This window comes from Marmota marmota, unplaced genomic scaffold, assembly GCF_001458135.2.
Source record: "Marmota marmota marmota unplaced genomic scaffold, marMar, whole genome shotgun sequence".
Lineage (NCBI taxonomy): Eukaryota > Metazoa > Chordata > Mammalia > Rodentia > Sciuridae > Marmota > Marmota marmota.
This window is the reverse complement of record NW_026000026.1, coordinates 22,723,919-22,790,475: the sequence shown is the minus strand read 5'-3', so window position 1 is coordinate 22,790,475 and position 66,557 is coordinate 22,723,919. Positions and strand designations below refer to the sequence as shown.

The window sequence follows — 66,557 nt, the reverse complement described above, 5'->3', positions numbered from 1 at the left end:
ATCTAGATGAGGACGGAAGGGGTGGGGTGGGAGGGATGGGGCATGGGGGTAGAAACAAAGGTGGAATGAGATGGACATCATTACCCTAAGTACATGTATGAAGACACGAATAGTGTGAATATACTTTGTATACAACCAGCGATATGAAAAATTGTGCTCTATATGTGTAATATGAATTGTAATTCATTCTGCTGTCATATACAACAAATTGGAATAAAAATTAAATAAATAAAATTTTTAAAAAATAGTAATGGTGGATCATTTTGAGACTTAAAAAAAAGAAATCAGACTGGGCACTGTGGCACATGCCTATAATCCCAGCAGCTTGGGAGGCTGAGGCAGGAGGATTGAGAGTTCAAAGCCAGCCTCAGCAACTTAGTGAGGCTCTAAGCAACTTAGCTAGACCCTGTCTCTAAATAAAATATAAAACAGGATGGGGATGTGGTTCAGTGGTTAAGCTCCCCTGGGTTCAATCCCCAGCACCAAAAAATTAATAATAATAAAATTTTAAAAATAAAAAATTAATTAACCATAAATATAAGGGTTCATTTCTGAACTCTCAATTGTAGACCATTAATTTATATGTTTATCTCTATGCTAGTACCAATGTCTTGATTATAGTAATTTTGTAGTAAATTTGGAAATTACAAAGTGTAAATGCTCGAGTTTTGTACCTTTTCATGATTATTTTGGCTATTTGGGATCCCTTGAATTTCCATCTGAATTTTAAGATCAACTTTTCAATTTCTCTAAAACAGGCAGATGGAACTTTGAAAGAGATTACATTGAATCTGTAGATCAATTTGGGTGGTAATGTCATCTTAACACTATTATGTATTCCAACCTATGAACATGGAAATATTCTTCCATTTATTTAGGCCTGTTAAAATTTCAATATTTTTTCAAAATATACAATTCTGTCACTTAGTTTGTTAGATTTACTTTTAAGTAATTTATTCTTTTTTATGCTATTGTAAGTAGAATTATTTTCTTGATTTCATTTTGGATTGTTCATTGCAAGTACAACTGATTTCATATATTGATCTTAACTGCCACTTTTCTGATCTAGAGTTTTTCTATTATTTGAGAGAAGTATAAAAGTATTGACTTGGGGCTGGGGTTGTGGCTCAGTGGTAGAGCACTTGCCTAGCATGTGTGAGGCAGTAGGTTCCAGTCTCAGCACCACATATAAATAAATAAAATAAAGGTCCATTGACAACTAAAAAATATTTTTTAAAAATAAATATATTAACTATTTTTTATCATTCTTAATTTGGCAAAATTTGTATTTTTTACAGCATTTTTTGAAATATGTATAAATTGTGAAATGGGCAAACTGAACTAATTAACATATGTGATCAACTTTGGATTTTAAATTAAGGAATTATATCGGTTATAATGGTTTCTAGGTATATTAACTAGGCACCAGACAGGAAAGTGATGGCTCATTAAAATTAGAAAAATTAGAGAAAGGGTTTAGTAAAGAGACTAAGAGTATTGAAGAACTGCAGGGATAATATAATAATCTTGGACTAGTAATAGCACAGTCATTACATTACAATCCCTAGCCTGAAGGGAATGAGGAAGTGGAAATATTACTGTATTAGTCAGAGTTACAAAACAGAACAGGAGGTACACATACATGTAAAATACATAATATGTAACATAAACAAATTAGGTATTATGTTAAATTAATTATATTATAAACTTATATAACTTATACATTATTAATATGTAATATATATATGCACACATACATATAAACACAGAGAAAAGGGATTCATTAGGAATCGACTTACACAGTTATGGAGATTGGCAAACTCATATCAGTATTATGGGCTAGCAGGCTCAAAACCAGAAAGAATTGATGGTATATGTAATCCATGTAGTCTGCTGGAGAATCCCTCTTATGTGAGGAAAGGTTGATATTTTTATTCAAGTTTTAACTGATTAACTAACCCATTTTATTATGCTGGGCAATCTGCTTTACCAATTGAAATGTTAATTTCATTCAAAAATACCCTCACAGAAACACTTGAAATAATGGTTGGACAAATATCTAGATACCCCATGGCCCAGCCAAGTTGACACATAAAATTAACCATAACTGAAAAGAAAGAGTTGATACCGTGAGAGAAACAGAAACCTTCAGTTAAGAGATGACTGCAACAACTCTTCAAGAAGGGAGCCAGGGAATACATTCCTTGACTTTACTCACTCCAATAGCCTGTCTGGAAGCCTCAGGGACCAGACCCAACTGGAAGCCAGGAAGCAAATGAAGCCAGTGATGTAGTTCATACAGGACTAAAAGAGCAGAGAATAATTTATCTTTGACAGACAAAGAACAGAGTTGAAAGTATGGAGAGTACATCCAGAGGGGCAAATGAAGTATTCTACACATGAAACTCAAAATCCCGGAGTCTGTGCCTCAACAACAGGCAATTCCAGCAGAATAATTCAAAGAAAGTAGAAGGAAGGAAGATAAAAGCCAAAATTAGTACAATAGAAAACAAACTCAGGGTTGGGATTGTGGCTCAGAGCACTCGCCTACCATTCGTGAGGCACTGGATTCAATCCTCAGCATCACATAAATATATTGTGTCTACCTATAACTAAAAAATAAATATTTAAAAAAAACAGACACCATTGGCATTACGTTGGTCAGTTTTCCATTACTATAATAAAAATACCCAAGAGAATTAACTTATAGAGAAAAGGTTTACTTTGGGACTGGGGATATAGCTCAGTTGGTAGAGTACTTGCCTTGCATGCACAAGGCCCTGGGTTCAATCCCCCAGCACCACACACACAAAAAGGTTTATTTTGGCCCACAGTTTTAGAGGATTCAGTTCATGATTCATCACCCCATTGCTTTGAGCCCGTGGTGATACAGCACATCATGGTGGGGAGTGTGTGGTGGAGTAAAAAACTGTTTACTTCTTGGTCAAAAGCAAAATAAAAGGTCAGTGGCTCAGGAGGCTGACACAGGAGGATTGAAAATTCAAAGCCAGCCTAAGCAAAAATGAGGCACTAAGCAACCCAGTGAGACCCGGTCTCTAAAAATACAAAATAGGGCTGGGGATGTGGCTCAGTGTTCGAGTACCCCTGAGTTCAACGCCTCGTACCAAAAAAAAAAAATAATAATAAGTAAATAGAAAGAAAGAAAGAAAGAAAGAAAGAAAGAAAGAAAGAAAGAAAATGCACCCAATGACCTAATGACCTCCCATCTGGTCCCATATCTCAACAGTTCCATCCCCCACTTAATAGACCACTCTGGGGACCAAGCCTCTAACACATTGGCCCTTGAACATTCAAGATCCAAACAATAGTAGAAAGCAATAACAAAGTTAAAAGTTTGTTTTTACAAAAAGAATAACAAAATAATCTCTAGCAATACTAATAATCAAGAGAAAGAGAAGTCTCAGTTAGTGGATGTAAGAATAAAAATGAGATAGGACAACTTTATGCCAATGCTTACAGAAAAGTATGACTTTCTTTCTTTTTTTTTTAAAGAGAGAGAGAGAGAGAGAGAATTTTTTTATTTTTAATATTTATTCTTTAGTTTTCGGCGGACACAACATCTTTGTTTGTATGTGGTGCTGAGGATCAAACCCGGGCCGCACGCATGCCAGGCGAGCGCGCTACCGCTTGAGCCACATCCCCAGCCCAAAAGTATGACTTTCTAACACAGGGAAGAGAATGAATTTTAAGAAAGAACTCTTTAGGGTGCTCATTGGTGATCAAGGGTGTCCCGGCATGTTGGGATGAGCTGGCCTTAGCCACAGAGAAGGCCTGGATAACGGGAAGCTCTGTGGTCCTAAAAGCAGCCAGAATTAATGGTGGTTGTTAGTTTGCAGGTAATGTAATTTCCCCCCACCATTTTGGCTTTCAGTAAAGAAATGTTAAAAATTATGGCAGTTCTCATTTGTGATATGGGAATTAAGCATTAGTCTGAGTCCCTATTTGAGGCAACATAATAAATGGGAGGCCAGGATGTCTGCATTCCTATCAAGGTGGCTGCTGAAACTTGCTTTGGAACTGCAGAAAATAATCAGAAATTGAATGAACCACAGTTCATGGGCAGAGAGGAGGTAGATAAAGAAAGCCTGACAATGTCCCTGGTTAAAAGTCACCTTAGCTATTTAGGGAAATGGTTGATTAAGGACTGGGGCAGGAAAGGTACCAGAGGAGCTTGGAACAATTTGCTATACAAGAAAGCAAGAAGGCTATCAAAGCCTACTGGGATTGTATTAATAATTCAAGATTAATTCTATGAGAGGATTCTACTGGCCAGAAATTGGACAATTTCAGCCTTGAGGATAATAATTTTAATAGCCTGAAAAACTGAGTTTCCTTCCTCCCTCCCTTCCTTCCTTCCTTCCACTGGGAATGTGGCTTGTGGTTAATCCCATCTGGGTTTACTCCGGTATTAAAAAAAAAAAAAAAAGCAGACCGGGTCTCGCTAAGTTCCTAAGGCTGGTTTTGAACTTGGGATCCTTCTGCCTGAGCCTCCCAAGCTGATGGGAATAACTATAGGCACGCACCACTACACCCGGCCACCAAATAGGTTTAAATCCAAGAGTTTGTAGTACTTAAAAACAAAAACATACTTGGTTGTCATTTTTGGAGGTTTCTAGGGAAACTACTTATTATTTTGGAACCTGGTAAATGAAGAATCAAGTTTTTACCCTGGCTTTCCTCAAGTTACCCAAATGGTTGCTGAAGGAAATTTCTTTAGAGAATTGGCTAGCCAATCAGAGTATCACTATTTTGTAATCCCTACTGAAGATGAATATGAGCAATGATCAACAAATGGCTGTTGCTGGGCATGGTAGTACATGCCTGTAATCCTAGTGATTTAGGAGGCTGAAGCAGGAAGATCATAAATTGGAGGCCAGCCTTAGCAATTTAGCAAGATTCTGTCTCAAAATAAAAAATAAAAGGGGCTGGGCATGGTGGTGCACGCCTATAGTCCCAGTGGCTCAGGAGGCTGAGACAGAAGGATTGCAAGTTCAAAGCCAGCCAGCAATGGGGAGGTGCTAAGCAGCTCAGTAAGACTCTGTCTCTAAACAAAATACAAAATAGGGCTGGGGATGTGGCTCAGTGGTCTAGTATGCCTGAGTTCAATCCCTGGTACTGCCCACCCTCCCCACCTCCTGCCAAAAAATAAAAAAATAAAAAAGGGGCTGGGGACATAGCTCAGTGGCACAGCTCCTGGGTTCAACCCTCAGTACCAAGGTCGGGGGAAGGCTGTCAGTAATAGAGACAACCAGACCTCATGCGACTCCTGAAGTTTTCAATAGAGACACGAATCATCTGAATCTGATAACACCTCTAGATCTTAATATCAATTTACAAAAAATAAAATAAAAAACAGCTCCACATATGAAACATTACAGGAATGCAATTAGTAAAGTCCATCATATGGGCAATGTATAGGACAAACAATTCAGGTACAACAAACTGCAATGAAAATAGGGGAGAAGTGGGAAGGGAGGGAGGAGGGCCACAGGAAGAGAGAGAAAGCACACCTGTAGATTAGAAGATATTGTAGAGATATATTATCTAATTCCAAATACATTAAGCCCTGCTTGGATCTTGATTCAAACAAACTACAACATAAATTTATAAAACAATAAAAATTTTGAGCATTAATTAGATATTTGAAGGTATTAAGGAATAATTCTTGATTTCTGTGTGTTTTGGCGATACATTATGAAATACTTTTATGGATGAAAAGAACAATATTTGGAATTCTAGATAATCTCGTGCAGATATAAATGAAATAAGGTTGACCATGAGTTCATGAAGCTGGATTTGCTAAAACTGCATGATGAGCTCATGGGGGATTACTATCCTGTTCTCTCTTGTTTACTATAATTAAAAGTTTAACGTCTTCTCTTTTCGGGGAGGCCTTCCCAACCACCCCACCTAAGGTGCTTAACTTGCCCCATTATTAATTAGCATAGCACCCTACTTTCTTCATGAAACTTAGTCAATGTCACTTTATATATTTCCTAGTTAATTTTTCTCTGGTAGAATTTAGTTTATAAATAAAAATTGTTTGTCTTGTTCACTGCTTACCTACTAGGTTGTCTCTGGCACCCAAAGGTGTTTAAATCTTTGTTGACTGAAAGAACAGATGGTTAGAGGGGACAGTTAATGGGCAAAAGCACAGTTTTGGGGCAAGAACTGACAAAGAATTACATTTGTAACAGCATCCTCCCCAAAGATACCAGAAAAGGGAGATTCAACTATCAACCCCTGGGCCTTTGCAGCCAGCTAACTTGGAGTTTAGCTATTTCTCCAATTGTCTGAGAAAAATAAACTAGATTCACAATTGTTGTTAGTCACAAACCTTTTCTTTGAGTGAAAATAATACAATATGTAAAACATAATAGCCAAAATCAGATTTATTACTATAGTTTAGTTTCAAAAAAAAATAAAATAAAAAAATCATCCAGTGGTTATGATGAATCTAGGAAAACCTGTCCCAGCAAGGCCAACTTGGAGGTAAAAGGCTGACTAGGGCAGCTGAGAAGTGAGATTTTCTGCTTGCCAACTTTCTTCTCCCTTGCCTGGTCATGGTTTTCAGGTGAGGAGAAGGTTCCTGGCCTTTCTGGGGGTTCCCAGCTCCCTGAATTCATCCTCTTTTTCCGAAATCTTGACCTATTCCGTTTGAGAGAGTAGAATTCTCTCATCAAGTCTTCCACTTCCCACTGCTCCTCCTTCAGCCTCCGGCAGCAGTGCAGGGCAGCGGGGTCAATGGGGTGGGCTTCTGTGTTGAAGATGTAGCCTCCAGCCCCCAGGATGCACTCCCCATAGGGGGTTATCACAGCATCAAAGGTGGAGCCATTGTTGTGGATGAAGTTGGTGGGGTCAAACAGAAGGTAGAGGTATTTCACAGTCTCAGCCAGGAAGAAGGACTCCATGCGGTTGTCTAGTTTGTGGTCTCGAAGATCTTTGATCTGCCACGTGGGAGAAGGAAGCAAGTCAGACAGCATCACAGTTTGGCAGTAAGGGTCATGGGACCCTCTTTAAGAATTTCTACTGGGCCACTAAGCAGCTGAGAGCCTTTACGTGACTCACTTAGCTTTTCCAAGCTGCCCACTCCTCTCACCTGGATTATCACAATAGCTTCCAACTGCTCCCCGCTTCCATCCTTACCCTACAGTATACTTGTATCATGAGTCTTACCTGCGACTCCTCTTTTCATAACCCTCTGCTGATACCTCACTTCATGCAGGTTAAAAACCCAAGCCTTACCATGGCTACCAGGTCCTTCATGTTAGGTATGAGATTTAATAAAAAAATACTCTTGGTCTGGGGTTGTAGCTCAATGGTAGAGACTTGACTCACATGTGTGAGGCACTGGGTTCAATCGTTAGCACCACATAAAAATAAATAAAATAAGGATATAGTGTCCATCTACAATTAAAAAAAATATTTTAAAAAAAATACTCTTCCCACTAGGTTTAACTAGCTCCCTTACTTCCTTCAAGTCTGCTCAGATACTACCTCCCTGGAAAGGTCTCTCTCCCATGTTCTTACATGACAGAATAATCTCTAATGTCCTATATCCTGCCCTGGCATAATATCTCATTGTTAAAATGTCTCATCATTTACTTAGATCTTCCCTTGCTGGGCATCACCGTGGGTACCAAGTTTTTGCTATTGTCAATAACAAAGAGACTATTTTAGAAAATTTCAACGAGTTTACAGTCATAGATGAGTAAGATGACTTGCTATGAACATATTTTTTTAGCTTCTCAGAATTAGCGATGTATTTAAACAAAACTCTTTTTTTTTTTTTTCTTTTTGATACCAGGGATTGAACTTTGGGGCACTCAACCACTGAGCAACATCCCCAGCCCTATTTTGTATTTTTATTTAGAGACAGGGTCTCCCTGAGTTGCTTAGGGCCTTGTTATGTTGCTGGGGCTGGCTTTGAACTCATGATCCTCCTGCCTCAGTTTCCCAAGCTGCTGGGATTACAGGCATGTGTCACTGTGCCTGGCTAAACAAAATTTAATTCTCAGTGGACAACAATCTTACGCAAAAAACCTGACTCTAGGGATATATGCACCAAGACTTATTTTCTTGCCCTGTTTGACAAGATCAGATGCCTTTTCCCATCATGCACCCTGGAAGACCTCCAAGAGGCTTATTTACATGGAAATAAGGCTAACATTTCTAAGAAAACCCCAATGGGCTTATTTCTGGTTTTTCACAAAACAACACTATGGAAACCAAAACATATCACTGTTTTATTTTCTCCCTAAGCATACAGACCTTCTCTTTCAAAATGGGAATCCACATTTTACTTACAGAATATAATTACATTATAAATTTTGCCAAAAAAATATATATGTGCATTTTTCAATCCTATAGCTTCACACAAACTCTGTATACTTTTCAGGGAATTTTCTCCAGACTATTTTCCTAAACATCTAACTTTATGTGTCTGTAATGATTGTTTGGGTCCTATAAGGATATGTGACCCAGCTCTCAACCTTGACCCTTTTAATCCATTCTCCATACAGCAGTCAGAGCGATAGTTCTAAAATGCCAATCTAATCATGGCCCTGCTCCTACCAAGGCTCCTTCCAAACTGACCCAAATACAAATTCTTTCCCATGGCTCGTGTGAGGTTTGCTGTGATATGGTCCATGTCTTCCTTTGGGACCTTCTATGGACCCACTTTCCTCCTTGTTCACTCCACTCTAGCCAACATTGGCCTTAGTGTCTCACAGATATGTTCACTGTTTTACCTACTAAAATGCAAGCTCCATAGGAGTAGGAGCTAGTCCTTCTGTATCACTATGACCCTAGGGCCTAGTAAAAGATACCCAATAAGTATCTGTGAGATCAGCAGGCTTGTTTTGTTAAATGGCCCCAGGTTTAGATACAGAGCTATGAGAGTATGGATTTTCCTTCTTAAAGTCCATTTTATAAACTCTCTCAGAAAACTTTCCAGGAAGTCCAGCACAATATTACACTCCTGTAATCCCAGAGACTCAGGAGGCTGACATAGGAGGGTCACAAGTTCAAAGCCAGTCTTAGCAACTTAGTGAGGCCCTAAGCAACTTAGTGAGACTCCCGTCTCAAAATAAAAAATAAAAAGGTCTGGGGATGTGATTAAGCGCCACTGGGTTCAATCCCGAGTACAAAAAAAAAAAAAAAAAAGAAAAGAAAAAGAAAACTTTCCAAGAAACTCACATTACAAAGTAACCTATTCAGACAGGCAAGGATCTCTGGTGCAGAGGGGGTACAGAGGGAATGCCAAGGGCAGAGGGTCAAGGCCTCTGGTAACCAATCTTGGCTCCACCTCTACTAACTGCATGATTATTAGCAAGGCTCTTAGCTCCTCTGTTCACTAGTTTATGTCCATCTTTAAGGTCCCCTCCAGTACTAATGTTCCAGCACTCCCAAAGCTTCACCCTTAAAGAGGCTCTATAGCAGCAAGAAGAAATATTTCCCAATTGTTGGGCTCAGGAAGCACTTACTGTTGCAAATCCGCACTCCACCTTGCTGATTTTTTCAATGGACTCCACAGCATCTCTCCCAAGTTCTAAGAGGGTAGGATCTCCCGTGGCACGATACAGGTACATTGCACTCTCAATGAGCTCTGTAAAGTCCAAAGCAGAACTTCCTCACCCAGTAGCTGAGCAGGCATGGCTTGGGGCCCACTCAGGAAAGGCAGTAGAGGATTACTCCTCTCTCTTTGTATATAAGGCCCCAACTAAGAGCAACATGGGATATCTACTGAGAGCTTATACTCCCAAAGCTGGAAGCTCAGTGGAGACCAGCAAAGGCTGACCATGGGCTCCCATCCACATAGAGAGTCATATATAACCAGAATATAAAAGAGAATGAAAGTTTTTTTTTTTTTTTTTTTTTTTGGTACTGGGGATTGATCTCAGAGGCACTCGACCACTGAGCCACATCCCCAGCCCTATTTTGTATTTTTAGAGACAGGGTCTCACTGAGTTGCTTAGTGCCTCCCTTTTTGCAGAGGCTGGCTTTGAACCCACAATGCTCTTGCCTCAGCCTCCCGAGTTGCTGGGATCACAGGCATGTGCCACCATACCTGGCTGAAATTATATCTTGATTAAGCTATTTCTTTCTGTTGCTCACAGCCCAACCTAACCCTAAATTTTAAAAGAAGAGTATGAGCCTGTTATTCTGAGGCCCTTGCTAAGTCAAGACAGATAAAAGGATGAAAATTAAAATATTTAAGCACCAACCTCAACCTACCAAAGATGTAGTCCCTGATTCACTGTGCCCAAGGTGACAGTCTTGCCCTATCCTACCTGACAACAGGAGTGTATGTTCAGACAGGAGCTCTATTTTGAGACAGATATTGGCCAACAAAGGATCCATATGAGAATATTTATTCTAGGGGTTGACGGGGTAGAAACTCAGGAAAATGTGTTTATTGTTTTCAGATACCTGAACAACTATTTTAGAAAAGAAAGATTTTACTTTTCACTGAGGATGGCCTCAGTGGGTAGAAACTATAGCTCAATATGCTTTTCTACTTAGTCACCAATTTTTCTTAGAGGAAAGAACTACTTTTCCTCCTCCACCAATATCTCCCTGATCTTCTCCCTTCCTGTTTCCTCCTGAGCTCATCAGAACTGCCCACTCCCCAGTTCTCTCATACATTTCCCTCCCCCCCACATGGAGACAACTGCTAATCCAATTGCTTATATTCTACAATACGGATAGGGCACACTTACTGGACAATGAACACTCAGACTGAAAAGACAGTGTTCTCATGAGAGGCCTCCCTTCTGCTTCCAGCACCTGGCTGGATCAGGGCCATTCTTGTTTCCTCTTCCTCACACATGGATCTAAGTAACGCTAGCTATTGCTTTACCTTTCTGTACATCACCCAGACAACTCTGGAGAAGGGTAACTGTCTGACACTTAGATTTGGCCTGTATAGGAGGTTAAGGCCTTCAGAGGCCATTAGGCTGGGCTCTGTGCTTCCACATTGGCGATCATAGGTATGCACCAGAGTGCAATGCATTGGCCAGTCTAGTTACAAGGTTCTATCTTATCTCCCATGTGCTATTGTTTTGGGGAAGGAAGGGCGACTGGCCTGAGGCCCTCCTGGATTCCTGGCAGTGGTGCCTTATTTTCCACTGATGCCTTCCTGCCAGCCTGTCCTGCAAATGGAACAGGGTGAGTCTGTATGTAGTGAGCTTCCTGTCCTTGGTGGTAACTAAGAAAAGATTAGATAATAACTTGACAGGGCTACTGCAGGAGGATTTCAATTAGAAGACCTCTCAGATTCCTCTAACCCTAAGATTGCACAAGTTTACATTTTACATTAGGCCCAAACTCTGATAATTTCTTCTATAGGGAATGCTAGATATGATGGATACTTTCTCTTAAAATAATAAATAAATAAATAAAGCCATGGCAACAAATGCATGAGAAATACCAAGGACAGCAACTTCTGAGGATTCCAAAGTGACTGATTTGCCCTTTACAACTGCTGTTTCACTCCTTCTGCACTGTCCCAAGGTCCTACAATAATCACTTTGTTTAGAGGAGGAAGAAACTGGGGCAGAGGAAGGCAGAACGGGAAGAAGCACTAGGAAGTCCTGTTCCATGGCTCAAAGGCAATTCAGGTGGGAAGCACCTAAGATGATGTTAAGGTAACCTGCACTGGGGTGGGAATGACTGTGCTGACTAAGCTTCCTGCCTCTGTCCCCCTTTCCCTCCCTCCTAAGTGTTGACCTTTCCTGTAGTGAATCAGAGGACATTAGAAATGTCAAGAAACTTAAGACAATGTCCAGTGTGTGTGGTCTCTTCCTTGATCCTGAGCTGCCAAATGAGAGTGGGACAAGACTACATGATACTGAGGTCCATCCCAAAGTTTTACCATTCTGTACTATGGAAGCATAATTTGCCCAACCCACTGATTTGGGAAGTTTGCATGGGCTTCTGAAATCCTGATGGCAGAAGCTCCAAAGGAGACAATCTGGCATTTTCCCTCTCACTATTCCCCTAAGCTTGGAAGAGCCCAGGAGAAACTTGGGTTTAGTCCCAGCTTCTGCACTTAGCCTTGGACAAACCATTTCAGCATTCTTATGGGTGTCTATACCTGAAAATATGGGGATGAATAATGCCTAGTAGGAAAACCACCCAGAGATGCTGGATCAAATGGGGAAAAAAAAAAATAGCCTTGCAAAAGTTTGTGAGGGATTAGGGTGTGAGGAACCAGACCTTACCATGGGCCAGAGATCTACTCACCTGGCCGAAGTGGGTAGCCCTCTCGTTTATCCACTGTGTATCCCTGAGGGATGTTGTAGAATTCTGGGAGTCCCCCAAACTGCTTCCATACAGTGTAGTAGTTGAGGAAGGTCCTCATAGCATTGTCAATGTCCCCAATGAGGCTCTGTGGGAGAGACCTAGTGATCAGGTAGGCAAATGCCAGCCTAAGAACCCATAGACAAAACTCCACATATAACCAAGCTCAGGGAAAAGACACAGTAAAGTCTTTGGGGCAAAAAAAGCCATCAATCAAACCCTGAGTCTGCTGTTGACTATCGTTGTAGTCCTGAGCTAGACAGTTAACTTTTCTGAGCCTCATCTGTAAGATGTAAAATTCAATACTTACCTCATGCATTGTTGGGAAGAACTGAGATTATGTATTAAGTCCCTGAACCTTCACAGTCAATGTTAGCTACCAGCAGTTTTTATTTTGACAGCTGGTTCAAAATTCTGAAGGAAAAATTTGGCTGTGCTTTCACCCTCACCCCACAGCCCAACAGATGACCATTCTGATTAGTTTCTTATATAACTTTCCAGAGTTTCTTTATGCAAACATAAGCAAAAATGAGCATGTTATTTTCCCATCACTAAAAATAGCCTAAATTAGGCATACTATTTTACACCTTCCTTTATTTATTTAACAATGTATCCTGATTTTTTCAGGCAAGTACATAGAGAGTGCCCTCCTCATATCTATACAGTTGCATCATATTCTATTTCTTTTTCTTTTTTCAGATGTTGACACACCTTTATTTTATTCATTTATTTATATGCAATGTTGAGAATCTAATTCAGCACCTCACACATGCTAGGCAAGCACTCTACCACTGAATCACAACCCCAGCTCCTCATATTCTATTTCTTAGACCAAAGTGTAATCATTTCCTTATTAATAGCCATTTGGCTTGGTCCAATCTTTTGCCATGTGCTGTAACAATCAATTGCTGCAATAAATACCTCTGTACATATGTCATTTAAAATATATGCAAAGTGCATCTGTAAGATTAATTTTCAAAACTAGGACTGCTGGGTGAGAAGATATGGGAATTTGTAATTTCCCTAGCTATTGCTAAGTAGCTAATATTACTATGAGTTCACAGAAAAATAGCTGATGTTGACATCTCCCTTGGCTGTTTCATAGATAGAACAAACTTGCCATTTCCCAAATAAATCTTGGTTCCCTCACTTTTCCCCATTTGTCTCCCTACTCCTGCTTCTGTCTCTTCTTACTAAATAGCACCACTGTCTACCCATTACCCTGATCAAAAACTTGGTGGTCATCTTGGGCTCCTCCCTCCTTCCTCACATCCATTCCTCAGTAGCTCTTGCTAATTCCATCTCCAAAACATTGAGACTTGCCCTTATCTCCAGAGCTATCACCTGGTCACAGCATCTCACACTGAATGGGATGAACTCAAAGGCCTCCTCCCTGATCCTACCACTGCCCCTCCTTAATCCAGGCTCACCAAAATAGTCAAGAATAATCATCAGGGCTTCCCCTAGGCTTAGCATAAAGCCAAGATACCTCCCTAGGGCCCTCAAGGTCCTGCACAATCTGGTCACTGCTGACCTTCCAGTGACTAAACTTTTCTTCCCTGGACTGTGGCCATATTGCATTTTTGTTTCTGATAAACACCCAACTATTTCCTACCTTGTGACCTTTACACATGACCTTTCCTTGTCCTGGAACGTCATGCCCCAACCTGATTTCTTTGCTCTTCAAGTATGAACTTAAGCATCTTTGCTTCAGAGGCACCTATCTAAAGCACATCCCTGTCAGGGATGGTATCCTCTACCTCAGCTTCTTTTTTGTTTCCTACATTGCAAGGTATTACTGTATGTGTGTTTAATTTTTTCTTTGTGTCTACCCCTCACAAACTTCACAAGGACATGGCTGAAAGACAGTAGGCATTCAAATATTTGCTAAGTAAAGCCAGGCACAGTGGTGTATTCCTATAGTCCCAGGTATTGGGGAGGCTGAGATGAGGCGAACATTTCAGCCTAGAAGTTCATGGCCAGCTTGGACAACATAGCAATCCTATCTCATTTTTTAAAAAATTGCTAAATATAACAAATTTAACATCTTTAAACTACTTTTTTTTCATTTTGTGAAACATTTATTGCCAGCTACTATTTTATCCCCACATACTCCCCATAAAAAATGTAGTCAAGCAAAGGCATTGTGTTGTGTCCATCTACACCTAAAAAATAAATAAATATTAAAAAAAAAGAATCACAGTTTAGCAGTATGAATATTTAACAGTAAAGGCCAACATTATATACAAGTATAATGCATCCATTCAAAATATATGAAGAATAAATCACAGTCTATCTATTCAATGGAATATTTACCACTGTTTAAAAAATAAAGTAAAACTGATTCATACGTATCAATAAAAAATGATCTACAAGATATAAGTACCAAAGAATATAACATGTTTCTATCTATTTAAAGAAAAAGGGGGATATAAATGTACACATATTGATGTCTATGGATTTCTGGAAGGATTCATAGAAAACAGAACAGGGGTAGTGGGGTAAGGGCTCAACATTTACTTTTCACCATATTCCCTTGTGTGCTTTTCAAATTACTACCATTTATTGCATTATTATCTTTCTTAAATAAAAAAAAAATCAAATCCACCTAGACTATAAACCATTTTGGTACAGGTAATATCTTGGCATACCTAGTGGGTAGATTCAATGCCCTTCCAGCAGCAACTCTATCAGACTGTCAAGAACAACCATGATCAGGCCCACTATCAAGGAAAGATACCTGACAGAACTGCCCACTGGAGAAATGGCTGTTACTGGCTTGGAAAGACACTGCCTACATGACTGTAGCCGGTAAGACATGCAACCTTGAAGTTCAGTTCCTGGCACCTTCATGCTCCCCTTGGAAAATTCAGCTTGGCAGAATTGTGTACCTCTGTAATTCACTCTAGGTTTCTATTTCATCCCCACACACTCCCCATAAAAAATGTAGTCAAGCAACCTAAGGAGCACATTTAATATGTATCAAATGAGCTTGCTTTGTCATTCTACAGAAAAATGACCACCATCTTTGACCATTCCTACCTGAAGACCAGGCCAGTAGGCCTCCAAGGACTGGAAGACCGGCATGGACACAGTTCCCTTGTACATCTGCACCCACAGGTACCAGTCATCGAAGCGGGTGTAATTCCGAATGGCTTTGTTATACTCTGCACCACAGAAAATGGGTGATTAGGAAGACAAAAGGCAGTCTAGACAATGGAAGTGTGGACTTACACTTGGAGAGATCGTATGATGGCTTAGCCTCAATGGGGACAAAGATGCAGTAAGGCAAACAGACTAGAAAGAAGCACAGATTCTAGAGTCAAATATCCAGGCTCAAATTCCAGGTCTGGCTTTACCACATGCTAGTTGTGACCTTGGGCAAACTTTCGCTGCTTAGCCTCAGTTTTACTATCTGTTAAAACTGGGAAAGAAATGTTACAAACATTGTAGGATTTTCCAGTCATTTATTCACTAAAATATTAAGTACCTACTAGGTGTGCAGTGGTAAACAAGACAAACTCCAGCTCACATGGAGCTGACATCCAGTGGGAAATTGAACTTTTACTCCTTCCCTAGATTGTAAATCCATAAGCCCTAGGACTTTGTTTTGTTCACTGTAGAATCCCCAACACTAAGAGGGTGCATAATAAATATGCACAACAAATATTATCTAAATGAACAAAGTGCCAAATACATATGCAAATATATGAGATAACCTAAAAGACTGATGTAAGGATTAAGTGAAATAGACACGTTCAGAGCATGACACTGTGCTTGGCACATTAATGGTACCCAATAAATACTTGCTGAACAAATGAACAGTAGCTATAGTAGTTATTACTAGGTGCCCAAGAATTCCCCAAGATCATTATTATTAGTGGCTAAGGACCTGGAAGGTAAATGCACTTATTCAGCAGGGAATCATCTCTTAACTTGTCTTATGCAAAGGTCTGGGGGAAACAAAGATGAAAAAGGCATGGGCTCTGTACTGAACAGACTTGTAATTGTTGATGAAAGCTAACTACAGGAAAGATGCTTAAGTCTTTGTATTCTGAGAAAGGGTCAAACTGTTTCATGGGCAAGGTGATATTTAAGCTGGGCTTTGAAGGGTGAATAGAATTTGGAGATATGAGGATAGGAAAAGTATCCAGGCCAAGGAAACAGTATGTATAATGGCCAGGGGATAAGACATCTGGGACATGTATAGAGAACAGCATGGTTCTTGTAAGTAGGCATAAGGAATCAGGCATGGTGTAACCCCAGCAGATCAGGAGGCTGAGGCAGGAGGATCATGAGTTCAAAGCCAGCCTCAGCAACTTAGTGAGGCCCTAATGAAATATAAAAAAGGGCTGGGGATATGGCTCAGTAGTTAAGCACCCCTGGTTTCAATCCCTGAGACAAAAAAGAAAGAAAGAGAGAGAGAGAGACAGAGACAGAGACAAACAGAGAGAGAGAGAAAGAGAGAGAGAGAAAGCAAGCAGGCAGGCACGAGCAGGTGCACCGGGCAGCAAGTGGAAGGTCTAAGTCCACAGTGCCTTCAAGTGCACACTCAGGCATTCTGAATTGATTTTGTAGGCACTTGGGAATAATTAATTGAAAGTTTACAAATAAACCACACATCAACAGGAAAAGACAGGAAAAAGCCCTCTTACCCTGCCCCTTTTACCTAGGAACATGGCCATGAGCTTCTTATCCTGAAGCAGGATGGCTCCTTTCACCAGGTACTCAAAGTAGGAATCCACACCAGCCCCAATGCCTGCGTCCTGGGCCACCCATTTGCCAGTGAGCACATCAATGTGGTTGCCAACCTGGGAGAGAAACACATGGTTCCAAGGGAGGACCTAACACCAAAGAAGGCTATATCTACTCCTGAGTGCCCAGTGAGACGCAAGGTGGGCACCTCAGCACTTCTTGGAGACACAGAGGTTATAGGGGAAGGCGACAAAGCTGAAACATGGCCAGACGTCCTGCACATCTGGACAGTGGAGAGACATCTCATGCACATTTATGAGGATGTAATTATATACACTGGGCAAAAATTAAAAGGAAAAATAATTTGGAGTGTTTATGCCCTGCCCAGAGTGAGTGAGAGATGAGAACTTGCTGTTCTCACAATCTGTGTCAGACTTCAGAGCACTTGGCCTTTGATTCCATAAATATTTCCATATTTATGGAAATATATGAAGAATGTGTCTAAAGACATGACACATTCTTCATATATTTCCATAAATTAACTCAGGAAGAAAAGGAACTGGATAGCTGGAGGACAGGGGTCAGAGGGAACTTTATCAATGTCACTGGGTACTTTTATTGGATCCTTTGAATTTTTTTTTCTGGGTACCGGGGATTGAACTCAGGAGCACTCAACCTCTGAGCCACATCCCTAGCCCTATTTTATATTTTATTAGAGACAGGGTCGCACTGAGTTGTTTAGCGCCTCAGTAAATTTCTGAGGCTGGCTTTGAACTCACAATCCTCTTGCCTGAACCTCTAGAGCTGCTTGGGATTACAGGCCTGCACCATGGTACCTGGCTGGATCCTTTGAATTTTGAGCCATGTAACTGTAAAATATTTTTAAAATAAATATTAAAAGATTTAAAGGAAGAAATGTGTTTTTCATATAACTCAGATGCTCCTGGAAGTAATAACTTTATCAGATATTCAATTAAAAAGAAATTACTATGTATTCCGCGTTTGGATCCTCCTGGGGCAGACCCTCAGAAAGGGAGAATGAAAACAGTTGATATGATGTGAGTCCCTGAAAATATCAGCAGAGAAGGAAAGAGAGAGCAAAGGAGTCAGGAAAGGGGATGCAGCCCACAAGGGCTGAACGATGGAGCAAGTTTCCTCATGGGAACTGGAGCTCAGTCCTTCTGGGGAGCTCTGGGATTCAGTGTAGAGCATGTATGTGCCTTGGAGTGATCTCACCCAAAGGCAGGAGGGGGTGGAATGGAATGTTTATCCACAAACTTCCATCAGTAGCAGTCACTGGTTGAGAACTGCTCCAGGGTAGCATTAAGTTCCGGTACTTTCAGCCAAGGCAAGCAAAGCAGGCTCCAAGCACCAGTAAAGGCCCGCCAGCAAAGGGACATGGGTGATGGCTGCGTGAAGACAGGTCAACGTGCACAGAAATAAAAAGAATTCACTATGGTCCCAGGGCTGGAGAAATGCTGCCTGTGTTAGACTAAGGCAGTTACTCTAGGTCTCCAGAATGGTACCTTCCTAAGGGATTTGTGAAGTTTAGTCAAATAAACTCCATTTTTCAAGCTGACTTAGCATCAAACTTTTCATAACTTATACTTTAATCACTTTCAAATACAGTCTTTAGAAATCACAATGACTCAGCAAAGCAGACACTAATACATTAACTTACTGCTGAAGTAACTGAGGACCAGAAAGGTTAAACGACTTGCTCAGGGTCACAGAGTTTCAATTTAGCAAGGCCAGGGCTTGAATCTAGTTCTGTCTAAATCCAGTGTTATTTCTTGGATAGCTTTGGCTCAATTATTGTTAGGTTCACTAGAATATCCTGTTAAGGAGCTGAAAACTACGTTAGTAGTCATCTGATCCAAAGTGTGTTAAATTTCCCTGTGTTAAGTGGAATGGGAGGGGAAAGGGAAGTCCTGGGGTCAAATAATTTGGGAAATGTGAAGTCAAATCAGTTACTTTACCCCTGGATTCCATAATCTTCATTCTGCTCATGTTCATTATTACTTTCCCAAAAGAGGGTACCATATTTAAGAATCACATAAAGGAAGAATCACATAAAGAATCATATTTAAGAATCATGTAAAGGAAGAAATGTGTTTTTCTTATAACTGGTCAACTTAATTGAACAGGAACCTTTTAAAAAAATTTTTAACAGAGCAATCATTCAATATTTCTTAACATTGGTATTCTAAGAAACACAATTTTACAAATATAGATAGACACTAAAAATAAGAGCTAGATGAGCTGATGATCTATGACCACTAATTAAGCCAGGGGCATGAAGCATATGGCTCCCTAGAAATCAGAGAAGTTCAAAGGCTTAAGCTTAACACAGCCCCTGCTCCCAGGCAGAAGATATGCTTTCAGGCTGTCTTCCCTTCTGAGCCACAATATGAATGGCAGTTTTGGTCTACTTTTGATGTCCTAAGCCCAAGTCCTGGGCCATTCCCAGGGTTATCCTAATTTTCCTCTGACTTGACTATAACTTGTTGCTCAGAGACCTTGTAAACGGAGGGGTAGGGGGTCTTAAATTGGCAGACTTGACTCACAAAGGAAGGGCAGCAGCAGACCTACCAGCCCGATATCTGACCGGCTCTCCCAGAGGCGCATCAGGGCTACTCTGGCCACATCTTCAAACACAGGGTCACCAGTGAGGCTGCTCAGGGTGGCAAATTCCACAATGAAGGTCCCGATCCCTGCTGTACAGGTGACAGGGGTCTCTCCAGGGTTCACGCCATGCAGCAGGTTCACCGTTCCATAGGGCATGCCAGTGGGGGTCTGAAAGGCTAAATAATCAGATTTGTGACTCAGACAAGAGCAAGTAGGTAGGGATGGTTTTGATACAGGCCTGAAGCTTGAGACCTCAGCCTGCACTTCCTTCTTTTTCTCGCAGGTGATCTGCTAGCGTATGAATGGGAGAAGGACAAATGTCACAACTGAGGGGCCCTTAGCAGACACTTACCCCAGATGCTGTCAAACACTGTTCTGCCCCAACCCCGGGGCTCCTGCCTGTGATGCGGGCATGGAGTAAACTGTGCTCAGGCTGCCACACTCCACATATCTCACTTCAGCTACAGCAGATCTACTTTTACTTTATTTATTTATTTTTTCCACTGTGTATTCCAAGGCCAGGCAGGTAACTCAGTGTAAAACAGGCAAGGTTTAAGCTATAGAGAATAGTGGGGCTTGTGTCACATGGACAAGGGCATGCCCCAATAGAAGCCACTCATAAACTTTTTAAAACACCACTCTGACCAAATGAAACAGGGTCAGTAGGGTCAGTAGATGCTAAGAAGTCCCAAAGGGACCAGTTTGAGATTCCTGCTTAAATAAAAAATTTAGGGACAAAATTATTTTTTAAAAAAAGAAAGAACCGGCTGTGGTAGCACACACCCATAATCCCTGTGACTCAGGAGGCTGAGGCAGGATGATCACAAGTTTAAGGCCAGCCTTGGCAATTCAGTGAGACCCTATCCCAAATTTAAAAATAAAAGGGGATAGAGATATAGCTCAGTGGCAAAGCACCCCTGTGTTCAATCCTCAATCCTCAAAAACAGAAACATAAAACCCACTGATAGAGTCTGACCCTCAAATTTACAGGTGGGGAAAATCACACCTGTAAAGAAGTGATTCAGCCAAAGATCACACGGAAAATCAAACAGAGCTGGGCTGGGAATGCCTGCCCAGACTTCCCCAACAGCTCCAGCCCAATGCTCTGCCCACCCCACCCTGTGCCTTCTGATTCAAGGCAAGAACTTGAAAACCAGCCCAAGGCAGAGATTTCCTCTCCAGGCCAGAAGGTCAAACAACTTCAGAGCAGCAGCCTTGGGTCACCAAACTGTGAACAAAGTTGACAGGGTCCAGCAACTTTGTTATAGACAAGAAACTTGTTTTCTGGCAGGCACAAGCAGCAAGCAGGGAGAATGAGAGTCACAAGCAAAAAGGACCCAAAGAAATATTTTAGAAAAGGAAGGAAGTATTAAAAAGAAAGTAACAAAACCCTTCTTCTTGAGTTGAAGTGTAGATATAGCAGTGCTTTCTTTATAATTACTCAATTTTTTTAATAGGTATATTTCTCAATGCAAAAATTTTTAAATGACAAGGGAAAAAAAGGCAACAAGGCAGCTTTCTCTAGGGATGAATCACACAGGACATGATGTTTGCGAGGAGACACTCCGGCGGTGAGCCATGGGCCACGAGTGAGACGCAAATCCAGCTCACCCTCTCAAGCATGAGAGGCAAGCAACTGTTGCAAGCAAGGGACAAATGAGACGGCCTAGGAGCTGGCGGAAAGGACACTGTGATGTGTTTGGGTGTGAACAGTCCTTAGACTTCTACTACGCCCAGAAAGGAACACAGTGTCCAGCTGACACTGCTGAGCCCAGTGTGGCTGCCCCACTGGACCCAAACACTGAGGCTTGGCCTGCAGCCCTGGACACAGCATAGCCACAAAACAAATCCCTCTCGTTTTAGTGTTTAAGGTTCTCCAAGCACTTTCTGCCATCTGATCTCATTTTGGCCTCCCCGAAATCCAGTGTGGTAGGGAGGCAAGAATGATGACTTCCAGACAGAGGGGAAACTGTACCATGGAGAGGAAGGACAGCCTGGTCAAACTGTTAGCTGGCAGAGCCCATCTAGAACCCATGGCTTCTAATGCTCAGACCATGACTCTTACCCAGAACTCTGTTATTTCAGAAGCATATGGGCCTGGAAGGGGGTGAAAGGGCTGGCTCAAAATAAGGGTTAAAAACCATTTATCAGCCAGGCTGGCCTTAAGCCCATGCCTGCAGACTGTAATGAGGTCAGATCATCCATCCTGAGCCAGAACCCCAGCAAGCCCTTAAAACACTCAGAAAGCTCCTGATTTCTACGGTAGATGCTCAGGAGTTGGGATATAGAGTATTTGAGTAAAAAAAACACTAGGACACGAATCAGCATTACCACTCTCATCTCCAACAAGGGAAGTGGGGTGTACTGGACTTCATGTCTCCCCCATCGCTGTGTGGTCTTACCTGGGAGGAGTTTTCGGGCTGCGTCCTCGGCCATTCTCAAGAGAGGTCCAGAACAGGGCCATCCGGCCTCCACTTCCACCCCAGCCTTCTTGGACAATAGATGAGCAGACAGGAGTCCTCCTACCACTATAGACGGCACAAAATGCAAGTGTTACAGGACAGAGGACAACTCTTTCTCTTGTGCGAATTAAACCTCACCACTCTGCTGGGGTGAGTCAGATAAAAGGTCCCCACATAAAGTTGTGATCTGAAAGATGTGTGTAAGGATGAATTAAAAATAGACCCTACATACTTTTCCTAGTTACATAGGAAAATTAGATGCCTCGAATCTTGGTGCCAAGTAAAAGAAAGGGGAAATTTTTAAAGAAAAACAAAACAAAACATAAAAACTCCAGTGAAATCTGGTACTCATAGTTTTACAATGTGAAGTCACACTAACTGGATAGTCTAGAAGGAATTAGGGCCACCTAGTCAATGAGTCTATCCTCTAGTCCCACATGTGAAGTTTACAGTTTCTTCTCTTGGTGGGTCACGGAAACAAGGGTCATCTTTTGAAGTTCCTACTATGTACCAAGAACAGTGTACTGTCATCCCTTCTTCAGATGAAGATATTAAGATTCAGATAGGCAAAGTGACTTTGCCTAGGCCACCCATCTAGTAGGATATAAGGCCATGTCTGCCTGATTCCAAAGTCTAAGCTCATTCTACTTTGTCATTCAGTCTCCCAACTGCCTGTTACACCTAGCACAATGAGAAAAAAGTATTTATTATCTTCACTTATCCATTAATTCATTAATTTATCTATTTTGATTTATTATGCAATATTTAGGACTCACGAAAAGACACAAAGATCTTTTGTGTCTAGAAATATGGCTAAATAGATATAATGAATGACCCTCTGACTAAGCTCTGACATTGAGCTTCAGTCTTCCCCTCCTGACAGAAGGAGAACGGAAGACAAAGGCAGGACCTGGCCAAAGTGGGAGTCAGATAAAAGGTCCCCACATATAGTTGTGATCTGAAAGATGTGTGTAAGGATGAATTAAAAATAGACCCTGCATACCTTTCCTAGTTATACAGGAAAATTAGATGAAGGTGCCAAATAAAAGAAAGGGGAAATTTTTAAAGAAAAAACAAACAAACATAAAAACCCCAGTGAAATCTGGTACTCATAGTTTTACAATTTGAAGTCACACTAACTGGACAGTCTAGAAAACTTCAAACCTGTAGCATAATGTGAGTTTTGGTAGGTAGTGACTCCAGCCAAATGGGAGAAATCAACAAAAACTATATCTGGAAGAACCCACATTCATCCCAGGCCTCTAAGAATCCTACAGATAAAGTCTAGGAAATGAACATAGAATGAAATGTAATAAATCAAACTTAAAAATCACAAAATATATAAAGCATTATAAATAACAGCCAGAAGAAATGACAGCAGAACAAGACCCACCAACACTTCATATATTGGAATTATCAGACATAAAACACAAAATAATTGCATGCAATATACTTAAAGAAATAAAGGAGGTTGGAAGACATAAATACACAAATACTAAAAATGACCATTTTATATTTTTAAAAGGACCAAGGTAGGGGAAAGAGGTGTAAAAAAGATGGTGGAATGAGGTGGACATCATTACCCTAAGTACATGTATGAATATACAAATGGTGTGAATATACTTTGTATGCAATCAGAGATATGAAATATTGTGCTCTATATGTATAATATGAATTGTGATGCATTCTGCTGTCATATATAACACATTGGAATAAAGAAATTTGTTTTAAAAGGACCTAAAAATATAATAATTGGATTAAAAATCACAGGTTAGGTTTAATGGCAGATACTATATAGCTAAAGAGAAAATTAGTGGACTTGAAGACAGACCAAAAAAATTATCCAAAATGCAATATGAAGATACACAATGTTGCCAGATGTGGTAATTTATGCCCTTAATCCCAATGACTAAGGAGACTGAGGCAAGAGGATCACAAGTTTGACCAAAAAAAAAAAAGACAAAATGTTCCCTAAAACATAAAAAGGGACTTGGAAAATATAGTAAAGTATATCTAGTAGGAGTTTCTAAAAAAGATGGAGAGAAAAGGGGAGGGGCATTATTTGAAGAGAAAATAGTTAAAAAATTTCTCAAAGAAACAACAGCAATTCTCAGACTCAAAAATCCCAACAAAGATGATAAAAAGAAATTCACATTTATTTACATCATGCTAACATTGCAAAACACCTAAGAAATAAAAGCTCTTAAAAGCAACCAGAGTCCATATCATATAGATAAAATATGGGTGATAGGTTTGTCATTTCATTGTACTATTTTCTCTACTTTTTATCTATATTTGAAGGTTTTCAAAATTTAAAAAAAATTAAGAAGGGGGAAGTGAAAGTGAAAAAAGAAAAACAGATTATCTAAAACAAAATAATGAGTAGTACTGACAGGTTATTTCTTGATGATGATGAAATCAGGAAAAATGGCTTCAAAGTGCTAAGAGAAAATAACCAGCAAAAATATCCCCTAAAGACCAAACAAAGGCAGGGAAATAAAGACATTTTAATGTATACAGTAGGTGATAAAGTTTGCCAAGGACATGGCTGCACTAATGGGAATTCTAAAGAAAGTATGTTAGAAGATAAGGGATCACAGATGTTAAGTCCTAAGATATGAGAAGGAAAGATGGTGAAAACAGTGATGAACATATAAGAAATCAACTGTAGAGAACAACAATAACAATATTCAGAGGGTTTAAAACAAAGAACTAGGGGCTGGGGATGTGGCTCAAGCGGTAGCGCGCTCGCCTGGAATGCGTGCGGCCCGGGTTCGATCCTCAGCACCACATACAAACAAAGATGTTGTGTCCGCCGAAAACTAAAAAAATAAATATTAAAAAAAAAAATTCTCTCTAAAAAAAAACCCAAAGGACTAAAATATGTAACTATATAGAACAAAGGTCAGGGTGTCCTCAGAATCAGGTTTTATATTATTCTGGGGGAGAACAAAGAGTTTCATTAACTTTATATTTTACCAAGTTATGATTTTTATATTTGCTAGGAACATTATTTAAAAAGTTAGATGTTATGCATAATTTCTAAATTAGTATAAGAAAAAATGGAATGGGGGGAAGTCAATCTATAGAAGGCATGAAAAAGGAGAGAAAAAAAGGAACAGAGAAGATGGGGCAAATAGCACATTCTAGAAAAATGAGTACCAATGCATCAAAAAATACAATAAATGTAAATGGATAAAATTCTTGGGTTAAAAGACTGTTAGAATGGATAAACAAACAAAATATATTATGCTGTTTACAAAAAAATGTATCTAATCCTAAAACTACAGAAAGATTGATAGTAAAAGGATATAAAAAGGTACACCAGGCAAATGTCAACCAAAAAAATGTTGGATGATCTTCATTTACAGATGACAAATTGGGCTAAGAAGTTGTAAGATGCAGCAATAAGCAGAGTATCAAACTCAGCTCTGATTCTTACACCAGGATTTTATACCAGGCAGTCCCATACTTTCTTCTCTTTTTAAAACTTTTATGTATCATATGCACTGCTTCATTACAGAAAATATACCAAATAAGGAGGAAAAAAACCATAATTCTGTCATCCAGAGGTGATAGCTGTTAAACTAGTAGTTTGGAAGGTCACAGTAGATAAGGGCTGCAGTAGCCTGGCAAGAATCACTGGATGTCTACTTAAAATACTGATTCTAGCACCCAACCCAGAGATCCCAATTCATTAAGTTTAGGTGGGTTCTAGACATGTGAACTTTTTAAAAGGTCCCAAATGGTTTTTATGGGCAGCCAAATTTGGAAATAAATGTCCTTGACATGCACTATCCCATACAATTGTCACTAACCACATGTGACTAAAGATATTTAAGTTCATTAAAAGTAAATGAAATTGAGCCGGGGCAGTGGTGCACACCTGTACTCTCAGTGACTCAGGAGGCTGAGGCAGGAGGATTGCAAGTTCCAAGCCAGCCTCAGCAAAAGCGAGGCCTTAAGCAACTCGGTGAGGCCCTGTCTCTAAATAAAATACAAAATAGGGGCTAGGGATGTGGCTCAGTGGTTGAGTGCCCCTGAGTTCAATCCCTGGTACCATAAAAAAAATTTAAAAATTCAAAAAATTAAATGAAATTGAAAACTCAATTTCTCAGTTGCAATAGATACATTTCAAATACACAAAGCCCAGTGGTTAGTGGCTACTGTATCAGAAAACACAGATAGAAAACATCTCCATTGGGCTGGGGTTGTAGCTCAGTGGTAGAGCGCCAGCTTAGTATATGTGAGGCACTGGGTTCAATTCTCAGCACCACATATAAATAAATAAAAAATAAAGGCCCATCATCAACTAAAAAAATAATTTTTAAAAAAGAAAACATTACTATCAGCACAGGAAGTTCTATTTGACAGAAAATAAGCTCTAAGAAAGGCAGGGATTACTTTTTTTTTTTTTTTTTTGGTATTAGGGATTGAACCCAGAGGTGATTCGCCACTGAGATACATCCCCAACCCTTTTTATTTATTTTAAGGTAGGGTCTCACTAAGTTGCTTAGGGCCTTACTAAATTGCTGAGACTGGCCTTGAACTTCTGATCTTCCCGTCTCAGCCTCCTGAGTTGCTGGGATTATGGCATGCGCCACTATGCCTGGACATAGTACCAAATCAAAGTTACATACGTGATTCTGGTCTATTTCCTTCTAGTCTTTTCTCCATTTGCTGCTCATTTTCATGTATGAAACTAAAGAGGGATTCCAAAACATTCTCTACATACAAACCACCACCCTCCAGGAGGCAGAAGAGCTCTATCAAGTCACTGGTTTTGGCCAAGTGTCCTGGCCAGGTGGATCCTAAAGATCCTACTTACCACCTCTTGGTTTACATAGAGGCAACTCCATACTCTCTTCTCTTCCAAAGACCCTGAAAGGCAGCCCTCACCTCGAATGTTGGTTTCAAACACGGAGGCATTCACGTCTATATCAAAGTCCACATTGTCCTGGAGCACTTCAACCACTCTTTGAAATTCGGAGACATTCCCCAAAATCTGGAAGGAAACAGAAACTTGATCATGAGACTCTCTCAGGTATGAAGGCATTGAAGATGCTAGATTCAGAATTTGGGATCTTTTTCCCTCCCTCCCTCTCTTTCTTTCTTTCATTTTTGGTACCAGGGATTAAACCCAGGGGTGCTTAACCACTGAGCCATACCCCCAGTCCTTTATATTTTTTATTTTGAGACAGAATCTCGCTAAGTTGCTAAGGGCATTGCTAAGTTGCTGAGGCTGGTCTCAAACTTGTGATCCTTCTACCTCAGCCTCTCAACCTGCTGGAATTAAAGGCACGTGTCACCAGACCCAGCCAAAATTTGGGATCTTATGCTGGTGTGGCCCTTGCTTATTCAATTAAGACCTCCAGTTTCTGTCCTAAGTCTGGTGACAGAGTAAAGAACAATGAGAGCTAGAAATCACCCAGAAATCTAATATTGAGAGACCAGTTAAGTAAATTCCCAGGTACCAATTCAAGAGCCATTAGATATCCACTTAAATAGATACAACATAAAGAATGCAGATTTAGCAAGGAAGCCTTAGCCTGACAACTGCAGTATGCATCTGTTTTGAACCCTCTCTTGTCACATTCAACCTTGAGGAAAACATTATAGGTTGGTCCCCAAACTTCTCTACCCCCGGAGAAGTTGAAACTCAAGATGCTCACTTTCTCAGCCTCCTTTGCCACTAGAGGTGACTATACTATCCAGTCAGTTCTGACTCTTACAGAGTCCACTGGGGGCATCTTTGAGAAAGCTTGTTTTCTTAATAATAATAGGCAGTCACAGCTGGCATGGCTCTCACTCTGCCTCTGTCTTGAAAGCAGAGATTTCTGGAGACATGGCAGCTAGAGTCCATCCTGAGGCACAGAGTATGAGAATGAAAGCCAATAAATGAATGATGGTAAAGTGGAAAGCTATAGAGAGCCTGGATCTCTAACAATATAGTTGGGTGGCTGACCCAATGCTAGAAATTGCCCCCAGACTTCCTTTTACTTCTTTCTTTAACCCAACAGCCAAATGCAATCTTGGAACCTTTTATTCTGATAACAATATCCTGATTTTCCCTTAAAGAATTACTCCTGGGGCTGGGGATGTGGCTCAAGTGGTAGCACGCTCGCCTGGCATGCACGGGGCGCTAGGTTGATCCTCAGCACCACATAAAAATAAAATAAAGATGTTATGTCCACCGAAAACTAAAAAATAAATATTAAAAAGTCTCTCTCTCTCTCTCTCTCTTAAAAAAAAAAAAAAAAAGAATTACTCCTCTCCCACAGTCACTCCTGTGGTATGGGAGAGACTGACCCCATGTCCCCAGCTGTGGAGTGGGTAGGTACCTGACTTGGGCCAGCCACATCACCATATCCCTTAGCAAGGCGATTGGTTCAGTGACAGGCAGGTGATCTAAACCAGCTGAATAAACTCTCAGTCCCTAGAATTCATGGGAGAGGGTTCTTTCCACACAGTTTCCTAACCAAGTGGGATGTGAGTGGAGCTATCCTGCCAGCTTACAGAGAACCTGGAAACACAACAGCAAAGAAGGCAGAGATGAGAGAAGGAAAAAGAGACTCCTAATGACATCATTTTCATGTCTGGGTCCACCTGGGTCTGAGGCCAGGGTGTATCTGGACTTTGCAGTTTAAATCTGTCTGAATCGGGTTTCTGTCACTTGCAAACAAAACACTCCTGACCATCCCAGCATTCAAGATCGTCTGTGATTTGGACCCAGCCTTCTTTCTGATCACATCTCTCACAGCTCATCTTCATATAGCCTGCCTTATCTACTTCAGTAAAACTGTACCAACTGTTTCTCGACTTCTTGACTTCAGACATGCTGTTCCCTCTGCAAAAAATCACTTGCTTCTATATCATCCCATTTCTAAGTCCAACCTATCTCTACTTGTCTAAATGTCTTTAGGAAGTCTTTAATTCCTCCTCTAACTTCTCCTTCCTTTAAAAGATCCCAAGCACTTTATCCACCCAACTCTTAGGGCATCTATTTATTTACACATGAATAAAATATTTGCATGGGCAAAAGAGTCATTCATTCCTGAATCTCCCCACAGCGTCAAACACAGCTCATGATGCAATTACTTGACAAATGTTTGTCATATTGCAGTCAGTGATCTCAAGGCAGAAATCTCACCACTTCCTGCCTTCTACTTAAGAAATTCCATGAGCTTACCCTTGCTCTCAAATTAAAGATCAAAATCCTTAACACGGTGAAGAAAACTTTGCACCCTCTGGTCTCCATCTGTCCCTCCAGCTTCACTTTATTTCCTCCTTTTCCTCTCCACACCTCAGCCCTACTAGCCTTCCTTCAATTCACTGTACTTGCCATGCTCTCTCCTGCCACAAGGCCTTTGCACAGAGTATTCCCTCCATCTAGAACACTCTTCCTCTCCCACTCCCCCAGCCAATACCTGCTCCTGCTTCACATCTCAACCAAGTGTCATCTCACTTGCTCAGGGAAGTTCTCCCAACCACCTCAATCTAGGTCATGTTATTTTGTTATGATCACTCATAGAACTGTGCACCTTTCCTATAGAACACTCACCTTAATTTGTAATTATACATTCTTTAAAGGTATTCTTTGATTTTTTTGTTTCCCTTGCTAACATCACAAACACTAGGGACACAGGGGCTATGTGTGTTTAACATCACCAGGATAACTCCAGAGTTCAGCACTGTGCTGGGTACACCACTGGCCCTCAGTAAATAGTTCATAAATGGATAAGCACATAAATTAACATTAAGTGAAAAAATAAGTTAAATTACATCTATGTAGAGTTCACAATCACATAAATACTCAGTATATAAAAATAAGAAAGGTGACAGAGAACCAGAAATAATGATATAGGGGGAAAATTATTAAATCCTTTTTTGTGGCCTTTTTATTTTTTATTTTTTTGTTACTAGGGATTGAACTCAAGGCATTTTACTATTGAGCTACATCCCCAGTTCTTTTTACTCTTTTGAGGCAGGGTCTCGTTAAGTTGTGTAAGGCTGGGCTGGGGTTGTGACTCAGAGGTAGAGTGCTCGCCTAGCATGCGTGAGTACTTTACATGAATTACCTTGGTTAATCCTTTAAACATCTCATGAGGTAAGCACTTTTACTCCTTACAGAGGTAGAGCCCTCACATTAGGTGAGCACTCTACCTCTGTAAGGAGTAAAAGTGCTTATCTCATGAGGTGTTGAAAGGATTAACCAAGGTAATTCATGTAAGGTACTCAGCATAAGCCCTACACATAGCACAGTAACTAGTTTCTGTTATTACCTTACTATCATTGGACATGGCTGATGAATGTAAACTTCTAAAAACAAGCAGAATGTCAAGGTCTTGTATTCCTCACAGAGTTATACAAGCCTATCATAGGCCCCTACATCATAGACCCTCTATAAATGTTTGGTAAATAAATGAACCTGAATAAATTGGAACTCATTCCCTCCATTCTACGTGTGTAGCCAGAGTCTGATAACTCAGAATCAGAGATGAACAGTCCAGGAGAGGAAGTCACTTTTTACCAACAGCCAAAAGAGGAAGGAAATTGGTTGTGCAATGGCGAAGAGGAACACAAATAGACAAGATACTTACCAGCAAGGTGTCCAGAGCATCAATTAATGTCAGAGAAAAACTGTAAAAGGCCAGAAGGAAAGAAATTCAAACACAGATATCTGGCTGTCCCAGAACAGATCCCCCCAAACTGAGTCATGGTGGTACCTCTGCCTATTTCACTTACAACAGGGAAAATTGCTAGGATCCTCAATCTTCTTAATGCATGAAAGAACGTGCTGACATAGCTCAACTGTAATTAAACATCTCCAATATTTTCTGACATTCTTGACTACAATGGGGAGGCAGTATAGGATTGCACCTGAAACCACAGGGTTTTCAGCAATTCTGCATCTAGGAGTTCCCCTCACCCTGGCCCCAGTGTACATAGGTGTTTAAGAATGTTCATGACAGTACTGTTTAGCACAGTGAAAGGCCAGAGAGAACTCAAGGTCCACCAGTTGAAGAGTGATGAATTAAACTATGGTACAGGGGCTGGGGGAATGGTTCAGTTGGTAGAGTGCTTGTCTCGCAAGCACAAGGCCCTGGGTTCAATCCCCACCACCAAAAATAAATAAATAAACAAACAAACAAACTGTGGTACAAACAGTACAAAAGTATGAAGTTATCAAAAAGATAAACTAGGAGGTCTATGTGCCAATAAAAAGATACTCAGTGTTGTTAAATAAAAAAGACAATGTACACAACTAGTGTTATAGTATGATTCCATCTGCATTTCAAAATGATGTACTAATAAAAAGCAGATTAGCTGTTGTTGGGGTCAGTGATAGTAGAGGGATTAACTACAAAGGGACACAAGGTAACTTTCTGGGATGACAGCAGCATTCTGTATCTTGACTGTGATGGTGGTTACTACACACTTAAAATGGAGGTGTCCTATTACATGGAAAATACACCATTCAAAAGTTAATTCTAGGGACCAGGACTTTAGCTCAGTGGTAAAGTGCTTGCCTCACATGTGTGAGGCACTGGGTTCGATCCTCAGCACCCCATGAAAATAAATAAAGACATTGTGTGTTCATCTATAATTAAATATTTTTTAAAAAGTTAATTCTAAAAAGATACACATGTACACATAAACCAAGAATATTTCTGGAAGGATATACAGGAAAGAAACTGTGGTTGGAGTTCTAAAGTATGAGAGATATTTATTGTTTATGATTTCGTACTTCTTGAATTACTCATTCGTTTGTATTTTCTATGTTCCAACTAAAAAGTGAAAATCAGCACAATTTCTGAGTTTATTAACTTCTCTAGTCCTTAGCATAGGAGGGGATGTTATCATTTATAAGTATTGGTAAAACAGGATAACAGCATCTAACTCCTAGGAGTATTAAGAGAATTAAATAAGATGACACAGTAAAATGCTTAGCACAGTGTTCGATCAATGTCAGCTTCAGTTAATGCAACAATTCCTCATTCAGCAAGGAACAAGACAGAGAATTCCAGCTCTCAATAGATTTTTATTCTAGTGGAAATGATAAAGACAGACGAGTAGACAAGTGAAAATGACAGTATCAGAGCAGTGCTACAAAGAAAATAGGTGATTTGTAAGAATGTCTTGAACTGGGAGTGGTTAGGGAAGCTGATGTTAAGGAAGTGACATATGGAGCTACACTATCAATGACAAGAAACAGTGATATGAGGAAAATGGGAAAGTGTGTTTCAGTTATTAGAGAGCATCAAATACAGAGGCTGTTAAGTTTTGAGAGACCCACATCCTTTTCTAGACCTGTTTGTCCACCTATAATAAGGGGTTGGGTTTTTTGACTCTTAGAACCCTTCTCCAATATCCTATGACTCCAGAAATTTGCCAGAGTCCTCGAGTCCTCGTAGCTGGTGCCTGCTACCGCTCAGGCTGGGTCCACAGGTCAGGCCTGGCCTGCTGGGGCTAATCCAGGACGTTTCTGCGCTGCTAGAGGTGCTGGTCTGCATTGTGGGGAGTGCAGCCCGGCTGGGAGCTTTCAAGAACCGGTGAAGAGATCATGAAGCCACCAGACCCAGCTGACCCGCCCGCAGGGGACGGGGATTGTCAAACCACGGCCGCCCCCGTGCCCCTCCGCTGGCACTACCTGCCCCAGGTGTCGTGTCCGTCACAGGTGAGAGGTCGCAGCTCGTCGTAGGGAAACGCATTTTCCAGGTAACTGTCGTAGGCGTGGTAGAACATGGCCTTGACTCGCTCCCTGGTGGCGGGGACCAGAAATAAGGTAGTGGGGTTGGAACAAAAAAGGCGAGAAAAGGGACAAGAAATAGGGCAGGAAGTGGAAATCACTAGCTGATTTCTACCGAAGGCCCACCTAGAGGACCCAAGCAAGTCAGGGCACGGGTCCTGGGATGGAAGGAACGGGAAGGGACACAGTGCGCGCTTCCCATTCCCCTACTATGGAAGGCGAGATCCTGGCCCCCCTCACCTGTAGTGAGCGGAGTCGGGCGCAGTGCCGTCGGGGCCTGGCGCACCATAGTGCAGGGGCAGCAGCGTGCACAGGAGGCCAAGCTGGATGAGCAGCCGGAAAGGCATAGAGCTCCTGTCCTGTCAGTGCCGCCGCAGCAGCTGCAGCCACCGCCACCAGCTCATCCTAGGAGCTGCTTCTGGCGCTTCCGGGTATCAGCGCCACTACGCCTGCGCGCTGGGACATCAGCCACTCATTTCTGAACTACAAGCCCCAGAATGCAATGGTGGCGGAACCCAGGCAAAGAGCATCTTGGGATATATAGTCTCTGAAGCAGAAAGCAACGTGTCTTCAAGACAGTGGCTGCTGTTGCTACTGTTATCAGTTAATGTCTTAATACTACCAGTTAGCGTTTGTTGAGCACTTATTTTGTACTAAACCTGAATAAAGCCATTTAAAAGCATGATCTTGGGTGTTTGTTTGTTTGTTTGTTTTTCCAACCATCTTATTAAGCATGAAGGCAGGGACCAGCAAGAATTCAGCATTTGTTAAGTGGACATATGTAAAGATTGATGAAAAATGTTCAGCTTTGATCATTTTTAGAGATATTTAGTTTCCCCAACCAGTTCCCTGATTATGTAAATAATAACTTGCAATTATTTGTCCAAAGCTGGCACGTTTGAGGCTTCCTGAAATCCTTTCAGTTCTAGGAATTCATGACATTCTTTTTCCACTTTGGGATATGGTCACATCATTATGGTCTCTTCAATCTCCTTCCCATCCCAGAAATTAGCCCCTCCCAATACCCTGGACTAGTTCAGTGACTGCAGCCCTATAGTATTCCAGGTGAGAATGAAGACCCTGGGCACTACAGCTTTCAAAAAGTTTTGAGACCCATTTTTCCCATCTCCCTTCTTGCAATTTTCTAGAGTTTGGTCAGCACTTAGGTCATGGCAATACCCTTAAATTTGGTTAGGGTGATGTGCATTAGAGCCAACCCTGATTTGAAATCAGAACTGGGCTTCAATTACAACTCTATCATTCATATACAACCTCTTTCAACTTAAGCTTTCAGTTTGGGTTGGGGGTAACTGGAGATTGAAATCAAAGGTATTCAACCACTTAGCCACATACCAGTCCTAGAATTGGCCATCCTCTTCTTGCTGAAAGTCAGATGGATGCGGCAGCTCAGTTTCTTGAGAGGAGTGAAGGCAGGCTTGGTCTTCCTTGGTCTAACATCTTTAAAAATATCTCTGAGTCCTGAAATGTCATCAACTGATATCAGAATTGAATCCTGACCTAACCCTGAAATATAGAGGGAGTACAGTGTAATGTAGAAGGTGAAATTATGAGCTTTAGATTCAGGTAGACCTACTAGGTGTGTAATTTTATCAGTTCTTCTCTGAGCTTTATTTTTTTTCTTAGCTGTCCATTAGGCATAATATCAATATACACTTAAAAAGGATTGTGAGGATTCCGCGGGCTGTTACATCTAAAGTGCTGAGAGAGGAGCCACTCAGTGAATATTAGGATGTTTTTGGAAACTCTTCTTGGAGGTGTCAGATGGAAGCGAAAGGAGACCATAATAAGCTGAGACCTGGATAATAACACAGGAGCACTGTATGAGTTTTCTGTGATGCTGTAACAAATTACCACCAACTTGATGACTTAAAACAACATAAATTTTATTGTCTGAGTTCTGGAGTCCAGAGGTCTGAAATCAGTTTCACTAGACAAATTAAGTCTTTGGCAAGGCTATGCTCCCTCCATTGTTTCAAGGGGAAAAATCCATTCCTTACCTCTCCAGATCCTCCTAACTGCTGGCCTCCCCTCAGTTTGTGGCTGTGTCACTTCAGTATCTGCCTCTGTCTTCATATCATCTCCTCCTTTTTGAATGTGTGTCACATCTCCCTCGGCTTCTTTTACGTGAGGACACTTTTAATTGCATTGGGACCCACCTGGATAACATAGGATAATCTCCCATCTCAAGATTCTTAACTCAATGACACCTTCAAAGTACGGTAATGTTTACAGGTTCCAGAGACTAGGACTTAGATTTTTAAAGGGCTATTTTTCAGCTTAGTATAATCACTAAGTATTTTTCAGATCTGGGCCTTTTTATGTTATGAAGTTTTCTCTGGCCCAATTGTCTTGTAGTTTATCTTTTTGTCTACCAGTCAAAATTCTACTATGGAAAAAAAATTTGCAGGGAGGGTGGGGCCAGGTTGCCTGGATTTGGTAATGATACATTTGTCTTTATGAGCAATATTGAAATATTCATAATTTTTCTTTATTTTCTTTTTCTATCTTAATGAAAATATCCATTTTCACACTGTTGCAGAACAAATAAAACCATGACTTATATTTCCATAATTAATGTGACAATTACATGGTTCTCTAATGAGGAAAAAAAATATTTTTACTTCTGGAAAGCATTAGGACTCTTCTTTCCCTGCTTCACCTTTTACTCTGTGTTTATGATATTAGATTCTAGAAGGCTCCCGTCTACCAATGAAGTATCAAACTTAAATATTTACTTGTGAAGAAATGCAGAGTAAGTTTCCTAACCTCTCTGAGTCTCAGTTTCATGATTTGAGATGAAAAAATTGATAAGACAAAACATATTTGGGGGTTAAATGAGATAATGGAGGTGAAAATTCTCAATACAGTGACTTGTACATGTTAAGTTCTTGGTAAATATTCGTTCTCTTCTTTTCTTCCTCTACTCCTCTTTTAAGGGTGAAGGGTATGTATTAGTTTCATCTATTAAGCATCTACCCCTAGTAATCCAAGGTATTATGGACTATAATTTCTACTCTCAAGAGATTGAACCTCAGTATTGGACATAAACCCAAGTTTCCAGAATAGTCAAGCCATACCCCTTTTCCCTTGCAATGCTTGAAATTTGGTTAGAAAGAAAAAGACATCTGTTGGAAAATACTTGAAATGGCAAAGTAGTCAAATCTTCCCATGAGTAACTGGTTTGGGTCACATTAGTGCCCCAGTTCAATGTCCTTGGACTCTGTGTTGAGTAGAGTAAGCCTTGGACTGGTGGTCAGTAGTTCTTGGTTCTGTTATTGGTTTAACCATTGATCTTGGACAAGTCATTTTCTCTTTTGCTTTTCATATCTGGAAAATGAAAAAGTGAGCCTACTTCTCAACAGATGAAAAGTATTAACAGATCCAGAGTTATTGCAAAAAAACCCCAAAAAACAGAAAACAGATTTCGATGTGCATCAAATGCAGAAAACCCCCCCATCCAAAATAGCCATGAAACTGAATAAAACACAGGGCAGCATACCTTGGAATTTGACAATTAGTCAACTGAACAGGAAGGAAGGAAGAGGAGGATGAGGAGAAGGAGGACGACAGAGAGAAGGAAATAATCAAATGTATCAGTAATGAAAATATTTATTTAGAAATTAATTGCTCCAGGCACTGTTCTTTGTACTTTACATGCAAAAACACCAGTAATCCTCACTACAATCTCTGAAAAAGTTTTATTATCACCTTTTTATGGGTTAAAAAAAATCAAAGCATGGATTTTAAAAGTTTAATGGAGAGGTTTATTAACTTAAGCATTGGCTCTGATACCCAATAAATAGTAGAGCCAAGATTTGGACTCAAATACTCTCTTCTCTACTGCATTAATGAAAATAATGGCCAAGTATTTAATTAAAGGTCAATATGGCATAAAATAAAAACTGGCCATCTGGTCAAATTCTACGGTGTCCTCTAGCTTTAGGTTGATATGATTCCACAATTCAACATTCCCTTCCTTTTTGTTAGAAAAATGGAGGGAAAAGTTCAATTTCTTATGGTTGGAATTGAACTTTTGGTCCAATATCCTTGACTTTTAGCAGGGAAGTATCTGGGAATCCCTTTTCCAGTGTCTAGAGGTCAGTTGGGTCTAGCGCTTTCCCTCAACTCCCAGAGCACAGTGTGCATACTACATATTTTTGGACTGCCAAGAAATTACAAGTTTATTCCTGGGAAAGTCTCCATCTGTTGCCTTGTAGGAATGCTTGAATTTCCCTTGTGCCCAGTATGTCCAAACATTTAGATTAATGACTCCCTGGTCCGAGCCCCAGACCATGTTTTTATAATGCTCTTGTTCTAAATTGGCTACTGGGCTGAATACTTAAAAATAGTTAAGACAATGCATTTTGCTATGCGAATTTTAAACTTTTTTTTTTTTTTTGTACCAAGGACTGAACTCATGGGCACTCAACCACTGAGCCACATCCCCAGCTCTATTTTGTATTTTATTTAGAGACAGGGTCTTGCTGAGTTGCTTAGCACCTCGCTGTTGCTGCCGATAGTTTTGAACTTGCTCTACTCCTATCTCATTCTCCAGAGCTGCTGGGATTACAGGCATGTGCCACCACACCTGGCTTAAACAAAGTTTTTTGTTTGTTTAGTGGTGCTAGGGATTGAACCCAGGGCCTGCATTATATCCCCAGCCCCAATGTTTTTTAAATTTAAAAAAGGAAAAAATATTTGGAAGGTGATCTGACAAAATTGTGGGTTTTTCCATGATGTCTACTGCCTTTTTTCGAAATATCCATTGGTTTCAAAGAAACACACACACACACACATACACATATAGGATTGAACCCAGGGTGCTTAACCACTGAGTTGCATTCCCCAGTCCTTTTTATTTTTGAGACAGGGTCTCCCTCAGTTGCTTAGGGCCTCTATAAATTGCTGAGGCTGGCTTTGAACTTGCGCTCCACCTGCCTCAGCCTCCTGAGCCCCTGGGATTACAGGCATATGCCACTATGCCCGGAAATAAAGTTTTTTAATATGCAAAAAACATATCGTAAATTTTTATGGCAGGGCGAATATCTAGTCCAGACTTGTGGGCTTGAGTTCAGGGAAGGCTCCCTAGAGTAGGTGACCCTGAATATTCTCCAAGGAGTTAATTGGGCCAAACAAAGAGGCAAGAATCACCTCAAGGTTCTCTGCATTCCTTAGTGTGGGATGAGAGCTCCCTCACCTGCCACCTGCTTGCCTCTTCACATGAATAAAATAATGAAGCAGCATATGAAAAGCTTTAAGGAAAATAAAGGAGGTGAGCAGAGGCTCTCAGAGCCCTCAAAAATAACTTGTGATCATTGGCAGAGGCACAGAGTGTGGTGGCCATTGCTATGGACTAAACTAACAAAAACAATAGATGTCCAGATCTTTCCTAAGCAATTCACTTGTATTATCTCATTTTATTCTCACAACAATTCTATGAAACTGGTGCTGTTACTCTTCCCATATTAGTTATGAACTCAGAGAGGCTGGTGCACATTCCCTAAGTCTTTCAGAAGGAGGTAATATCCAAGCCAGGCTTTGAAGGACAGGCAAGGACTTGAAGAAGGCTGGAGAATAGTAAAGAACAGCAAAGAATAAGATATATGTAGGACAGGTATTATTACCTCATGAAGAAGTTGTTTCATCTTAGCAATGCAGGGTTAGTTTACTTCTACAAACTTAATACATTTGCTATGTTAACACGTTAGAGATGAAAAAATCCTATGATCATCTCATTAGATAATGAAAGAGATTTGAAAAACTCAAACATTTATGACAAAAACTCATCAAACTAAGAATAAAAGAACTCTTTCTTTTTGTATTTTTTTGGTGAATTTTATTATACATAACAGTGAGATTTTTTGTTATATAGTCACACATATACACAATACAACAACATAGAATCTTTCTTAATCTGATGAAGGGTTTATCCATAAACACACACAATAATATCACATTTAATGGTAAAACGTTGAAAGCTTTCCTTTGTAAATCAGGAAAATGATATGAATACTCTCTTAATATTCTCTATCACAATCAAATAAAATATCTCTACATTTATATTCAACATTATATTAGAGGATATAGCAAGAAGAATAAACAAGAAAAAAGGAACAGTATAAAAATTAGGAAGAAATACACTTGCTTCTACTAGTACTAAGACTACGAGAACAGGAAATCCAATGAATCCACACTAAAACTTTTTGAGGGGACCAGGGATTGAATATGTAGGCACTCAACCACTGAGCCACATCCCCAGCCCTTTTTAAAATATTTTATTTAGAGACAGGTTCTTGCTGAATTGCTTAGGGCCTCGCTAAATTACTGAGGCTGGCTTTGAATTCACAATCCTCCCCTCTTAACCTCCCAAGCCACTGGAATTACAGGTGTGTGCCACCACTCCCAGCAACACTAAAACTTTGTTTAGACTATAAATTTATTAAGGCAGGAAGATAGCAAGTTTGAAGTCAGCCCAACAATTTAGTGCGGCCCTAAGCAACTTAGTGAGATCCTGTCTCAAAATTAAAAATAAAAAGGGCTGAGGATGTGGCTCAGTGGTTAAGCACCCCTGGGTTCAATTCCTGGTACAAATAAAAAAAAATGTAAGGGTCTCACCTTGTGATTTGACACATCTATAGCATTTCGGGTAGCGATATGCTTTGTGATGGGCCCTTGCTAGGGGTAAAGGTAAGACCAACTAAGTAGGGCTACTATGGTTCCATGAGGAACAGAAACAGGTGTTCTAACTAAGACCAAGTTGCTGTAGTTGAAGTTTTCAGGAAGTAGCAAATTACAGGATGTCTTTCAGACCTGATGGAGACAGACGTGATGTCCCTTTTCCCCTCCTTTCCTTCTCCAAGGCCATTATCCTGTCTGCCTGTGGGAGAACTATCTTTCTGCCTCACTGGGAGGATCACTTGAGCCTAGGAGTTTGAGGTCAGCCTGGGAACATAGCAAAATCCCGTCTCAAAAGAAATAAATGAAAATAAATATGAAGCAAAAAATCTTACAAAGCATGAACAAGTTATTTAGAGAGAAAGTTATAAAACTCTGAGAGATATCAAAGTTCTTTTCTTTTGTTTAAAAGAAGAGATATACCCTATCATGCACTGGATGATTGAATATTGTGAAGATGTCAGTTCTCCCTAAAGTCATTTACATGCTAACCATAACAACAACCAAAATCCCATCAACCTGATAAAATGACTCTAAAATCGATGTTTAAACTACAAAAGTAGCCAAGACACACTTGGAGTACAAAGTGAGAAGACTTGATGACGTAAGATATGAAGACTGGCTGGGATCTGTGGTACACACCTGTCATCCCCGCAACTAGAGAGGCCGAGACAGGAGGATTGAAAGTTCAAGGCCAGACTCTGTAACTTAGTAAGGCTCTAAGTGATTTTGTAAGACCATATCTCAAAATAAAAAGGGCTGGGGATGTAGCTCAGTAGTAAAGCACCCCTGGGTTCAGTTCCCTGTTCCCACCTATGCCTGCAAGAGAGAGAGAGAGAGAGAGAGAGAGAGAGAGAGAGAGAGATAGAGAGAGAGAAAGAGAACAATTTATTCTAAAACTCTACTAATTGAAGAACTGGGGCGCAGTGGTCCAGGGAGACAAACAGGCTATTGAAACAGGTTAGACACATTTACAGTGTCACAGACATTACTGCAGATCAGTAAGGAAAGGTGGACTTGAATAAGAGATGCTAGAATGATGGATTTCCATGAAAAAAAGTGAATCTTGACCTCTGCTTCACAACATACACCTAAAAGTCAAAGACAAAACTATAAAGCTTTTGAAGATAAATAGAAGAATACCTTTATGCTTTCATGGTAAGAAAGGATTTCTTTTTTTTTTCTTTTTTTTTTTAGGATTTCTTAAATAAGGAAAAAAAGCACAGTTGTAAAGAAATAGATTGATAAATTTAACCACTTAAAAATTCGGAGCTTCGGGTTAAAGATGTGATTTTATTTTTAAGTGAAAGGTAATATTTGTATTCTGTGTTCAGGAAACCAAGAGAAGCAAATTTGGCTGAAACTGGAAGACACAGAAAGATAAGGCTGGAGACAGGCAGGAGTCATGTCAATACCAGGCTGGCATCATTTGCCAGGGAAGGGGAGAATTGGAATCATTCTGACTTTATAAGGCTTCTTTCCATGTTCCCTAAGTTGAGGAGCATTGGAGAGCTACCTACAGGGGAAAATTATTTTAAGACTTACATCTATGCCTTTGCCTTCCCTTCAGGAAATAATTCTTCATATTTATTCTCTATTCCTCCTGGATAGGACCAGGTCTCTTTGCTATCTTGGAAGCCAAGCTCCAATCTTAAATCCTCTACCTACTCAATACTTACTGTGTGCTGGGCACAAATGACTCACCTTCTTGATCCCCATTGGATGCTCAAATAATGAAGAAAGCAGGTTTTGGAGTCCTAAGTCACCTGAGTTGAGTCCCAGCTCTGCTTTTTATCAACTGGGTCTTTAAACAGGTCAGTTTGCTTCTGTGTCTCTGTGTCCTCATCTTTAAAGTGGAAATCATGGCAGTTTCTCCAGAGTTTTCATAGGGCATTAGTGAGAATCAAACACATGCACTCTCTTTGCTTAATACGATCTAGCATCCTGTGAGCTTTCAGTAAATGTTACTATTAGTACTACACATGCTAAGGGGGAGGGATCTCTGCATGGACCACACTGCTTTGTTAACCAAGTTAGGCCCAGTTGTCTGTCTACAGGAGCCAAGAGGCAAGGGAGGGAGGGTCCTCTGAAAGCTGGGCACACTGCCAATCCCTGGCTCAAAGTGCCTCCTGTGGCCCTGGCAAGACTCTTCACCCACAGGGGCTGCACCAGCACTGGCTCAGCTCAGCTTCCTGTTCCCCTTATCTTTCCCTCACATGTGCTCTCCAAAGTGGGAAACACTACCTCTCACTTCCTTCATTTCCCTTTGCTTATTAAGACCCTTATTTTTTATGCCTTAGTAAATCCCAACTGCTGGCCTGGTGCTCACTTTGTTCTGTGATTTTCTGCCCTTCAGCCACATAGGCCAGATCCAATGTGGACCCTGGCTCCAATCTTAGCATTTCTCTTCTCTCCCCTATCCCCAACCCTGGGTTTAGAATGAGAAACCTCTCAAGCTGCCCCAACTCATCAGCTTCCTTACCCCCAGTATTCTTCACTCTCCCTGTACTCCATACCCACATCCTCATTGAGTTCAAATTTCTGCTCCATAGTTCTCAAGCTGTGTGACCTTGGCAAGTCTTTTCTGGGCTTTAATTTTCCTATCTGTAACATGGACACAATGAGCCTGGCTTGCCCTAGAGGAAGTAATTACAGGCCTAGTACATGAGTATAAATTTGGATGTTTTATAATGTATATAAACACATTAAACACTTAAATAAGTTGGAGGTACATGTTCAAAATGTATTGATGGAGAATGATCAAAAAATTTTATATACTGTATGTGGGTTAAATTCACAAACTTGGGCGTCTTACAAACAAAGGTTCAAATGATACTTTTTGCTTATAGGGTCTTAGGTAAGTCACTTAACCTCTCTGAGCCTCAGTTTTTTATTAATAATAATAAAAAATAGTAATGATGAAACCTACCTTATAGGACTGAAATATGGATAAAGTGAGTTTTTTTGTTATTTGTATTTTTCTCGGTACTAGGGATGGAACTCAGGGGTGCTGTACCACTCAGCTACATCTCCAGCCCTTTTTTTAAAAAAACCAAAATTTTCATTTTAATTAAAACAAAAAGAACAAAAGAAAATACCATATAGTGATTGACACAGTGATCTGGCCATAATCTCTTTTTAATTTTTGATTTCCCATTCGGGTTAATAAAAAGATCACTGCCAATTTATATCAAAATATTGAGGCATATCCCCAGCCCTATTTTGTATTTTATTTAGAGACGGGGTCTCACTGAGTTGCTTAGCACCTCACTCTTCTGAGGCTGGCTTTGAACCTGCGATCCTCCTGCCTCAGCCTCCCGAGATGCTGGGATTAGAGGCGTGCGCCACCTCATCCAGCAAAATATACTATGTTCTAAAACCATGGAATGGAATTGCCAATAAAGGAATTGAATTTCAAAATAAAAATAGTTTTATTCTCTCTTTTCATATATATACATGTATACACACATGAACATATTAAATATGACAAAAACCAGCCCTTTTTTAATTTGTAATTTTGAGACATGTTCTCTAAATTGCCCAGACCAGCTTTGAACTTGTAATCCTCCTGCCTTAGCCTCCCAAGCAGCTGGGATTATAGGCATCCTCTATAGCGCCTAGCTAAAGTGAGATTTTATTTATGTAAAGAGCTGAACACTGTTCCTGGTCCATAATATGTGTTATCCATTAAAAAAATAGTATTTAATTTTCAGGGCTCTGGTGTGTGAGGAAGATGCCTAGGAGATAGCTATTCCTGCTGCCACTCTGCCCACGACAGACTGCACCTCAGTGTGAAAGGCCTCTGTGGAGGGTGATGTGGGTCCACTTTAACCTGAGTGAACCAAGCCTTACCTGCTTAGATCAAAGATTCACAGCACTCAATTTCAAATGAGCCAATCACATACTTTATTACCCTTCATTCCCAAACACTCTTCAAGCCTTCCAGGGAGAAAAAAAGGCAAAGCTGAAAGATGCACAAGCTCATTAGCATCACAGAAATGCAAGCAAAAACCAAAATGAAGTGCCATTTTACACCCAACCATCTGACTGTGCCAAGGGTTGGCAAGGATGTGAAGTGAAGGAACTCTTATACACGGCTGAGAATGCAAATTGGCACAATTTATAAAACCATTTGGCAATATGTAGTAAAACTGAAGATGCATGCACCCTGACTCAGCAGTCCACTCCCAGGCTCGCACCTGCAAAAACCCTCCCACATACACACAGGAATCTTGTACAAAAATGTTCAAATCAGCACTGTTTGTAAAAAGCAAAAAACTTAAATGTCTAACAACAGGAAAATGGATAAATAAATTGTAGCATATTCCTAAAATGGAATATATTTTTAATATTTATTTTTTAGTTGTAGTTGGACACAATATCTATATTTTATTTATTTATATTTATGGGGTGCTGAGGATCAAACACAGGGCCTCACATGTGCTAGGTGAGCATTCTACCACTGAGCCACAACCCCAANGGGATGGATTTATTCCTGGATTTGACCCTAATTGCTAATTGTTTGTTACCAGTCTATACAGATTGAAGGCGAGTTTCTTTTATGTACAATTGTATAGCAGCACCATTGTTCTTGCATATCCAGTTCTAAGGTATTCCATATCTACAGGACAGGGGTTCTAATTTGTTTTTATTTATTTTTAAAATTCTTATATTGGTTGTTCAAAACATTACAAATTTCTTGACATATCATATTCCACACTTTGATTCAAGTGGGTTATGAACTCCCACCTTCACCCCATACACAGATTGCAGAATCACATCAGTTACACATCCATTGATTTACAAATTGCCATCCCTAGTGTCTGTTGTGCTCCTCTGCCTTTCCCATCCTCCCCCCTCCCCCCTCCCCACCTCTCCCCTCCCCTCCCCTCCTCTCTCTCTACCTCCCCCACTGTATAACCCTGAGGGTCTCCTTCTATTACCATGCAATTTCCCTTCTCTCTCCCTTTCCCTCCCACCTCTCATCCCTGTTAAATGTTAATCTTCTTCTCCTGCTCTTCGTCCCTACTCTGTTCTTAGTTACTCTCCTTATATCAAAGAAGACATTTGGCATTTGTTTTTTACGAATTTGCGTGTCATCCTTGCGCAGGGGCCATGCTAATCTTCTCTGTATCGTTCCAATTTTAGTATATGTGCTGCCGAAGCAAGCACTCTTTTTAATTTTTTTTTTTGTAGCTATAAATGGACAGAATGCCTTTGTTTATTTTTATGTGGTGCTGAGGATCAAACCCAGTAAGCTACAGCCCCAGCCCCAATTTATTTCTTATTCTTTATTTCTGGGTAGGAGAGGATAGATGTATTTGTAGTATAATTCTTCGAGCATGAAATAATTCTTCAAATATGCAATGTTTCATAATAATTTTTTAAAAAAGATGAAACAGTGCAATTGGTCATGATTTAAGGCACTCCATTTCTCCTGAGTTCCAGTTCTGGGAACTAAGAGTTCTTCTTCCAACTAGATCACTTTGGTGGGCTACAAAAAGAAAAAGATTTGGATGCTGTTTCCTCGTTTCTTTGCAAATCTGAGAAGTGAGCATGGAAGCTCTTACAAATCTTCAGTTCAGGGCATGGGAACCTGACAGCCAGGGTTTGCCCCAGAACTCACTATGATGTCAACTCTCTCTAGGGAGAAGTAAACAAAATAAAAAGTTAAAATCCCCCCATAAGGATTTGACCTAATCCTCTTCCTCAGAAGAAATCTATATTGCCAGTATGCTTCCAGACATTTCTCTATGTATATTCAAATAAACAAATAGACACATAAAGTTTTTTAATGTGAGGAAATATGAAATATTATATAAGTAATATAAATGTATTCCATGAATGGAAGTAAATAATAGATGGAATTATACTATCCATACTTTTCCACACTTCCTTTTTTATTATCAAGGTCTCATGGATCCTTCCACAGCAATACAATTGCTCATAATGACCTGCCAACTTCTTCCACAGCAGCAGAGTATTCAACTATAGTGATGTACCATAAGTTATTGTTTAAATTTTTATTTATTTATTTATTGCAGTACTGGGATTGAACCCAGAAGCACTCTACCACTGAGCTACATTCCAGGTCCTTTTAATTTTTATTTTTTAGATAGGGTCTCACTAAATTGCTTAGGTTCTCACTAAATTGTTGAGACTGGCCTCAAACTTGCAATCCTCCTGCCTCAGCCTCCTGAGTTGCTGGGATTACAAGCCTTCACCACCATGCCCTGCTAAATTTTTATTTTTTTTATTTTTTTAGTTTTCGGCAGACACAACATCTTTATTTGTATGTGATGCTGAGGACCGAACCCGGCGCCGCACGCATGCCAGGCAAACACGCTACCGCTTGAGCCATATCCCCAGCCCAAAATTTTTATTTTTAATTAATTAATAAATATATAGGAACATTCTAGATGTAAATGTAAACATTTCAAAGAATACAGATAGAGTAATAAAAACCTTCACAAAATAGAGTGATAAAGGCTTTCACAAGATGGCTCACTCCCCTCTGCATATGCGCACACACACTTATATATACTTTTAATCCTAGGCCCCTCCCTGGAGATAAACCATTGCTGTTATCAGATATACATCCTTCCAGATTCATTGACTCCCGTTAACAGGCTGCTTGAAGGTTGTGTGTGTGGTTGGCATATAAATGGTTCTAAATTGTACCTAATGTTCTGCACTTATTCATGGAGATCCAAGCCCATCATAACTATCTCATTCATTCATTCATTTAACTGATATTTATTATGTGATGTTTGCAATTCTAGAAACAGTATGGAACAAGATAGCCTCTATCCTCATTGATATAATCCTGGTGGACATTCAGACAATAAACGTGTAAATAAGTAATATAATTTCAGGTAGTGCTAAGTAATATGATTAAAATAAAGTGGGGATTGGTTAAAGGTTTTTCAATCTAGGGCATACTCTCCACAGTATGAATAATCATATTTTGGGGAGTGACTTTCAAACTTCTCTACTTGCTTCCTAGAGTAAGGACTACATTTCACAGTGCTATCCAAAACCCATAATAGAAACATACACATACAAAACCAAAACACTCATACTGTGCAATAGTATTTCATGATATAATGCTTACTCAGGGTGATGCATTGACATTTTTATTCTGTTCTATTTCATTTTTTAAAAACATGTTAATCATGACCCGCTAAATTGTTTTCATTGTACACTAATAGTTTATGACCTCGGTTTGAAAATATTGCTTTATGTAACAAACCCTGTCCTGAGATTTACATAGATTGTTCATAATGCTTTCCTATTACAAAGAATGAGGTTTTTTTTGTTTGTTGGTTGGTTGGTTTTTTGGTTTGTTTTTGTTTGTTTGTTTGTTTGTTTTGTACTAAGGATGGAACTCAGGGTCACTCAACCACTGAGCCACATCCCCAGCCCTATTTTGTATTTTATTTAGAGACAGGGTCTCACTGAGTTGCTTAGCGCCTCGCTGTTGCTGAGGCTGGCTTTGAACTCTCCATCCTCCTGTCTCAGCCTCCCCAGCCGCTGGGATTACAGGTGTGTGCCCACCGCGCCCAGCTCAAACAATGAGCTCTTTTATGCACAATTTGTGACTATTTCTTACAGCAAGATCCCTGATTGTGTAATTGCTACATACTTAAAATTCTGATGAAGTGTAGGCGAATACCCTAGAAAACTAAATTCTAATCCTGGGTCTGTCACCACCATGATGTATAAACTTTGGGCAAATCCCTATCCTCCCAGGGCCTCAATTTCCCTATCCGTAACCTGCTGATCTCTACACCCTGGAGTCCGCTGTAAGTTGAAAGCAGATGCCCCACCCACCACTTGACTCAGCGCGGGCGGAACTTCTCAGCAAGCCCTTCTCCCCCTTTTCCGCTCCCTGGGAAGCAGCCCTAGGCTAAGGGAAAAGGCAGGTCTAGGCAGTAGGGCGCAATGCTGGGCGGGGACGAGGGAGGGCAAAGGGAGGCCGGCCCCCTAGTAGGAAATGAGGCAGAGTAGGAATAACACTCTAAAAGCCTAACACCCTCTTCCTCCTGACATTCCCTGGCCTCTTTCCATCCTCTGCTGAACCTCTGCCTGTTCCCAGACAGCCTCACTTCTTTCCCCCCGCCGGCTGCAGCCAGCGGAACCCCCAGCCTGACCCCGACGGGAGCCCAGGGGGGGATCAAGAACTTCAGGATGCTGACAACATTGCTGCCGCTACTACTGCTGCCTGGCTGGGTCTTTTGTAGCCAGGAAGCCTCACAGGGTGAGTTGGGGGCATGTCTCCTGCCTGGCTTGGTTCTGGAGACTCTCAGTCTGTCTGGGTACCTGGAAAAGACTAGAGGGGATCTAATCCCACAGCATCTATGTCTGCAGCCGGCTGGATCTCTCTAGAGCAGGCAAGGTCCAGGGCACTGTTTTGTGTCCCAAAGACTTAACTGAAGTACAGTTAAGTCTCTGGGAAGGAGGAACTGGAAAAGCCTTGGGGAAATCAGAGGACTGGAAAAATAGGAACGGGACTGGTAGAGGGTGAAGAAACCAGCATCAGAGGGAGGGAGAAATGACGTGAAGCCTGCAGAGGGAGAGCTGAGGGTGATAGAGATAAGGAAAAGTCTAGGGAAGATGGGAAGAGATAAGAAGAGCAATGGAAAAAAAAAAAAAAAGAAGATCAATGGAGGGAATGGGACAACACTGGGAGAACTGACAGGCTGAGACAGGTGGGGCAGAAACCAAGACTAAGGAAGATGGAGGAAGACTGGATGCAACTGATAAGGTAGAATTGGGGTGGGTGGTAGAAGCTGTGATCAATAGGAGAGCTCATAGATATCAGGCTGCTCAAAGTGGCCCCATTTCAGCAGAAGAGGGGAGTTTTTGCCCTGTATTATAATTACACAGGAGCTCCTCTCTCTTCTCCCACAATCCCTATAGTTTCAGTCACCCCCTCAGAGAAGAAGCAGATAATAATCAGTATTCAAAGAACGTCTGCTGCTTAATACATGTACTGATTCCTTTAGCCCCCACAGTATCCCACAAAGTGGGTGATATTCTATGCATTTTACAGAGAAGGAAACTGGGCCACAGAGAAGTTAAGGACCATGTCTAAAGTTACTCACACAGAGACATTTATTCACACCTGCAGACACAGGGCACAACTTCTCAAATGCAAATGCAGACAAAACACATACACTAATTTCAAACCCACACTCATTCAAAAATTCTCTTGGCATCAACTCTGTGCCAGGCCCCTTTCTGGGTGCAGGAGACTCTCAGAGATAACCAGACTCATATGGTTCTAGTTATGGCTCCATAGCCTGGAGGAGTCCACTGAAGACAGTGTGTGTTTGGAGACTTCCACTTGGAATCCTAGAAATACATGCTAGCACAAAATGGTCTAGGACCCTGAAACAGATCCACGTGTCTGGGAGGATAAAAATGAGAGGGCAACTGAGCCAGATCTTCAAACATCAAGAGAAATTTGCCAGGCAGAACAACGGAGGCAGAGCAACTCTGACATGGTATTCACATGTCAACCAAAAGCATGAGGAACAGAAATAGTTTGATATATCTAAGTTCTGGGAAGAGACCAGAAAATGCAGCTAGGACCAGGTCACTGGACTTGTTCTGTGGACAGGTTTCTATGGGGAGGCAACACAGCAGACTGACTTTAGTTCTGCTATACCATCTTAGCCTGCCTTCCATATACACTAGGGTTAATAACAGTAGCTACTCCATTAACTCCTCAGGGGAAGTCACAAATAAGATAATAATATGTGTAAAGCACAGTATCCAGGTCCTAATAATCACTTAATGGATATTAAACTATGATTATTTTTTATTATGAGGGGGAGGGATGTATCATTGGAGAACTGTGTGTGGGGGAGCATGCTGGGGATTGAACCCAGGGCTTTGTGCATGCAAGGCAAGCACTCTACCAACTGAGTTATATCCCCATCCCTCACTGGAGGCCTTTGAGACCGACTAGCTCTAATCCCTGGGTCAGGTGGAGGTCCAATCAGAAGGAATAAAACTAAGAAATGAGTGCAGGAGGATGAGGTAAGAAATTACTACCTGAGTCCAGATTAGAATTGAAGAGGCCTGAACTAGGGCAGAGACATAGGAGACAGGTAACAGGAGATCGAATTGGGATTTTATTGTAGGTCAGGGTTTGATGACCAACCAAAAATGGGGAGAGGGAGTAGAGAAAGGAAACCAAAGAAGGGTGTGTCTCTCAGCTGCAGGCCTCAGTTTCCTCATCTGTTAAGTGAAGATAATAATCCCTGTCTTGTTTTCCTGGCTGGGTTATTGTCAGCATCAAAAACTGGGCACTTTATAGGGTCAAGTAGGTGGGCAGCCGGCCTTTGAGTAGGGAGTTATTATCTCCTGCTGCCAGCCGCCAGCTCCAACGCCAGTGTCCCTGACGCGCTGACGCTGCCCCCAGGCCCACAGAGCCTCCACATGCTCCAGATCTCCTACTTCCGTGACCCCTATCACGTGTGGTACCGGGGCAACGCGTCGCTGGGTGGACAGCTGACACACACGCTGGAAGGCCCGGGCAACAACGTCACGATCCTCCAACTGCAGCCTTTGGAGAATTCCGAGAGCTGGGCGCGCACGAAAAGCAGCCTGCAGCTCTACCTGAGCCAGTTTCATGGCCTCGTGCAACTGGTGCATCGGGAACGGGAGCAAGGCGTGACCTGTAAGTAGGGGGACGCGCCCGGGGCGGGGCCTGAGAGCGGCTGGCGGGAGGCCTCTACGGGAAGGGGAGGCGGGGCCTGAGGGAATTGGGGTGGGGCTTCGAGGGAAGGACCGTATTCTAGGGAGGGGATCTTGCTGGTGGGCGTGGGCAAGTGGGCGTGGCCTTTGTGTGGGCGGAGCTGCTTTGGGTCCTGGGTGGCATCCTGAGCCCAGGGAGATTACTGGGTGGGAGCTGGAGGCTGGAGAGGAGCCCGTGTTCTAGCTAAGAGAGCACCTCATCAGACCCTCTTTTGGCTGGTGTGACCTCTTGGGGTGAACCCTGTTGGGAGGCAGTGTCCCTGACCCACCCTGGCCCCGGAAGTATCACTGACAACTCCCCATTCCTTGCCTCCCAGTCCTCTTTTTTCCTTCACAGACCCCCCACCCTTCCCTTCACACAACCCCAACCTTTCCTCCTTTACTCTCCAGCCACCCATCTTCACAAACGCTGATGACTTTGCTCACGTGTCCCCCACAAACCTCCAAACCCTCCCCCTCAAATACCCCAATTTCTTCTCTGGAAGCTTCCACTCCCATTCCTCAAAGTCCCAACTTCTTTCTCTAATAGTCCCCCTTTTCTTCATAGTCCCCGGCCCCTCCTTACACAGCCTCTAGCAGTCTAACTCCAGACCCCTCCCATCTCCTCACAGCGTCCCCCACACCAGTCTTTTTCTCCCTACAGCCCCCTACCATGTCCTCTTCCCCATGGTGGACAGCCCCCAGCATCTGGCTCCCTCTCCACACAGCACCCTGACCCTGAGTCCCTCTCTGCAGTTCCTCTCATTGTCACCTGCTTCCTGGGCTGTGAGCTGCCTCCCGAGCAGGATTCAAAGGCCCGAGTCTTCTTTGAAGTGGCTGTGAATGGAAGCTCCTTTGTGATTTTTAAGCCAGAGAAAGCCCTGTGGGTGGCAGCCCCCCAGGAACCCTCCAGAGTGGTCACCTTTACCCTGAAGCAGCTCAATGCCTACAATCGCACTCGATATGAACTGCAGGAATTCCTACAGGATACCTGTGTACAGTATGTGCGGCAACACAAACAGATCTCAACAGATAATTCCAAAGGTACCAGGGTACTGGGCTGGTCCTGTATTGGGGAGGGGGCAGGTTCCCATCAAACTGATGGTACTGAAGGATGGATACCTTGAACAAGAGGCCTTGGGGCTGGTGGTAGGGGACAGAGCACACACAGCTTACATCACAGAGTGAACTGGTGGCCCCTTTACTTTGGGACAGAAATCCCTTGAGGTTTAACTCAACCCATGGACTCCTGGGGCAGGGTGCATTCTTAAGCTAATTCTCTGCATATTCTGCAGGGAGTCAAAGAGGCCGCTCCTACACTTCACTGGTCTTGGGTGTCCTGGTGGGCAGTTTCATCATTGCTGGCGTGGCTGTGGGCATCTTCCTGTGCACAGGTGGACGGCGATGTTAATTACTCTCCAACTGCCTCTGAGAAAGAAATAGATTGATGAGGACTGGCAAGAGAAGGTTTCAGTCACATGAAGTCAGACAGACTCTCCAACTGGGACACAATATCCCAGAAGGTTTGGAGTGACAGTTTCTTTCTTCTCTAAGATCTGCCCACCAAGGGACATGGAGAGGCTAGGGAGATAAAGTACTTGGTTTGTTAAGAACCTTAGAAGTGCTGAAGAGAAGGGGGTGGCAGGGAAAGAACCTAACAACTTTCCGCATCATTGAATTGGTCTGAAAAATGAGTGCTTATCTATCTTTGTGGAAAACAGATGATGGAGTTGGGGCAGGGAGTGTCTATGGCCCATCCTCCAAAGAGAGATAGAATTGCCTGAGGTATTCAAAACACGCAACCAAATAAAACAAGTTGTCCACAACCAAAATAAATAACATTCAATGTCTCCATGTGTGTCCGACTTGGGAAGGGACATTGGTATGAAAGGAGTAGAAGAAAATAACCAGAAAAATGGTGGAAGTGTAAAATCCAAGTAATATGGAAACAATGAGTTATTAATTAATCAATTAAATAATATTAATAAATTTCTTGCTTGTGTATAAGACATAATTTCCCCCCTATTTTATAAAACTTCTGGAATAGTGGACCATATACCCTTGCTCCCACTTCCTTATCTCCCTCTCTTCAACCCACTTTGTATTCTGGCTTCTTCTATGAACTGCAGTAAGATCATTAGTAGCCTATAATTGTCAAATTCTCATTCTCCATGATATCTGCAACATTTAACTGTATGAATTAGAGACCTCCTTTTTTTACTTTAACTTAGAAGATACCACACTTCTAATTTATAAAAGCTGTTCTGGTCACTCTTTTTCAATCTCTTTGATGTTGTCATCTTACTCAATTCACTCTGGACAACGTTGGCTTCCTTAGAATGCCACTTTTTGACTTCGCTTGTTCACCTTAAAACTATACCCTTCCTGAGTGACCTCAAATGCCATCTATCTGTGGCTTCAAATACCATCTATCTGTGGTGTGGTTTCCATGGAAAAGCTATATTTTCTTTAGGAGCATGTGTTTTGTCATCAGACTTAAGGTTTTTGACCCAAGCATTTAACTTCTTCAAGTCTCAGTTTCTTCATTCATAAAAGGTATAATAAAATATACAGAAAGATTGTAAGAAAAATAATTCCTACCTCATAGAGGCATTGTAAGTATTAAATAATGTATGTAGCATATATATTGTTGATAAATATAGCAATGGCTATAGACCTTCAAACCTCCCATTTGCCCTGATTCTTGAAAATCATCTTTACCTTAATATTTTATAGGCATTTCAGAGTCAATGTATTTAAAATTAAATTTATTAACTTTTTGCCCAAACTTGTTCTCTTTCTCTCTCTTCTGCTGTTTACTGTTAGTAGGTAATATAATCAAATCATATAAATGTAGAGACCTCAGTGTTAACCTTTATTTACTCTCTCTTCTTTATCCCCATCTACAAAACCACAGAATCTGTAGAATCCATGCCCTCCTTTTCACCCCAGTGCTATTTTCTTTTAAATATTTATTTTTTAGTTGTACCTTTATTTTTACTTATTTATTTTTATGTGGTGCTGAGACTTGAACCCAGGGCCTCGTACATGCTAGACAAGTGCTGTACCGCCAAGCCACAACCCCAGCCCCACCCCAGTGCTTTTGTTCAAGATATCATAATTCTGTCTCTGTGCCAGGCACAGGAGTGTGCCACCTGGTTCAACCTCCAATGAAGACTTGCTATTCACCCTCAGGGAGTATAGCCAGCAGGGTGCCTCCTGCTGCTTTGGTGTAGCTGCTTTGTAGCTGCCTCAGCTACAAAGAATAGTCCTGAAAGAGATCATGCCCATCCTGGGGCTGCCCTCATCTGGCGACTGAGCAAGGAAGGCATGGGTATAAAGGTTAGCCATTTGGGCCAACTGCAGGACAACTTTGATGAGCAGTATTCACTCCAGAGTTCTCTGCCAGGTTGATTGGGTCTTTGTTGGATCTACAATGCAGTTTAAGCTTCTCCATCAGCTCAATCCTGCTCCTTGTCCTTGGAAAACATATTGTCTCTCAAACCCTCAGTTTCTGCTTCCAGTAAACTCAATGTGCTTATGCACGAGCGCACACAGGTGCATGGACCTCCCTCTTTCTCTTTATCTCTCCCTCTCCCTCTGTCTCTCAAAATTTTCTCAATATGTTGCCCAGACAATGTTGATACCCTCATCCTAGGTTTTCTCCTTGTCTCTAGTTTCTCTGTTCTAATGCATCTTTCACATGGCAACAAAAAAACACAGATCTGATGTCATTGAAAAAAAATTTCCCATGCTTATTGACTTAATTTCAAAATCCTCAAATGACATTCAATCCCTGGCATAATTGGGCCCCAACTCAATTTCTTAATTTTCTTTTATTTTTTAATTTTTTTAGTTGTAGATGAACATAATACCTTTATTTAATTAATTTATTTTTTAGTGTGGCGCTAAGGATAGAACCCAGTGCCTCACACATGCTAGGCAAGCGCTCTACCACTGAGCCACAACCCCATCCCCCACCCCCCAGTTTAATTTTATTTTCTACCATTTCACTTTACCCAAATGTGTTCTCAGTTATTTATTTATTTTTTAAAATATTTTATTTTTTAGTTATATTTGGACACAATACCTTTATTTTGTTTATTTATTTTTATGTGGTGCTAAGGATCGAACCCAGGGCCTTGCACGTGCTAGGCGAGCGCTCTATCTCTGAGCCACAACCCCAGCCCCCTCAGTTATTTATTTTAAAAGCATATTTCTTTTTCTTTCCTTTTTTTTTTTTTTTTTGGTACTGGGGAGATTGAACTCAGAGGCACTTGACCACTGAGCCACATCCCCAGCCCTATTTTGTATTTTATTTAGAGACAAGGTCTCACTGATTTCCTTAGTGCCTCACTAAGTTGCTAAAGCTGGCTTTGAACTCGTGATCCTCCTGTCTGAGCCTTCCGAGCCGTTGGGATTACAGGCATGAGCCACCGTGCCCAGCAAAAGCATATTTCTAAGTGGAAAAAATAATACAGCAGTAATGATACAGTTTACAAATAAAGAAGAAAAAAAAAAACAAAACAGAAAGTCCCCTATTTTCTGTTTCTCCTCAAATCCTTACCCCAGAAGTATGCTAAGACGCTTAGTTAAAAGCAACAGAAACCAACTTTACAAACTTAAGAGTAAATAAGTATTTTGAAAGGTTATCAAGTAATCCTCAGAGCTGATGGGAAGATCAGCTAATCAACCTCAGAAAATAGAATCAGGGATCACAACCATGCCACAAGACTAGTCTAGTTATGGATACTACAGCGGGAATCACTGCCTCCCTCACCAATGCCTGCTGCCATCTTAATGAGTTCTCCTCTGTCCCCTTTGCCTTCACATCATTTGTTAAAGATTCAAAGTCCTAAGTTGGAATGTCCAAATGACCACTCCTATATCATGTTGCCTGTGCCTTAGCAATAAGGTGGGGTGGAGAGTAACATTGGCTTCTCTTGTGGGAAGTGGGACCCTGTCTCCCATTAAAACTCACACAGAAAGCCTGGTGTTGGGGCACATACCTATAATGCCAGCACCTTGGGAGGTTGAAGCAGAAAGATCACAAATTTGAGGCCAGCCTTAGCAACTTAGCAAGGCCCTAAGCAATTTAATAAGACCCTGTCTCAAAATATAAAAACAGATGGGGATGTGACTCGGTGGTTAAGTGCCCCTGGGTGCAATCCCCAGCACCATAAAAAAAAAAAAAAAAAGTTGTTGTGGGGACAGGAATGGTGTTGCACACTTGTAATCCCTGTGGCTCAGGAGGCTAAGGCAGGAGGCTCGTGTTCAAAGCCAGCCTCAGCAACTTAGTGAGACCCTGTCTCAAAATAAATAAAAAATAAGAGGATCTGGGGAATGTGGCTCAGTGGTTAAGTTCCCCAGATTTGATCTCTGATACCAAAAAAAACAAAAACAAAAACAGGAGAGCACCCCTGAGTTCAATCTCCAGTAAAAATCAATCAATCAATCTTACACAGATAAAGATTCAATCTCCAGTAAAAATCAATCAATCAATCTTACACAGATAAAGAAGCTTCAAGTGCTGGGCAACCAAAAAACAACAACAAATAAAAACAAAACAGAGCTGGGGATATAGCTCAGTTGGTAGAGTGCTTGCCTTGCATGCACAAGGCCCTGGGTTCAATCCCCAGCATCACACACACAAACACAAAAAGTAAACAAACCTCTGAGTGTATTTACACTCCCATCAGTTGTGTATTTACACATTCAGTAAATGTTTATGAGTAACAAGTTTGTATTATGTATGTTGGAAACAAAATGATTAGGCTCTGGTCCTCAGGTACCTCATCTGGTGGTTCATCTGAGTTGGGAAGATAAAACATACAAATAAAAACAATACAAGGACAGGATGTCCTAATAGGATACAGGATCTAGGTTATACAGAAAAATATAATTTTTCTAATAACTGGAAAAAATGTACAAATAAAATGTTATGTTGTTATTTACTATTGTGGCTGTCATTTGCATATAGCTTCATAGTTTTGGGGTTTATCATTTAATGTTTTCTGAGATCTTGTGAGATACACACATTCTTCTCACTTTATATTAGGAAATATGCTTACTGAGAATAAGCAAAGTAAGTGGCAGAGCCAGGATTTAAACCCTTTCTTTGTCTTCTATGATTTATGCTTTCTTTCTTTCATCTTCAACCCCTCTTCCTTTCTCAAAAAACTGAAGAATTCTGGAGAGAAAAGGAGAGTGGGATTTGTAGATAGGTAAGATATAATGATGCATAGATAAGAAAGGTAGATAGAACAGCTTTAATAACACCAAGAGTTAAGGAAAAGCCAAGCAAATGTTATGAAGGATATCTAGCCCAGTGTGACTGGTTATTAGAAGAACGGTGGGACATGGTGGAAAAGATAGGGTAAGGGTTCATAGTATTGGTCCTCTAACCTCTAATGCAGGGGGGTTCTTCTTTGGTTATTCACAAGCTGGGAGTTGCTACAGATCATTGGACAGTAAGCTGTAGAAGGATTCTTTCCTCTTCAGCTGTATTGTAAAAAGAGGACTTCAGATAGGTAGAAACCTGCTGATCTCAAGCTACAGGGCTTGTCCTAGACACTAATCTAGATCAAGGCTAGACTAGGCCTTATCTCAAACAAGGAGCAAAAGGTAAAGCAGAGGGCTGGAGTTGTGGCTCAGTGGTAGAGCGCTTGCCTGGCTTGTGTGAGGCCCTGGGTTCCATCCTCAGCACCACATATAAATAAATAAAATAAATGATTCATTGACAACTAAAAAAATATTAAAAAAAAAAGATAAAGGAGAAGATGGAAGAAGCAAATCCATAGAGGAGGGAGATCTTGGAGTATGAGCCAGAGGTACAGGCTCTCAGCTGTCATCTTAACCTTCTTTCATTAATGTAGCCACCACGTTAGTTCAGGCATGCACCAGCTCTAACCTGGACCAGAACCACATCTGATGCTCCTTTAGATCCCTCACAAAGGTGCCATCAAATTACTCTTTCTAAAGCCTGCCAGTCTTCTGTCCAGAATTCTCTAGTTCTGCTGTTCATAAAATTCTAACTTCTTCGTATGGAATTCAAGGCCCTCCACAATCCAGCACCAACCTGTCTTTTCTGTGGCTTCATCTTCAACCCCTCTTCCTTTCTCAACCTTCCTTTCTAGCCGCTTCAAACTATTCATGTTTTCCCAAACAAACCACATCCTTTCGGCTGTGCCATTTCATGTCACGTTCTTTCCTCTCTCTGGCAAACTCCTATACATCCTTTGAAACCTAGCTCAAATGTCATTTCCTCTGTAAAGTCATCCCTGATTTCTCCCACCCATAGTTCTACATTCCCCCCTCTACTATCCCAAAGCATGTTTCACAGTCTCTGGTATAACATCGTAACATCATTACCTTGTATTGTAATCATTTCTGTCTTCTCTTCTGAAGTGTGAGCTTATCAAAATGTAAAAATTGTATCAGTCTAGAACCAATACAATAGCTGCTTAATACAATTGGGAATGAATATTCAGGGCATCTTGGGGAATCTTTCGTTCCATGCTGTTTGTAGGTATCAACCAATATGTCTGACAGAATGAATTAATATATGAATAAATAAATGTGGCCTGAGTTGTGATTCTGATTCTGCCATCCTCTGGCTGTGTGACTTTGTGCAGTCATTTCACCTCTCAGATTCTGTTTTCTCATCAAAATGAGAATAAAATTCTAGACCTGCTTACTTCATATTGCTGTTTTATGAACAACATAAGATAAGGTATATGAAATCAATCTATAAACTGCAAAGCACTATGCAAATATAAGGGGTGGTTGTTATTATTAAAAAGCAAAAGCTGAAAAATAAATAGCTCTGAGGCACATTCTGAAAAATTAAGGTATATATTATAATCCCTAAATTAACTACCAAGAAAATAATTTAAAAATATGTCTTTAAAAATCACTAAAGGTGGGCTGGGGTTGTGGCTCAGTAGTAGAGAGCTTGCCTAGCATGTGTGAGGCACTGGATTTGATTCTCAGCACCACATGTAAATAAATAAAATAAAGGTCCATTGACAACTAAAAAAACGTTTTTAAAAAATCATTAAAGTGCTGGGCATGGTGTCGCACGCCTCTAATCCCAGTGGCTGGGAAGGCTGAGGAAGGAGGATCATGAGTTCAAAGTCAGTCTCAGCAACTTAGTGAGGCACTCAGCAACCCTATCTCTAAATAAAATATAAAAAATGGCTGGGACGTAGCTCAGAGGTTGAGCACCCCTGGGTTCAATCCTTAGTACCAAAAAAACAAAATCATTAAAAGTATCAAAATGGTTCACTATAAAATATCTATATCATACCAAAGAATGTAGCAAAGGGAGAAAAGAAGAACAGAAAAACATGAGACATAGTAGAAAACCAAAAGAAATATGTCCATTATACATCCAACCATATGAATAATATTACATGTGAATGGATTAACAATCTAATCAAAAGGTATATATTGTCAACTGAACAAAAAACAAGATCCAACTGTATGTTGTCTATAAGACACACATTTTAGAATCAAAGATACAAATAGATTAGAAGTAAAAGGATTTAGAAAAATATGTACCATGCAAATAGCAACTATCAAAGAACTGGAGTGACTATACAAATATCAAATATTAGACTTTAGACCAAAAAAATTCTATGAGTGATAATAAAGGCATTTATAATAAGAAAAGGGCCACTGTATCAGGAACATACAATTATAAATATATTTGTTCCCCAAAATGGAGCAAAAAATTTGGAAGAATTGAAGTCAGAAACTCAATAATAGAAACTTCAGTGCTACATTTTCAATAGTGGCAGAAAATCAGTAATGATGCAGGAAATTTTAACAACACTCTACATTAACGGGACTCTGACACATCTGTAGAGCGCTCCATCCAACAATGGCAGAATGAAGTCTTCTCAAGCACATATAGACCATTTTCATGGATAGCTCACATGTTAGGTCATGAAACAAGTCTCAATCATTCAAAAAACTAAACACTAAGGATATATTCTCTGACTACAATGGAATTAAATTAGAAATCAACAACAGAAGGGAACTGGGGGAAATTCACAATGTATATAAATAACACAGTACTTAGTAACCAATGTGTCAAAGAAAAATAGATAATCTAGAAAATAATTTGAGGTAAATAAAAATGAAAACCACGACACCCAGAAATGTATGAGATGCAGCTAAATTATAGAAAGAGGGAAATGAAATACCTGGAATAAAAAAGAATAAAAAAACAATACCCTAATCTTCTGCCTGAAGAAACTAGAAAAAGAGGAGAAATTATACCTGAATCAAGCAGAGAAGAGAATTAACAAAGATTGGAGCAGATAAATGAAATAGAGAAAAGAAAAAATGATAAAGAAAATCAACAATCTAGAAGTTGGTTCTTTGTAAAGATCAACAAAATTGATAACACTAGCTAGACTGAGGGGAGGAGAGGACAAATTATGAAAATCAGGAATTAAAGGAGAACCTCCCTACTGACATTGCAGGAATAAATAGAATTATAAGGGAATACTCTACACCCAGCGTGGTGGTGCACACCTGAATCCCAGAGGCTCAGAAGGCTAAAAGTTCAAAGCCAGCCCCATCAAAGAGTGAGGTGCTAAGCAACTCAGTAGGACCCTGTCTCTAAATAAAAGACAAAATAGGGCTGGGGATGTGGCTCAGTGGTTAAGTGCCCCTAAAGTCAATCCCTGGCACCAAAAAACTAAATAAATAAAAATTAAAAATAAAAATAAGGTAATACAGTAACTATCTGCCAACTAATTAGATAGCTTAGAGTAAACAAACAAATCACCAGGAAGGCACAAAATTTTGCATAGATTTAGAATAAATAGAACAGAAGGGAACTGGGGAAATTGGTCATTATAACACTTCCTACAAAAAGCCCAGGCCCAAACTATTCCACTGGTGAATTCCACCAAATATTTAAAGAAGAATTAACTGCAATCCTTGATAAACTCTTCCAAGAAATAGAAGAGGAAGAAACAGCTGGATATCAAATGGAATCTCAACCTCATACTATACACACACAAATTAACTCAAAATGAATCAAAGACATAAATATAAAACTTAAAACTATAAACCATGTAAAAGAAAACCTAAGTGTAAATACTGACCTTGGATTGGGCCATGGTTTCTTAAATATAAAACAAAAGAACAAGCAGGGGCTGGGATTGTGGCTCAGTGGCAGAGCATTTGCCTAGCATGTATGAGGCACTGGGTTTGGTTCTCAGCACCACATATAAATAAATTAGTAAAACAAAGGTCTGTTAACAACTAAATATGTGTGTGTGTGTGTGTGTGTGTGTGTGTGTATAAAAGAACAAGCAACAAAAGAGAAAGAAATTGGACTTAATCAAAAGGAACTATTATGGGGCTAGGGGTGTGGCTCAGTGGTAGAGCGCTTGCCTCCCACATGTGAGGCCCTGGGTTCAATCCTCAGCACCACATAAAAATAAATAAACAAAAATAAAGATATTGTGTTCATGTATAACAAAAAAATGGTACTATCATTAAAGTGAAAAGACAAAACACAGGATAAAAATATTTGAATATGATATATTGGATAAGGGTTTAGTATCTGGAATATATTTAAAACTCTTACAACTCAAAAATAAAAAGACAGATTATAAACCAATTTTTAAATGGTCAAAGGATTTGAACAGACATTTCTCAAAGAATATATGCCATATGAAATAAACATATGAAAAGATGCTCAACATGATTAGTCATTAAGGAAATACAAATCAAAATTACAATGAAATATCACTTCACACCATCAAGAATGTCCACAATAAAAAAGACAGGAAATAACAAATGTTGGCAAGGATGTAGAGAAATTGGAACCCCCACACATTGCCAGCAGGAATGTAAAAGTTAAACATAGAATTATCATGTGACACAACAATCCCACTATTAGTATGTACCCAAGAGAATTGAAAATATATGTCCAACATGAACATGAATGTTCATAGCAGCATTATTTGTAATAACCAAAAGGTAGGAAAAAACTAAGGTATTATATAGCTACTAATCATGATAAGAGAAATCACAGGTTGTAGAAGTAATAGGATTACTTGGAGAGTATCTTAGTCTACTTTCTGTTGCTCTAGCAAAATACCTGAGGCTTGGTAATTTATAAAGAAAAGGGGTTTATTTAGCTCACAGTTCTGGAGGCTGAAGGTTCAAAATCAGGCAGTCTCATCTGTTCAGTCTCTGGTGAGGGCCTTCCCACTACATCATAACACGGTGGATGGCATCACATGGTAGAAGTGTATGCAGAGGAGGTCATATGGAAAGAGAGAAAACAAGATAGGGAAGGGTCAGGCTTTTTTTTTTTTTTTTTTTTTTAATACCAATTAGCTCTCACTCCTATCAGATCTAACCCGTTCCACAAGACTAGCATTAATTCCTTCCCACTGCCCGTCATAACCCCATCACTTCCCACTAGGCCCCGCCTCTTAAAGGTCTCATCACCTTTCAATTCCGTGTTGCAGGGCACTATGCTTCAACATAAGTTTTGGCAGGGATTAGCCAAAGGATCCTCCAAGAGTTCATGTCTGTGTCCAAAAGCAGGAGAGGTTAAGAATCAGAAAACCAGTGGGATGAGTCACTTTGACCTTTCAGGAAGAAGGTCTGATCCTCATTTCCGGGAGTTTCTACACATGGTAAAGAGTAAAGGGAAACAAGGCCCTGGGTTCAATCCCCAGCACCACAAAAAAAAAAAAAAAAAAAGATGTAAAGGGAAGATTCATCTACTTATGCACTTATGCTTACACATGCAAGTATTTCTTCACAGCCATGTGACCTTGGACAAATTAGTGTCCTTTTCTGAGAGGGAGTTAGCAATTTCTACATACCTACTAGTTCTGATACTTAGGATTCTAGTTCCTAACTCCAAACAGCTGACATTTGTACAAATTTTAAGGGTGCTAGAAGTCCCATTACTCTTCTAGTGAATGACCTCAGAATGTTTGGCTTAGGTCTGGACCCTCGTGGCCAGATTATTGGAGGCCCAGATGGAGTTTACTTAAGAAATAAACAAATCTGGAATAAATTTAAACAAGTCACTGCCCAGTATATTCTACAAGCCTTCTTCTGGGTGGCCCGATTTGCCATATTCCCAGTCTTCTAATTCAATTAAACATGGGTGTTCTGATGTTATTATGCCTCCTGCCAGGTAGTCTGAGGTTCACCCCATCCCCGCCCCCATTCAGCCAACGGTCCCTGAGGCTTATTTTGTGCAAAGCACTGTGCTAACTGCTGATGGGGGATGCAGAAATGTAAAAAACCTGCCAGGAGCTCCTGGTCTGGAGGGAGAAGTAACCAACACAGCTCATTTTAACACAGAAGGAATGAAAAGATACAAAGTAATTCTAAGTTATAAATTGAGGGAAAGGGATCAAAACTAGACAGAGGCCATAAATTTCATCTTGGGCCTTAAAGAAAAGGCAGAATTTCAATAGGTGAATCGGGGAAAGATGATTCTTTTCTCTTAGGCTAGATCTTTGAGGAGAGTGATTATATTTTATTCATTTTGTGTTTGTGTGTGTGTGTGTGTGTTGAGGTAACAAGAATTGAACTCAGGGCCATTCAAACACATCCCCAGCCCTATTTTGTATTTTATTTTAAAGACAAGGTCTCATTGAGTTGCTTAGCATCTCAGTGAGATGCTTAACGCCTCACCGTTGCTGAGGCTGGCTTTGAACTTGCGATCCTCCTGTCTCAGTTTCCCAAGCTGCTGGGCTATTTTATTCATCTCTATGTTCCTGACAGTATAGTGCCTAGCACAAGAAGAGTCCAAGGTCAGAAAGTGTAGCTCAGTAGAGTGCTTGCCTGGCATGTTCAAAGCCTTGGGTTTGATTCCCAACATTAAAAAATAAATAAATAAAGAGAAAGAAAGGAAGGGAGAAAGGAAAGAAGGAAGAAAGAAGAGTGAAATACCTTTGGTGACTGAATGAATGAGTGGATTCTAGACTGATATTATAGCATAAAGGCAAAGAGAATAAAAGTGTACCTATCTTTAGGGTATAGCAAATGGTCTGATACAGCTGCTCTGAATATAAGAAATGTAAGAAAATGTTGTGGAAGACTAAATGAGACTTTTATTCTACCAGATTAATAATACCATGCTAAGAATTCTTTACTAAATTCTATAAGCAAGAGTAACTATTTCTCCTATGGGGCAATAACACCTTTCTCCATCTTTGTATCTAGGACAGTTTCAGGAATATTTTATTTTTATTCATTTTATTTGGTACTGGGGATTGAGCCCAGGAACACTTTACCACTGAGCTACATCCCAGTACTTTTAATTTTTTTTTGGGGGGGGGACAGGGTCTTTTTATGTGGGTGTGTGTGATGCTGGGGATCAAATCCAGGGCCTTGTGCATACAAGACCAGCACTCTACCAATTGAGCTATACCCTTGACACAGGGTCTTGCTAAATTGCTTAGGGCCTTGCTAAATTGCTGAAGTTGTCCTTGAATTTGTGATCCTCTTGCCTCAGTCTCTCAAATCACTGAAATTAAAAATGTGTGCCACTGTGACTGGCAACAGTTCCAGAAATTTAGAAATTAGTTAATAAATGACTGGATGAATGAATTGAAGATTTTTGAGAATGAAAGTTATTTGATTCAATCTTCAGTTTACTCTAGTAATAGCAATCCCTTGGGGCTAGGGTTGTAGCTCAGTGACAGAGCACTTGCCTCAGCACCACATAAAAAAAATAAACAAACAAAATAAAGTTATTGTGTCCATCCACAACTAAAAATTAAAAAAATAGTAATCTCTCACTTTTACATACAATTTGATAGTCACAGAAACACATTTATTTTATTATTAAATTTTTATTGATACAGGCACAGTAGCTCACAATTGTCATCTCAACTACTCAGGAGGTTGAACAGGAGGATTGCAAGTTCAAGGCCAGCCTTAAGCAATTTAGTGAGATTTTGTCTTAAAATAAAAAATAAAAAAGATTGACGGTATAACTCAGTGGTAGAGCTCCCCTGGGTTCAATCCAGTACCAAAACACAACTTTTTTTGTTGATCAAAAGTTTATAAGAGGGTTGGGGATGTGGCTCAAGCGGTAGCATGCTCGCCTGGCATGCGTGCGGCCCGGGTTCGATCCTCAGCACCACATACAATCAAAGATATTGTGTCCGCCGAAAAACTAAAAAATAAATATTAAAATTCTCTCTCTCTCTCTCTAAAAAAAAAAGTTTACTAGAAAAGAAGCATAGATATTATTATAATTCCCTGCAGATGTTATTCTTATGCCAGCGTAAAGAAATCTAAACTCACTCCTTTAATAGCCTTTCCTGTAACCTGCATGTTGACACAACTCTCATGAGTAACCTCAATCTTTCCCCACACTCACTGGACTCGGGACTTCTGTGTATCTCAAAAACTTGACCCAACTCACAATGCAGAGATATTTTGCTGATTAGTTCATGGGGAGCCTGAGAAAAGGTTCATTATACCCTGGTGCAGCAGACATTTTTGTTCTTTTCTCCTAGCTTCTTCTCCATAACCACCAACTTATCCCTCTTCCTTCTCTTTCCTCTCACAGTCGTGTAACCCTTTCCCACCAAAACACAACAACCCCCTTTATCTTCTCAAGCCTCTCATTTTTCAGTTCATGTATTCTTTTCTGCAAAATTAAAGTACTGTAGTTTTCTGTTTTCTAATTTCCTTAAACATACCTCTGGTGTCCATTTCATCCCATTGCACATGAAGAGGGGATTAAACTTGGTCTGAACTCTGGAGATTAGATTAATGAATGAAAGGAAGTCAAAGAGAAATAAATATTAGTTTAAAGTATCTTTCTGATATATCAATTAAATAGTGGAACTGATTGCTTCATTCACAAAGTACTGAGCTCTCCATGACCGGAAGTAGCCAAGCATGTCAAGTTCAAGTTCAGATCTTTAAAACCACATGTGAAGCCCCATGTTTCTGAAGACAGTTGTCCTGTTCTCCCAAATCTTTTCTTCTCTCCGTTAAAATTCCCAGTTCCTTCAAGTTTCCTTATTTGATGTGATCTTTTGGAACATGGTATTGTTCTTCTAGACTTGCCACAATTAACAAAATCAGTTATTCAAAAATCTTTGTTGAGTGACTTCTGTGGCTCAAACATCACTTAGCAAGTGGAAATATAGTGTGTAGCAGCAAACAGAACAAAGTCTCTGTCCTCACACAACTACTATCTACTGGGAGAGACAGACAATAAACAAGTACATTTAAAAAAAAATGTCAGAGGGGCTGGGGTTGTGGCTCAGGGGTAGAGCACTTACCTAGGATGTGTGAGGCCCTGGGTTTGATCCTCAGCACCATATAAAAATAAATAAAATAAAGGTATCATGTCCAACTACAACTAAAAATACACATACACATATATATTTTTAAAAAGTGTCAGAGATCATAAGTGCTAAGCAGACTAGTAAGGGAGGCAGAAGGGTCAATGGGTGCCAGGAGCCGGTGAGCTGCTGTTCTAGATGGCACAGTCAGGGTGGGCCTCTACCTTACCACAGTTGGACAGAGATCTGAAGGAAGTGGGAGAATGGCTGTGAGAAGAACAATCTGGGAAGACAGGACCAGTGTCACACTCTTAAGGAGGAAATTTGGTTAATTTGATGAATGATAAGGGGGCAGTTTATCTGAGGTGGTATATGGGCAAAGAGGAGAAAAGTAGCAGGGGGAAAATCATTCAAGGCCTTTGTAAGCCATTATAAATGCTTTGGTTTTTATTCTGGATAAGATAGAAAGTCATTGGAGGTTTCTGAGAAGGTGGTGACATGATCTGATTTGCATTTGAAGAGCATCACTATGACTACCATGGTGGTGGGCAGGGAAGAGCTTAGGGGACAAATACAAACTCAGGGAGTCCAAGGATACACACACAGGAAGGAGGCTGTTAAAATATGGGCAAAAAAAGATGGTGGCATGGACCATGATGTTAGTAGTGGAGATGGTGAAAGTAGTTGCACAGTGGATGTAATATGAAGACAGAGCTGATAGATGGATGGGGACATGAGAGAAATAAAAATGACTCTCAGAGAGCGCCTACAGAATGGGAAAAAATTTTTTACCATGCGCACCTCAGATAAGAGCATTAATCTTCAGAATATATAAAGAACTCAAAAAAATTAACACCAAAAAAAAAACCCAATTAATAAATGGGCAAATGAACTGAACAGACACTTCTCAGAAGAAATACAATCGATCAACAAATATATGAAAACATATTC

General features: G+C 40.5%; 2 protein-coding genes, 1 long non-coding RNA gene and 1 other non-coding gene across 5 annotated transcripts; 2 read left to right on the top strand and 2 right to left on the bottom strand.

Annotated features, from left to right (window-relative positions):
• Positions 1 to 6,395: 6,395 nt before the first annotated feature.
• Positions 6,396 to 33,338, bottom strand: Edem2 (ER degradation enhancing alpha-mannosidase like protein 2). The gene is made up of 11 exons (XM_015481368.1): positions 33,100 to 33,338; positions 32,761 to 32,871; positions 30,710 to 30,749; positions 27,009 to 27,114; positions 22,050 to 22,175; positions 19,612 to 19,823; positions 16,994 to 17,135; positions 15,367 to 15,491; positions 12,268 to 12,412; positions 9,507 to 9,628; positions 6,396 to 6,968 (listed from the first exon to the last, which is right to left on the bottom strand). Exons 1-11 carry the CDS (start codon positions 33,204 to 33,206, stop codon positions 6,468 to 6,470), a joined length of 1,737 nt encoding a protein of 578 aa, XP_015336854.1. The 5' UTR covers positions 33,207 to 33,338; the 3' UTR covers positions 6,396 to 6,467.
• Positions 33,339 to 44,616: 11,278 nt separating this feature from the next.
• LOC125619268 lies at positions 44,617 to 44,727 on the bottom strand. The gene has a single exon (XR_007350756.1). It is a non-coding gene; the product is annotated as a U6 spliceosomal RNA (small nuclear RNA).
• A 2,804-nt stretch (positions 44,728 to 47,531) lies between these two features.
• On the top strand, positions 47,532 to 52,293 carry Procr (protein C receptor). Of its 2 annotated transcripts, none has more exons than XM_015481349.2 (4): positions 47,532 to 47,815; positions 49,940 to 50,245; positions 51,058 to 51,345; positions 51,597 to 52,293. In XM_015481349.2, exons 1-4 carry the CDS (start codon positions 47,746 to 47,748, stop codon positions 51,710 to 51,712), a joined length of 780 nt encoding a protein of 259 aa, XP_015336835.1. In that variant the 5' UTR covers positions 47,532 to 47,745; the 3' UTR covers positions 51,713 to 52,293. The 2 variants fall into 2 exon arrangements, with proteins under 2 accessions (XP_015336835.1, XP_015336842.1); XM_015481356.2 differs by having other exon boundaries at positions 47,535 to 47,815; positions 49,988 to 50,245.
• A 3,378-nt stretch (positions 52,294 to 55,671) lies between these two features.
• Positions 55,672 to 56,251, top strand: LOC125619008. Its single transcript, XR_007350471.1, has 2 exons — positions 55,672 to 55,725; positions 55,773 to 56,251. It is a non-coding gene; the product is annotated as an uncharacterized LOC125619008 (long non-coding RNA).
• Positions 56,252 to 66,557: the final 10,306 nt, after the last annotated feature.

What these genes read in the sequence shown, in the direction of transcription:
- Edem2 (XM_015481368.1), bottom strand. Translation starts at nt 33,206, where the DNA reads ATGCCTTTCCGGCTGCTCATCCAGCTTGGCCTCCTGTGCACGCTGCTG. An exon ending in AGCCCGAAAACTCCTCCCAG is followed by an intron (nt 19,824 to 22,049) that starts GTAAGACCACAC and finishes CTGATTATTTAG; the next exon opens with CCTTTCAGACCCCCACTGGC. An exon ending in GCTCATGGCCATGTTCCTAG is followed by an intron (nt 15,492 to 16,993) that starts GTAAAAGGGGCA and finishes TCTGTGGTGCAG; the next exon opens with AGTATAACAAAGCCATTCGG.
- Procr (XM_015481349.2), top strand. Translation starts at nt 47,746, where the DNA reads ATGCTGACAACATTGCTGCCGCTACTACTGCTGCCTGGCTGGGTCTTT. An exon ending in TAGCCAGGAAGCCTCACAGG is followed by an intron (nt 47,816 to 49,939) that starts GTGAGTTGGGGG and finishes TCCTGCTGCCAG; the next exon opens with CCGCCAGCTCCAACGCCAGT. An exon ending in CTCAACAGATAATTCCAAAG is followed by an intron (nt 51,346 to 51,596) that starts GTACCAGGGTAC and finishes CATATTCTGCAG; the next exon opens with GGAGTCAAAGAGGCCGCTCC.